Here is a 72,089-nt window from a genome sequence, read left to right as displayed (position 1 = left end):
TGCATTATATATTAGTTCATTCTCACATTACAGGCGTGAGCCACCATGCCTGGCTGATATATCCAATTTTTATAATATATTAAATACTATTTTATAAATATACTTAAAAATAAATTCTCAGCTTACTTTGATTTTTTGCTTTTGCTTTGAAAATTTTTTTCTTTTTTCAATGGAAGGACTCATTTGGAGGAAGAGAGATCTCTGCAAGTGATTTGAGTTGAGTTTTTAATGAGACACTGAGGTTCTTGCTAATGAGCATTAAAGGATATTACAAGAGAAACTGGAGAAGTGTATAGGGCAAAAAAGAACAGACAAAGGAAGCCAGGGGCTAGGAAAGGAAGGCAAAATTTGCAGCCTGGACACCGGGAGTTTCCATATAGAAAATGTCACCCAAAAGAGGGCCCCTCTCCAGAAGGTGGAAGGCCAGTAGGTCTAAGAAAGGACTGCTGTGAGTGCTCAGAGCCACATTGGACCAGAGACCTTGCCAGTCAGGCAACTATCCGTACTTCCTAAGACAGAGTATTTCACATGGCTCACCTCCGGGGACTGTGCCTTCAATCTGTTCTCTGGAGGAACTGTCTTCTATCTGAACCACAAACTCGCCAGCTGATCATCCATCATGACAATGCCCAGCCCAATGCCACAAGCCTTTTCTTTCTGCCACCACGGGGTTTCTTAACTTAGACATCTTCTTACGATGTCCTTAGAACACCTATTAGCCTTAAGGAACTTATTGGTGTGGCAGTGGCATGAAAGAGATGGGACTGACAAACTACAAATGCTTGGGAATCCTAAACTGAACAAATGGGGACTGGACTCCACTGTTCTATCTGAAAACGTAGGAAAAGGTCTGGGAAGAAATGCATCACATTAGTATAGGATATTTTGGCCTTTCTGTGGGACAATTTTTTCACAATATTTTTGTACAAGATTGTTTTGATTTTGTTTCTAAATATCAGCACTTTCATGTTTGTTTATAGCTTTGATGGATATTTGCAGTTAAAATATTACTTTCCATTTTCGTTTTTATTTTACTGAAAGTATTTTCTTTGAGAGACAACTTTTCTGTGTAAATTTTACAATTAAGATTTTTGTTGATGATGGCACCTCATATTTGACCTTTATTTGGGTGCGTTATGTATCAGTTCATTCTCACATTGCTATAAAGAACTGCTTGAGATTGGGTAATTTATAAAGGAAAGAGTTTTAATCAACTCACAGTTGTTCAGGGCTGCGGAGGCCTCTTAGAAAACTTGCAACCACGGTGGAAGGGGAAGGAAAGGAAAAGCGCAGAGTGAAGGGGGGAAAAGCCCCTTATAAAACCATCAGATCTCTTGAGAACTCACTATCATGAGAACAGCATAGGTGGACCACCCCCATAATCTAATCACTTCCCATGGGGTCCCTCCTCCAACCTGTGGGCATTACAATTCAAATTACAATTCATGATGAGATTTGGGTGGGGACACAGAGCCAGACCATATCATTCCACCTTTGGCCCCTCTCAAATCTTATCTTGCTCATATTTCAAAACACAATTATGCCTTCCCAACAGTTCCCCAAAGTCTTATTTCAGCATTAAACCAAAAGTCCAAGTCCAGTTCCCAACAAGTTTCCCATCTCCATCTGAGACAACCTCAGCCTGGACTTCATTGTTCATATCACTATCAGCATTTTGGTCAAAGCCATTCAACAAATCTCTTGAAGTTTCATACTTTCCCACATCTTTCTGTCTTCTTCTGAGCCCTCCAACCTCTGCCTGTTACTCATGTCCAAAGTCGCTTACACATTTCCAGGTATCTTTATAGCAGTGTCCCACTCCCAGTGCCAATCTACTGTATTAGTTTGTTCTCATGCTGCTATAAAGAACTGCCTGAGACTGGGTAATTTATAAAGGAAAGAGGTTTAATAGACTCACAATTCCACAGGGCTGAGGGGGCCTCAGGAAACTTACAATTATGGTGGAAAGGAAAGCAAATATGTCCTTCTTCACATGGCAGCAGGAAGGAGAAGTGCAGAGCAAAGCAGGGAAAAACCCCTTATAAAACCATCAGACATCATGAGAACTCACTCACTCTCATGAGAACAGCATGGGGGCACCAACCCTACGATCTAGTCACCTCCCATGACGTCCCTCCCCCGACACATGGAGATTACAATTCGAATTACAATTCAAGATAAGATTTGGGTGGGGTCACAGAGCCAGATCATATAATATTATTACTACCAAGTTTAATTTTCTCATGTCAAATTTTGCAAATCTAATCTTTTCAGGGAGATTGAATTCATTCATTAATTTTATTCAAATTTTTATTGTATATAGGCTTAGTGATTTTCAGTTTTATTTTGTGTTTATTATTTCTTCTAAGCCTAACTTGTTCTGAGTTAATGTGTGCAGTTATCCTTCAGCCAGTTTCCTGTTATAAAGAAGTGGAGTCCGGAGCACTTGGAGAGACAAGAAAAAAGGCAGATGCAGAAAGCAGGTGGATTTGGTGGGGGGAAGATGAGACAATGTTTAATAGTTTCTATTTTCTCTGTGATGTATGAGACATAGTAAACAACTAAAAGTGAAGGAGGAGAAGGACATGAATAAGTTTTCAGAGAGAGGAGAAACCATCGTAAGGAAATATGGTAGGATTGTTGGTTGGTGTTAAATGCCCATTTGAGATATGTGGTCACAGATTTTAAGTGAGATCAGCTGTGTGTTTCTCTTCCTCTATGTTCAGCCTAGCTGAGTTCAGGAGAGTGGCAGACAGTTGAGTTTCACCTGAGTTGGAAATTGGCAAGATGTTTATGGCTGAGGGAGAAGCAGTGCTCCCAAAATTATCTCTGGTCTCTCCAGCACCATTTAACTTTTATTTACTGATTATTTCCTTTGATATCAAATATGCTGCAATACCTGTCATTCTTAAATAACAACACCAAATACAAACACAATCTTTCTTTTATCCCACTCCTTTTAAGAGTCAAGCTACCAACCCATTTACCTTTTCTTCTTTAGGGTGTCACTTAAATAAGTTTTCTGTCATCTCAGCTCCATTTTCTCACTTTATATTTCTCTCAACCCATTCTATTAGGCTTCTGTCTCATCGCTCCACTGAGTTTATGCTTATCATAGAACCAGTGGCCACCATAGTACAGAACCAATAGTAATTATCAGTCCTCATCTTATTTGACGTCTGAGCATGTGGACACTTGGTGCACTTTCTTCTCTCAGCTATCTTGAGACCGTACATCTCTCTTTCCCAGCCTTGCCCATATTTCACTGGCTGCTCCTTTGAGGTCTCCTCTGGAAGATGTTTAAGTAAAGAGAAAACTAGAAAAATCACTTTAAGTTTCTAGACTAGAAAACTAGAAAAATCACTTTTTCTAGTCTATTTTTTATTTCCTTGGGAATCTCTTTTATTACCAAGAATTTTAAGATTACTTATATGCCCAAGACCTCCGTAAATAGGCAATGCTGGAAAATCCTTGAATTCCTAGATCCACAAATAATATAATGCTATTTTTGTACATTAAATGAGTGCAAATTGCTAATGGTTTATTTTGGAGTTTTTGCATCTGTATTTATCAATGATATTACCTATGATTTTCTTTTCTTATACAATCCTTGTCTAGGTTTTGGTGTCAAAATTATCTCAGCTTTGTGAAATAAGTCAAGTAGCTTTGTATCTGCTCATATTTGCTCTTCTTTTAAAAAATGTGTTTTAGGATAGGGGTTAACTTTTTTCGTAAGTCTGATAAAGCATGGTTATAAAACTGTCAACATATTAGCAACTTTTGAGGAAGAATTTGGATTATTTTGGCTTCTTTAATAGTTATGATTTATTCCAATTTTATACTTCTTTCTGAGCCAATTTTGGTTAATAAGTGTCTTGGTTTTAAATTTTATCTTTTTTAAATCTAAGATTTTCAAAATGTTTGAAAAAATTCGCTCACAATAGCCCAGTATAGTAGATATAGTGAAGCATCACTCAATATCCATTTAATTTCCTTCCACTGTGCATTTCCATAGAACACAGCCTGGAAAGTTAAAGCTTGTACCTCCAAGGCTTTCTTGCAGTTACTGATATAGATGCAAATTAGGTTTTGCCAAATAGTTGTGTAAGATGTGAGATTTGGAAGAGAAAGTGAGGCCTAGGTCACAATCTTTTGCTTCAACTGTTGCTGCATGCCAATGTGGTCATTGACTAGGTATTGGCTTTTTATTACATGAGCCCTTCAGTGTTCAGACACTAGTTTTATGAATGTTGGGCAGCAGATTTGACAGTGGTAGTTTCCTTATCTGTGAGTGCCAAGTAAGTCTTTGTGTTCTTGAGTTAACATTTCCAATGGGGTCTTGGTGATTGCATATTTTTGTGATGGTATTAGTTGTCTATTGCTGTGTAATAAATTACACCAAACGCTTAGCAGCTTCAAACAAACATATCTTAGACATTTTCTGTGAGTCAGGAATCCAGAGTTGCTTAGCCTGGTGGTTTTCTCTTAGGGTTTCTCACAGAGTTGCAGGCAAGCTATCGACTAAGTCTGTAGTCATCTGAAGGCTTGACTGAGCTGGAGGATATGCTTCCAAGATGCCTTATCAGGTGGCCATTAGTGAGAGGACTCAATTCCTCACCATGTTGGACCTTCCACAGACCTGCTTACAACATGGCAATGGGTTTCCCTCAAAGCGAGTCATCTGAGAGAGAAATCAAGGGGAGAGAGTAAGAGAGTGCTCAAGACAGAAGCAGCAGTGCCTTTTATAACCTAATCTCAGAGGTGACCTACTGTCGTTTCCGCTGTATGCTGCTGTTCACACAGACCAAGTCTGGCACAGTGTGGAAGGAGACTATGCAAGGATCTGAATACTAGGAAGAGAGGATCATTGGGGACCATGTTGGAGGCTGGCTCCCACTATAATCAGCACTGCTTCAGCACATTTAAAATATCTGCAAACTCTGGAAACTTTGGAGGGATTTGCATTTTAACTTTTGACTTCTTTGTTTCTCTCTTAGGTGGATAAACTCCAAGGGTGCTGACTCAAAACAAATTACTTTTTTTTTTTTGTTGTTGAGACAAAGTCTCACTGTGTCACCCAGGTTGGAGTGCATTGGCGCCAGTCTCAGCCCACTGCAACCTCTGCCTCCCAGGTTCAGGCAATTCTCCTGCCTCAGCCTCCCAAGTAGCTGGGATTACAGGCACATGCTACAACACCCAGCTAGTTTTTATAATTTTAGTAGAGAAGAGGTTTCACCATGTTGGCCAGGCTAGTCTAGAACTCTTGGTCTCAAGCCATCCACCCACCTCGACCTCCCAAATTGCTAGGATTACAGGCATAAGCAGCTGCACCCTACCAAATTACTTAAAAAAAAAAAGTGAGATGGGAGAATTAGAAAGTATGTGAAAGCCTGACTTTTAAAAAATCGTAGAAAATGTTATGTTTGAGGCTCATGTTCTTCATGCTCAAAAAATACTTTTAATTCAACATGGAGAGCATGCAGTTGAAAGTAGAAGGCTCTCAGAACTCTCACTCTCTGGGGTAGATACACCCAGCTCTGCACTCCTGAAGTCAGCATCAATGTGATAGCTGAAAACCTCTGCCCGGGAAAGCAATTTGTCACTCTACCATTTCCTTACTTTCTCCTTTTTCTCCTGCCAATTAAGTTCCTAAGGCCTTTTTCAACTGCTCTAATGTGAAGATACAATTGCATGGCTAGCCAATAATCATTCCTTTCTTGCTTGCTGTCAGGGTACCAGTTTTGTTTGGAATGAGGTGATAGATTAGATCTGTGTTCCCAATCCATTCCCATTCTACAATTGAATTATACATATACACCTCTCGACATGCGACTTTGTAGCACTTTCCAATGGAGTGTACAGAGTATGTCTCCTCACCCCATTTATGTTGGACTTAGCCAGGTGATTTGTCTGGCAAATGGAGTGTTAGTGGATATCACATGAACAGAGATTGTAAATGTATTTGTGTGCTTTTATCTGACTTCTTGCACTTCTCCCATTTTCCATGAGAAGAACATGCTATGGGTGGCCAGTAGTGTCATAATGAACATATATGTGGAGTTGGCCGGGCATGGTGGCTCATGCCTGTAATCCCAGCACTTTGGGAAGCCAAGATGGGAGGATCTCTTGAGCCTAGGAGTTTGAGACCAGCCTGGGGAATGGAGTGAAACCCTGTCTTTACAAAAATTACAAAAATTAGCCAGACATGATGGCTTGCACCTAAAGTCAAGTCCTAGCTACTTTGGAGGCTGAGATGAGAGGATTGCTTGAGCACAGGAGGTTGGGGCTGCAGTGAGCTGTGATCATGCCACTGCTCTCAAGCCTGGATGACAGAGCAAGACCATGTCGCAAAAAAGAAAAAGTTATATGCAGGGCAGACATAAAAACATACATGTCCCATACATGTCCTGGATCCAAGCCCAGTCAGTCCTGACCAAAGCTAGCAGAGTCATAAATGACCTACATGTCCATAAGCAGGGAACAAATGCTTGTTCTTATAAACCACAAAGGTTTGGGAAATTGCTTGTTATGAAGCACAGTATTACAGGCAGCAATCTGCCCAGCTCCAGAGGATGCACTATAACCAGTCTATAATCCTGTTGTTCTTTTTCTTTTCCAGACACTTGATTTCTAGATTATCTTGGCCAAATGACTCAATCTTAGCCAATGAATATATAAAGATTCTGCTGTAGACTTCTGGAAATGCTTTTGCTTCCCTGATAAAAATCTATCAGCACTATTTTCCAATACAATGTGGCCACTTCATGTCTCTATGTCACATTTTGGTAATTCCCACAATATTTCAAATTTTTCATTATTATATGTATTATGATGATCTGTAATCAATTATCTTTGATGTTACTGTTGTAATTGTTTTTGGGTGCCATGAACCACGCTTATAGAAAAAAGTGAACTTAATCGGTAAATGTGTTCTGACTAATTCACTGATCAGACATTCCCCTGTCTGTACAGGTATGTACATTTTTATTAGGTGTAATATTATTGTACACTTAATAGGTGACGGTAGAGTTTAAACATAACTTTTATATGTACTGAGAAACCAAAAAATATGGGTGACACACTTTATTGCAATAATTGATTTTATTTCAGTTGTCTGGAACTAAAACCTCAGTATATCTGAGGTGTGCCTGTATGAGGTATGCCTGTATAAGGTATAACCTATTGCTCCTAGGATACAAAGCTGTACAGCATGTTGCTGTACTTAATACTATAAACAATTGTAACCCTATGCAAGGGTCTGTGATCTAAACAGAAGAGGTACAGTTAAAATATGGTATAAAAGATTAAAAGTATATTTTTATTTATTTATTTATTTTTTGCGATGGAGTTTTGCTCTTGTTGCCCAGGCAGGAGTGCAATGGCTTGATCTTGGCTCATGGCAACCTCCACCTCCCGGGTTCAAGTGATTCTCCTGCCTCAGCCTCCTGAGTAGCTGGGATTACAGGCATGCACCACCTTGCCCGGGTAATTTTGTGTTTTTAGTAGAGATGGAGTTTCTCCATGTTGGTCAGGCTGGTCTTGAACTCCTGACCTCAGGTGATGCACCTGCCTTGGCCTCCCAAAGTGCTGAGATTACAGGTGTGAGCCACCGCACCTGGCTAAAAGTACATTTTGTGAGACCAAGGTGGGAGGATCACTTGAGCCCAGGAGTTTGAGACCACCTGGACAACTTTAGTGAGACCCTGTCTCTACAATTTTTTACAAAATTAACCAGGCATGGTGGTGCATGCCTGGTGGTGTGTCTGTAGTCCCAGCTACTTGGGAGGCTGAAGTAGGAGGATTGCTTGAGCCTGGGAGATCGAGGCTGCAATGAACTGTGATCACACCACTGCACTCCAGCCTGACAGAGTGAGACCCTGTCTCAAAATAAATAAATGATAGATAGATAGATAGATAGATAGATAGATAGATATATAGATAAAAAATACTACACCTGTGGATGGGGCACTTACCATGAGTGGAGCTCGCCCACTGGAAGTGCTGTGGGTGCATCAGTGAGTGAGTGGTGATTGAATTTGAAGGCCTAGGACATTACTATACACTACTGTAGACTTTACAAACACAGTACACTTAGGCTACACTAAATTTAAAAATTTTATGTTTCTCAATAATAAATTAACCTTAGCTTACTGTAACTTTTTCACTTTATAAAGTTTTTAATTTTTTAACTTTCTGATTTTTTGTAATAGCACAGCTTAAAATATAAACACATGCTACAAAAATATTTCCTTTCTTTATATTCTATTTTATAAGCTGTTTTCTACTTTTAAACTTTTAAAAACTTTTTTTACTTTTTTGGTTAAAAACTAAGATATAAACATACACATTAGCCTAGGCCCACATATTGATGATGGGATCATCAATATTACTATCTTCCACCTCTACATGTTGTCCCCCTGGAAGGTCTTCAGGGGCAATAACATACATGGAGTTGTCATCTCCTGTGATAACAATGCTTTCTTTTTGAATACTTCCCAAAGGACCTTCCTGAGGCTTTTTTATAGGAATTTTTTTTAAGTAAGTAGAAAAAGTATATTCTAAAATAACAAAAAGTACACTATAGTAAATACATAAACCAGTAATGTAGTCATTTATTATTATCAAATATAATGGCTATATGTAATAATTGTATTGCTATACTTTTATATGACTGGTAGCACTGTCATATAAAAGTTGATATGATGATTCCTGGAAAATCTCTCCATGCTGTTGGAGACTGTTCATTTTGTAAGAGCAAAATGTGGAATAAAGGCAGGTGGTTTCTGTTCAAATAGGCAATCCAAGCTCTTAACAAAGCCAATCTCAAAGGAAGACATAAAGCAGACTTCCACAGTTGGAGAAAAACCTACTCTTGGTACAATGCTCCAGCACAATTCCTCAGCGTTGGCACAGCAGCCATGGGTGGAGATGTAGCCTCCAAGCCAGCCAGAGGCACAAAGTCTGCCTGTCCAGCCAGCACATCTGCTTTAAACTGGCTGACTGACCTAACCGGTGGGAATGTCAACAAGACAAACAAAGACAGAAAATGGACTCAAGAATACACCAAAAATCCTTGATGACATCTGTGCTTCTTTAGTGGAAAACAAAATGTCCTCTGATTTAGCTAAGCACCCTCAGGGACTGATGACAAGCCAGCATGCTGACACTCCTCATACCTGGCTATAAGATAATTGCCTGCTATGTTTGCAAGATCCCAACAGGAGCAACTGGAATGTGTTCAGGGAGTGATGGAAATAGGGCAGCTAGTGAGGGTTTGTGGGGTGCATCAAAAATTAAATGGTGAACCTTGGAAGCCTGAATCCTTCACCAAAGGGGATATGGAAGTCAACAACATAGTTAATGGCAGGACCTAATGAAATGATCACAGAAGCCACAGTAGACTTCTAGAGTGGGTTTGAAGTAGTTCCAAATAGCTTTAAAATGAAAAACAATGATGTGGAAACTTAAGGACTAGCCACAAGGAGAAGATTTTAGAGATATGATCCCTTCCAGGTTTGATGATCTGATTGCCAACATTCCATCGCCTGAGCACACTTGAGTACACAAAAAGAGATGGCAAACTAAATTTGTTCTCTAGACTGCCAAACTACTTTGGCCAGATCTGGTTCTGAAGATATATAATGCTTACAGGCTTATTAGAGATTGGAAATATGGAGCCTCAAGTCTTTATTTAGATATATCTGGTGTAGCCAATGTTATGGTCTATGTGGAAATTTCCAAAGGATAGTGTGACCGTGAAGAACTCCTTAAAACTATCCAAGATGGAATGCTGACAAACTCACAACAAACTCAAGAAAACCCAGCAGGCCAGGCATGGTGGCCCACACCTGTAATCCCAGAACTTTGGGAGGCCAAGATGGGTGGATCGCTGAGCCTAGGAATTCAAGACTAGTCTGGGCCACATGGCAAAACTCCATCTCTAACAAAAAATAACGAAATTAGCTGGGTGTGGTGGTGTGCATCTGTGGTCCCAGCTACTGGAGAGGCTGAAGCAGGAGGATGGCTTGAGCCAAGGAGGTTGAGGCTGCAGCCAGCTGTGTTTGTGCCACTGCACTCCAGCCTGAGCAACAGAGTGAGACCCTTTCTCAAAAAAAAAAAAAAAAAAAAAAAAAAGAAAGAAAAGAAAAGAAAGAAGGAAGGAAGAAAAGAAAAGAAAAGAAAATCCAGCAGACCATGATCCTATTTGTGATCAGAGCTGGTATTTAGACAGATCACTAAGAAAGCATCTTCATGAAGAGTATGGAGGTCAAGGCTGAGCTATTATACAATTTCTCAGAGAAGCAGTGTTTATCACAGCAGGAACCCCACATCAGGACCATAACTTATATAGTGGTATCAAAATGACTGAAAATTTTGTTTCTCTAGAGCATGTTAAACAATGCTCCTGGTTTACTCAGGAATTCCGTTATCTGTCACAGATTCATACCAATCACAAAGACGTATTACAGGTGAAGTACGTTATCTACCATGCATTGAAAGATGTTGCTGCTATACTAAAAACCAGTGGATCCAGTTTTGTTAAAGTCTGTCAGAGATGCCTCTACCCACGCACAAATGAAAATGAAATATTGGCAGCTGCTCAAACTCTTCAGGTGAGATTCTGGTGGACTTTGAGAATCATGTTACTTCATCTTTTATTTTATTTTTAAACTGTATTGACTGGCGAGAGTACTCTGTTTAATATATATTTATGGTGTTTACAGATAATAAGTATGTATGAGTAGTAACTACAGAATATGGAGCTTTAAATTGCGGCTTCTCATCTAGTGCAGAACTTTCACTAAGCTCTAAAAACAAAACTTCTTTGCAGCTCTGGAACAATACCTGCAGTTAACCCCCAGCTATTTGGTTGGACAACTGAGTCAAAATATACTTGCAACTATTAGGAGTCACTCTGGGCAATTAATTTGAGTTGCATTTTGTTTCGTGTTTGTCTAGTAGCCCTCTCCCACTCCTTTGGAACAGATTCAGAAGAGCAATGGAGAAAATAAACAGCCATGATGCAGTTCTTATTGTATTGCATAGGCTCGACATTGTACAGCAGAAGTCAACTACTATACAATTCTCGGAGTTAACCATTTTTAGTTAAATGGAGTTTTAATTTAAATGACATTTTGCTAATTTTAAGGGTTAAACATTTTGCGCTCAAGCATTCATGTAATAAAGTGTTTATAAAATACCTTTGTTAAAACAAAGTGATACTGTCTTAGATTATCACACAATTAGCCCACTTACTAACATCAGTTCCTAGTATTAGAGTTGTGACATATGGCAAAAAGTGGGGTTTCAATTTATATACATATTTTTTATGGCCAAAAATTCAATGCCATTCAATTCTTATACAATTTTTTAAGCTGGTCTGTTTCAAAAAGTTTTGACATCTTAATTTCCTAAGAAGTAGAATGAGAATAACAACTATTTCAATAATTAACCTCATATTATTAACATTACTGAGGGTCTACATAGAACAAAGGAAGTGGAAAGAATTTCAGTTTTGTAGTCAAAAGGTCTGGATTAGGATTTGAATTCTATCAGTTATTCATCATTTGACTTTGGGGAAGTAACAGCTTCTGTGCTATGTAACTCTTCTGTCTATAGTTACTGAGATTGATGAGATATTCAATGTGCATTGCATTTTGTAAACTGCAGAGGAGTCTGGATAGACAAGTTTCTTTTAATAGTACACGCTCCCGGAACAGCTGGGTGCAGTGACAGTGAGGCAGCAATTTTCTTGGGGTTATTTGAAGGCAGGACATCTGGTTAGCATCTTCTCTTGCTATTTAACATTAAGCCCACCTATCTGTGATGATGGTGGGCCTACTCTGAAACTGAGGAAGGCATAGTTTCAGGTATCAGGGGCTTATAACAAATTGACCATATAGACTGTTGCAACTTAAGGATAGAAGCTGGATCTTGTGCACTTTTATGCAAAGTATAAACTCAAAAACTTGTTGAAAAAAATTGAACATTTGTATCCTAGAAATTTCTAGGCACTCCTTGGTATGATTAGGACATTGTGGTTATTTGAGGGGGGAAAAAAAAGCTTCCCTGGATTTCTTAATTTCCTGTAACAAACCCTAGCCTCTTGACACTCTTCATGTATCATGAGAATTAGATCTATGTCCACTTGTCTAATTAACTGCTCCAATCTGGGCTGGTCCAGTGGCTCATGCCTGTAATCCCAGTACTTTGGGAGGCTGAGGCGGGTGGATCACGAGGTCAGGGGTTTGAGACCAGCCTGGCCAACATGGTGAAACCCCCTCTCTACTAAAAATACAAAAATTAGCTGGGTGTGGTGGCACACACCTGTAGTCCCAGCTGTTTGGGAGGCTGAGGCAGGAGAATCGCTTGAACTCGGGAGGTGGAGGTTGCAGTGAGCCTAGACTGCACATTGCACTCCAGCCTGGTGACAGAGCAAGACTCCGTCTCAAAAAAAAAAAAAACAAACAAAACAACAACAACAACAAAACTGCTCCTATCTGAACTGATTGTGCAATTTCTCTTTATCCTTGAGAGAGCCAAATGATTATAATACAGACAAGGTCCCTGAATTAGTCTACCTTTAGAGAACCCTGACAAATACAGTTCCTAAATTAAGCCCTGAGGGGCCAGGAAGTTGATAGCGCTGTCTCAGGATGAAACACAGGCCTGGGAGATATCTCTAGGCTGTAAAAGCTGAGCCGTGTGAGGCTATCTGGCCCCTGGAAATATTTTGTTTACATAAGGAGCAAGTAATCTGGGACTTCAAGTCCCAGATAACGATGAGGGCCATCCAACAGGAAGGGATCAGAGTTAGTTCCAGGATGAGGAAGGTAATCCCGGAGATGAGCACCAGGTGAGTCCATGGACTCCTTGCAGGTGAGTCCATGGACTCCTTGACCTCCACACAGGTATTGTGCCAGGCCGTGCAGAGGCAGCCCAGCTGGTCCAGCAGTGCCAAAGGGAGGGTGGTGATACAGGGTCTAGGCAGCCTGCAGCTTCTTGGGCAGCACCGGCAGCAAAGGCCTGCACTGCATTTGAATGGTGCTCCGTACCAGGCACACACCCACAGCACTTCTCACACCAGCTGAGATGGCAGCGGTGCCGTTGCCCAGGCAGGCATTCACCTTCCACAGGGGAAGAGTCCAGGCTTTCATTCACCCACCTGAGCAGCTTCAGGATGATGCCTGGGATCTGCAGAGCAGCTGAAGCTATGGTAAGATTGAGAGGAGGTACAAAGGAGACCAAACGGCCTCCAGTGGGTGGGGACAGTGGCGCGCAGGCAGACATCACTCAACGATGGCCCAAGGCCAGGTGGGGCAGAGACCCCCCTTCCCCCAGCCTCATCAGAATGGGAATGTTCCAGACCTGGGGTGCTGAACTTGTAGGAGGCCTGAGGGTGGTGGTGAGGAAGCCCTCTCACTGATTTTGGGGACCACAGTGGCTAAGGAACGAGTGCTAGAGCCAAATTGAGCTGGAGCATTGGCTTATCCATTTACTAGTGCTGTGACCCTGGGCAATTCACCAAACCTTCCTGGGTCTCAGTGTCTTACTCTGCAAACTAGATATTACAAAACTGCATTTTCACATGCATCTTAAGGTGTGGATTAAATGGCACATGATGAGCTTTAGAAAGACGTTGGATATTCTCATAATTATTATGTTATTATTATACCTCTGGGGCCCTTAAGAAACTTGCAGTAATCTCTGCCATAAGTTGTTCATGTCTAACCCACCCTCTGACCTCACCCCCAACAACATACATAAACCCAGGCTTGAGCACCACTAGAGCCGGTCCTACGTGGGTGTCACTGCAGTTCTATGCCGGGAGAAGATGTCCATGCCTCCCTTTTTAGTTGTATAAAAAATTTTGTGCAACATGGTAAGATTCTCTATTACCATATTCTACAATGAATTATCATTATCAATGCATTAATTACCCTCTTCATTACAAAAAGTATTACATAGTACACTTGCAATCAAGGACTATCAGAGGTGGAAGGCCCCTGAGGTGCCTCAGCCTCCTCTCGCTTCACTGATGAGGAAAGGGATGCCCATGGAAGTTTGAGTGTTTTTCCCAGTAAGTCAGCAGAGCCACTGTGGCTGAGGTGGGGTTGAGCTACATTTTCTTTGCACTCCAAAAGCACCCTGGGGGTAAATTCCATAACATCCTGAAGAGTAAATGTGGACCAAGTGACTGCTGTGCAAATTTCTTCTGCTGTAGATATTCTCCAAAAACAAGCAGACATTTTCAGAGTAGTCCAACTTCCCACTAAAAGAGGAAGTTAGATGAGTCAGGAAGAAGGCAAAGGCAAATATAACCCATGAATTTCTTGTCCTTGTCTCAAGATATTCCCAATTCTAGCACATACCAATGAAGTTGTGTTCTCTGAATTGTTCGGTTTTCAGTAGCCAGTGATGCCTCTCTCTGCCCCTGTATCTAAAAGACCTGGACATATGTGGTATATCTTGTGGTGTTCAGTGTTACCTTTAGCTTGTTTTATACAGTCAAGAGGATAGTTTCTACCAAGGTCATGAATTAGGGGGATGAGAGAAGAGTGTTACACAGGTTGGACATAGCAGAGGGATGGAGTGGAATGAAGTCAGACATATTTAGTTGGCAGTTCCAAAAATCCCTTCACTGCCAAAATTCATGAAATCCTTGCTCATGTTGCAGAATATATCACTCCTCAGTGGCTTAAGGGGGTACTTGGAGCCTGGGAAAATGATTTGCTTATAAAGAGCAAGCGTTGGCCCTTCATTTCACCTTGACTGTTGAGTTTAACAAACCTACCTGCTCTTATGTTGTTCATTCTATGGCCATCTTCATTCAACAAATAGGAGAGCTCCTTGTGTGTCCTACAGCCTGCTCCCTTATTCCATGTTTTATTAAGCCCTGTGGGGGCAGCCTTCCCCTGGGAGCTGTATTAAATACTTAGCTCATAGTTTCTCTGGAGATGTTGCTGATGGGAGTTCTGACTCCAAGCCTATTTTCTGGGGTAAAGTCTAAAGAGATTCAGGCAAAGGATACCTCAAGCCTTCTTTCGTTAGTGCAGGATCTTCTCTCTTATTCAGAAATGTAGTCTTTGAAGCTGCTTTTCTCTTCTGTCCAGCACCAAGGTTGCAATTAAGTAGCAAGGCCACACATATATTTTTGGATAGGGCTAACAGAGTTCTGGGCATTTTGGAGAATCACAATTTGAGAGTCAACAAAGGGGCTCAGAAGACTATCTAATGAAACCCAGGCTTCGTAGAGATTAAAACCATAAGACCTCAAATAACTTAAGAGAGGTTCAAATCTAGGCAGAGGCAGAACTGGAGCTAGTAGTCTTCTGACTCCTAGACCAGTGCTCTTTCTGGCAGAGACACCAAATTGAGCTGGGCTAGCGGACTCAATTTCACAACTGTAGACAGGCATTTCCGAAAGAATACGAATTTAACTTACATTCCTATGTGAGCTAGAGCATAATATCAATATTTGCATTTAAAGTGGTTGTTTTCAGAGCACTTATATTCATCCTTCCGTTAAAGTAGACAACCACTGAGTAACAAGGATTATCAAAACTCAACAAAACAATGAAAGGAACTGGTGCACTTTCATGTCTGATTATTTCATTTTGTGAACCAAGTGCTCTGATCTCCCAGGGAGTTTCTAAGCCAGGGGTATGTCATGCCTGAAGATGGAAAACTAAGATAGCCATCTCTCCACCTATTTATATACATGCACCAAAAATTTAATACTTGCAAGACCAGTTTCTTGGCATTTTGAGGCATGGGGTGGGATGTGGGGCCTATGCTGCAATATTCTGATATCTAAGTTTTGATGTCACAGAATATCAGAGCTGGAAGGGTCACTTTGTCTAATTCTGCAATTTAGATGAAGGAACTGAGACTCAGAGATTAAGTGGTTTGCTCATGGTTTTTGAAAAACAAAGCGATTTGAGCAACATAATTATTGACTGCCTCTCTATGGTTGAGTGGTTCATTTTCATTCTTGTCTACTCACCTCCTGTTGTCATAGTGTACTACTATAAAATCCCAGTTACTTTCATTTCTATTTTGTTTTAATCTCAAAGGTATTCATCAGGAACAAATAAGCTACCTGGGATCCAAAATCCTTCCCAGGTCTTTTCCCATTTCTATGAAGATTGTGTGGTGACAAAATTATGACTTTGGTGTCTTAAGGTGATTTCGTCATTTTTGTTGCTATCGAGAAACACAACTAACAGAGGAAGCACAATTTCTAGAAGTAGTAGGTCAGATGGAGCAGCTTCAAAGAAAAATTGGTGCCATTTACAAGATTTAGTTTTAACCAGATAGTTATGTTAATAGGCTTCTGTTAAAGGCTCCATTATAGTCATAGCACAAAGAGCTGAAATTATTTAAAACACATTATCCACAACATTTCAACATATTCTATCATTTCTATATTGGGTGCTAGTCTATGATAGGAGGAAAAAACCAAAGAGGAATGTTTTTTCAGCACATTAACAATGAAGCTATTTTAATCAACATGCAATTAGTAGACTTTTCATTAAAATTTCGTATATACTCGTGTATAATCTTGTACAATATTCAAATTTTACACACATTTCCTATGTGTGCAATATAATCATATTAGTCAGGTAAATAAAACCATTTGCACGGGACAAGACCACATTTTACTGATGAGGGGATTTAAGCTCAGACAGTTTAAAGGATTATAGCCAGGTCACAGAGCTAGCTAGCTCATTTACAGCTGAGATTAGCTCTAGATCTGGGCTATTTTGTTTGGTTCTTATCATAATTCCTCCCCAATTATAGATCCCTCTGTAATGCTAATTAGCTGCTTTAAGTGTCTGGTAGACAATATGTTATTCTAGAAGTGCATAAGATTTGGGATTTGATAGGCAGAGGTCCTCCTGTTTTAGCCCCACCTCTGATAGCTCAGTGACCTAAATAGGATTTATTTAATCTCTCTGAAACCAGTTTCCTCATATGTAAAATTGGGGTAACACCTGACACATGATATTATAGACAAAGTATGATGTGTGTGAAATGCATAGCACATAGTTGGTGATTAACATGCGGTCCATTCCCCAGTGAAGTTGAGATTATATATTTCCTGAATTATAGGCTATGCCTTTCATTATGGACATACCAGTGAGAGCACCAAGTGTAGGAGTTCATGTCTTGATAGATAAATGAAATGAACAATGAGGAAGGATAGAAGGTGAGTAGTCTTTACGGATTCATCTTCTATGACCGGACCAGTTTCCAGCAGGAAAGGAACTGAGGGACAGCATTATAGCATGGCTAGATGAAAGTCCAGGTTTTAAGAAATCAAGCAGCCATTTCCCTATTATTTGTATAGTATTCTTTGAAAAAAGAATTGTTAATATTGAAGGAGGAATTAAAATAATCTTCCCTGGCAACGTTTTAGTGTAAGAGTGATCAAATTTTTAGAAAAAGTAATTAAGTCCACACTTACACAGTAATTTTTCAGGTTATATAGTAACCACTGTTTTAAAAAGACATGTCTTGAATTTAAGTAATTTGATTTGAAAGCATAAAATCTTTCATGTACAACTGCAAAAAATAAATATTTCTTGTGCTTGGAAGTACCACGTCAGTGTCTGCATAGGGCAAAATAATAATAAAATTTATTTGTAATTATGTTAATATGCCCCACTCTCCTAAAGGAAGAGGGAGGGAGAAGCTGAAAAGATCAAAATGAATGTTGACACAATCTTTCTTGTTTTACTTAACATTTCCAAGTAAATCTGATCAAGCTTCCAGATTTGTGCTGTCCAACCACAGCCACTAGGTGCAGATAGCTAATTGAGTACTGGAAATGTGGCTAGTTCAAATGGAAATGTGCTCTAAGTATAAAATATACACTGAGTTTTGAAGGTAGTATGGAAAAAAACAGAAAATATCCCAATAAATCATTTAAAACTTGGTTATAGGTTGAAATATTTTAGATACATGGAATTTAATAAAACATATCATTTATTGTAGGGTTTTAGAAAATATATCATTAGCTTTAATTTCATTTGGTTATTTTTACTTTTTTATTGTAACTATTAGAGAATTTAAAGTTATACATAGGATTTGCATTATAGTTCTATTGCTAGAGTAGTGCTACTCTAGATACAACTACCAATGTACAGAGGGTCATGTTAAAAGCCATGAAAGCAATCTGCAAAATCAGTGAGGAACTCACAGGGCAAACTTGATTTTTTCAACAAATTGTGCACAGAAAGAAATAAGAAAAAAAGGAAAAAAAAAAGAAGAGGCAAAGAAGAAAACGTAAACTGAGACTTGAGAGGTCTACTTCAATGGCAGTCTGAGGTCCATGGACCTGCTCCTCAGAACAACTGTAATCAGTAAAAGTTACTTTAAAAAACCTAGCCATTTAACATCTCCAGAAACTGGCTGGGCACAGTGGCTGAGGCCTGTAATACCAGCACTTTGGGAGGCCCAGGTGGGCGGATCACTTGAGGTCAGGAGTTTGACACCAGCCTTGCCAACATGGTGAAACCCCATCTCTACTAAAAATACATAATTAGCCAGGTGTGGTGGCTGGTGCCTGTAGTCCCAGATACTCGGGAGGCTGAGGCAGAAGAATCGCTTGAACCTGGGAGGCGGAGGTGGCAGTGAGCCGAGATTGCGCCACTGTACTCCAGCCTGGGCAACAGAGGGAGACTGTCTTAAAAATAAATAAATAGAGTCTTCAGAAATTGTTTTAAGGGTATACAGCAAATGAAGAAACATTTATTCAAGAAATTCTAATAAATCTTGGTGGCAAGAACAGTGACACTCAAGTTACAAAGCTCTCCTTCCTCCTCAACTCAGCAAGCATGATAGAAACTCCATTCTGGGCAGCTGTGGCCAAAAAGACAGAGCTTCCTCTCCCCTCAGCTGTGAGCATTTCTCATTGCCTCCCAACTCTCTGCTGCAGAGGCTAAATTCCAGGCCAGAGGCTGGAATCTCTCTTCCTTCACCAAGCCCCTACTCACAGAGTGGAGCCTCTACTCCAAGGATGGTAGGCTAAGAATACTGGAGCTCTGGTCGCCACTGCCCTAGCTTGCTTGTAGGCTACTGCCTCTGCCCAGTTTGTAAAGCAGGGGTGTCACTCTTGAGAGAACTGGGCCTTTGTGCTTACCCATGGTTCTGGAGCAGTGGCTCAGAGATCTTGTCCAGGGGCAAGAGGCAGTCCATAAGAATACAGTTCTGACATAAGCCTCAAAAACAATGGGTATTTGGGTGGTAAGCAATTAAGAGGAGGCTGGTAGCTCCATTAGAACAACAAGCTACACCATAAACCAGCTAGTTTACCAGAAACAAAGAAAACAAGGAAAGAGACAGCTAAAATGGGTCCTCCTGGGATCAGAACAAACCTCAAAGGCTGGCCTCAAAAACTAATGCTGCATTTTGATGGCAGTGAAAATACTCATGTAATACTATACTGATGGATACATATTATTATATGTTGCATAAACCCACAGAATTACAGCAAGACTGAACCCTAATTCAAATTAGACTTTGGGTGATTATGATGGGTTCAGGTAGGTTCTTCGATTGTAACAAATGTACCACTCTGTACCAGAGATGTTGATAATGGGGTAGGCTATTGCATGCATTGGGGGAGAGAGTATATGGGAAATATCCGTACTTTCAATTTTCTTGACCTAAAACTATCCTAAAAAAAGACTTAAAACTTAACAAAAGCACCCCTGAAAGGGATCTCAATTTTTTTTTTTTTTTTAAATTTACACCTTCCAACCCACCACCAGTAGAAGGGGACTCAATTTAACGGATGACTGTGGAGCAATTTATGTGCCATAATGTAAAATGCTGCAGCTGATATGTAAAGTCTGGTGGTTCTTCAAAAGGTTAAACATGGTTACCAAATAACCCAGTAATCCCACTCATCGGTATACTCACAAAAGTGAAAAAAAAAAAAGGAATGAAGTACTGATATATCTACAACATGGATGCTAAAGGAAAGCAGCCAGTTACAAAATATCACATATTGTATGAGTCCATTTACATGAAATGTCCAGAATAGGCAAATTTACAGAGATAGGATGAGTTGTTGTTACATTGTTGGTGAAGTGAGGGAGGTTGAGGGAAATGGCTAGTTTTGGGGTGATGAAAATGTTCTAAAATTGATTGTGGTGATGGTGTGCAACCCTGAATGTATTAAAGCCCACTAAATTATCCTCTTTAAATGCATGAATTTTATGGTTTGTGAGTTACATCTCAAATCTCAATGTAGCTTATTTTCAAGAAATGTAGCCAAGGTCAGAAGATCACTTGAGGCCAAAGAGTTCGAGACCAGCCTGGGTAACATAGCAAGACATCTCTACAAAAAATTTAAAAAATAGCCAGGTGTGGTGGTGAGTGCCTGTAGTCCCAGCTATTTAGGAGTCTGAGGTGGGGGTTGGGGACTTGAAAAAAAAAGGTTAAGATTTTACATAAATAGTGATTCAAAAACACTTTAAGTCTGTTTAGGATGCTACAGACCGGGTGGCTTATGAACAGAAACTTATGTCTCAATTCCAGAAACCGGAAAGTCTAACAAAAAGGCACCAGATTTGCTGTTTGGTGAGGCCCCACTTCATAGTTCACAGATGGTTTTCTTCTTGCTGTATCCCCATGTGTTAGATGGGGCAAAGAAGCTCTCCAGGATCTCTTGTATAACAGCATTTATCCTATTCACAAAGGCTCCGGTCTCATGACCTAATCATCTTCCAAAGGCCCCATCTCCAAATACCACATTGAGGATTAGATTCCAACATTTGAATTTTAGGGGGGCACAACAAACATTTGGTCTACAGCACAAACTAAAAAGCCATTTGCAGCAATTTTTGTGAACATTCATTGAGATGTGCTCTTACAAACGCTTTTTGTGCTAACTTCTAAATATAAATTTTACAAAAGTACATTAGGGAAGTGAAGTGGAAAACTCAAAATGCTAGGTGGTTAAGATGTAGCAGCTTCACTGCTTTAACGTAAAACAGGGGACCTGGATCGTTTTCTACTAGCAACAGGAAGTTGGGTCAGATGATCTGAATTCAGAATTTTAGGCAGCCCATATTATTATATAATATCCTCAGTGAGGTTTGTGGAACACCACATAATCAACTCGTCTCTAAATTTCTCTGAGAGAAATAAATACACTAAGAGGAATAAATCAGGACTAAAGAAACCTCACTCCAGCTCAGGTCACATTTGGCCACCAAATGAATTTCAGTTAAACTTAAAACAATTATGTCAACAAAGCCTTTTAATTTTCAAAACTTTTCGTATCTCCAAACTGCAGCTAAGGGGACATATGCTGTACAGTTCAAGTCTCAGTTCTGCTGTATCACCTGTGAAGAAAATACCTACTTGTTTTATAAGGCTGATGTGTGACTCAAAATAAAAAAATGAAATGATGTGGTATATCAATGATCCAGTAACTATAAAGCATGATGCAAATACATGTTCATATTATCAGTTTTTTAAAAAAGCAAAGCTTGTTAATATTATCTTATTTTTAGAACAGAAATAACATTAAAATAGATGTTTTTGGAATATCAACATACAATCAAAAACACAAAGTCCAAGGACCCTCCCCATCTCCAAGGCCTAAAGGGCAGCTATCCAGCCGTAGTCTATTTTCCTAAATTTTCTCAGTTCTTTTTCTTCAGATTTTGACAACTGATGTATAATGTCTTCTCCTAAACCTGTGTTACTTGTATCCTGGACCTTTTCGGTAAAATCATTTTCTTCATCTGAATCTTCACTTTCTTTTTCTTCTTCCATATCTACATCTTCAGGAATTTCCTTAGCACTTCAACAATAACAGAATAAAATATAAACACTATTAAATGTTTCTAAACAGTAACTTTCTAATTTGACACCTATGTAGAAATATAATCATACAAAGTAAATGAAGAATTTTGTTACTAAGTACACTTTAAAAATTATGGGTTATTTATAAAAGAGCAGGTGAATTTACAAAAATGTAATTTTAAATTATGTACCAAGCCCTTAAAACACACAAATAAAAGATCTTTTTTGAAACTTATCTTCAATGTATTTTACTTGACTTAATAATCCTATAGCCTTTAAATCTATTTTAAAGCTTATGAAATAAAAAGAAATACAGTGGCAGAATACTCTAAAAAAGGATAAACACAAACGATCCTGTTTCCCAAAAGAGAGTATCTAAACCTGTCTTAAGAACTCTTTACCTCTTAGTCTCTTTAGACAGCAGCAATGAATTTACAAACATGGAGCACAGGAAAGAAGCAGATGGCAGGACATGGGCTGGAGTGTGAAGAAGCTGGAGTCAAACAGAAAACAGGGTTGCAATTAAAAAGCTTATCCTCCACCGCAGTCTGTTCCTACAGTGTCCTCACGGAGTCCCTTTTATTGTAAATGCCAAGAGTGAAACATGAAAAGGCTTTCCCTATACAAAAGCCAAACCAAAGAAAAATACATTTCTACCTTTCTACATTTATGCCAACAACCACCCCTATCCCTACCCCCGGTCCAGGACAAAACAATCCCAGATCACAAGGTTAAGTTATTCAGTTTGTCGTTAGTTATTTAGTTTGGGTATTAAAGTTGTACAGCATACAAATTACAGATTGACTGTGTCAAAACTCCAACTTCAGGTGCTTTAAGTGCATTTAATCTGTTTCACATGGTTTGTTTTCATAATTACTTACCTCACTAATTGCTGGTATGTTTTCTGTTAAGGGTAGTTGTACCAGCTCATTCTCTAAAGTTTCATTTAGTTTTTCATCCTGCTGTTGCCTGTGTTTTCCCAATATGAAATAAAATGGGGTTGTGGGAAGACTTTCTTCTGCTAGCAGCTATAAGGATTTAAGACAAAGAGAAATTATTTCAGAAAAAAGGAAGAACTGTGTTTGACTTAACAGTAAGTACTACAGAATCATAAAAAGTCTGGGATGAAAGGAATTTTACAAATTATCCAGCTAGTATGATTCTCTCATTTCACAGAGAAAGCAACTAAGGCCTAGCATCCCACTTATGAGAAGAGCTAACAGCGGACACTTAGATGACAGAATAATACATGCATTTACCACTGCTTCTTCACCAAATCCCACAAAAATGACAGCAAAAGGGTTTTCAAAGGGCACATACTCACAATGATAGAAAATGAGGGAAAAGGCCTTAACAATAACATGTTGGAAGCTGGAGAGCAGGCTGAAGGATGGTATTGAACTTAGTAGACCTGAGAAAGCACAATTCTAAGCTGGCTGTAGGGAAAGCCAGGAAGCATCCCAATTCATACTACAGAATCCTGCAAATGTTCAGGAGTTGTTAATAATAGTAACTCTGGATGTGGGGTGAAAATGGGACTAGACAAACCAGATGGGCTGGTGGAAAGTCTATTTAGAAAGCACCCCACAGCTCCTCCTCAGCCCCAGCAGAGGGCTCTACATCTTTAGGCTAGGTATGGATAGTGGTGGTGGTGGTGGTGGTGGTATCTTCATATCTAGGCAGTTGTACTTCATGTAGGGGGTTCTCAGAACACTGACAGGTAGGTCTAAATCCTTCAGGCAAGAATGCATAAGAATTTTATATGGTTAATTTGACCAGCCTAAGTAAGACCTAAAGATACAGCTGACCTTGGAATAACAAAGGTTCGAATAACATGTCTATGTGGAGTTTCTTCTATTTCTGCCAGACCTGAGATGGCAAGATCAACCCCTTCTCTTCCTTAGCCTACTCTATGTGAAGATGAGGATGAAGACCTTTGTGATGATCTATTTCCACTTAATGAATAAATATATATTTCTCCTTATAATTTTTTTGTTTTTTTGAGACGGAGTCTTGTTCTGTCATCCAGGCTGGAGTGTAGTGGTGTGACCTAGGCTCACTGCAACCTCCACCTCCCAGGTTCAAGTGATTCTCCTGCCTCAGCCCCCGAGTAGGTGTGATTACAGGCGTGCACCACCATGCTTGGCTAATTTTTGTATTTTTAGTAGAGACGGGGTTTTGCCATGTTGGCCAGGCTGGTCTCGAACCCCTGACCTCAAGTGATCTACCTGCCTTGGCCTCCCAAAGTGTGGGATTACAGGCAAGAACCACTGTGCCCGGCCTCCTTATGATTTTCTTAACTTTTTTTTTTTTCTCTAGCTTACTTTATTGTAAGAGTACAGTATATAATACATATAATACAAATAACTGTTATCAGTAAGGCTTCAGGTTAAGTTTTGGGAAGTCAAAAGTTATACATAGGTTTTCAATCTCTACATTGTTCAAGGGTCAATTGTAATGACATTTGAGATTGTCTCAATAAATTAGCTCAGATAGTGGAAGCCAGGGGATAAGTTCTGCACAGGCAGAGAACTTCCAAGTGGCTTTTTAACCCACTTTTAAATCCAAAGACAGCCAAGAATCATCAGACTCTGATGAAAACCTCTAGATGAAAGGCAGCAACCAAGACAAACCAAAAACAAAAAAAAAAAATGTGATGGAAACAGACCATGAAAAAGAAAAAAAAGATTTGATGATAAAGATGAGGAAATCTTCCAGAAAACAAACAAAAAATAATAAGAATAACAGAGAACCATTCTAAAAGTCCAGCACTAAATAATAGGAGTTCTAGAAAAAGAATAGAGAAAGAAGTAATTAGCTCCTCCTTAGTTCTCTACTCAAAACTCTCCAAGGGGCCCTATATGTAACTCAGAATCTTTTCAATAAGGCCTACCTAGACTTCCCTGTTTAAAATTACAAGCTGCATCCCATGCATGCCATATTTTCATCTATCCTCTACCCCACCACAATTCTTACCACCTTCTCTACTCCATATTTTACTTAATGCATGTTGTTTACTGTCTCTATCTTGTGGTGGACTGTGAATACTGCAAGTTTAGAGACTTGACTACTTTTCTCACTACTGTATCCCAAGTGTCTACAATGGTCCCTGGCATACAGTAAATAATTAACAAAAAATTATTGAATTAATCCAATGAGTTTTAAAGGAAAATAAACAAGCCAAGTTACAAATAAAGGAACAAGAATAAGAATGGTATTGGACTTCTAGTAATACTGGAAATTATAAAATAACAGGACAATAATGTCAAAGTTCTGAGAGAATGATTTTCAACCTACAACTCTATAATAATCAAGTGAAAGAGAATAAAAACATTTCCAAACATGCAAGGTCTTAAATTGACCTCCAATGCACTAAAAGAATGCTTCACCAAAACAGGGGAGTGACCAAAGAGAAAAACTACGCCACTAATAGAGTAGAGGTCAAACAAATCCCCAGAATGATGGTAAATATAGATCCTAGGATGACTACTGTGTAGCAGGTTTCCAGAGCAATCAGTCCAGACTGAAGACAGTCAGAAGGCTCTTGGAAATAATCCTTTATGACTTGAAAGAATACCTAATGTATCTGAAAACACTGAGAGAAGACTTACACAACTTGAGCAGAATTTGGGGTTGAATTACATTAGAACAGAAAACTAAGCAAATGAAAAAACAAGGCAATCATTAACTCCGGAGAAAATAAAAACTTGGTCACAAAAGGAAAAACAATCTGCCTATTACTACATGGCTTGGCTATGAATTGTGTTAACACAGCTATGACAATGACTACTGAACTAACCAATTTAACATTTACCCATATGGGGAAAATTGGGGGACAAATAGGGAAAGTGTGTGTTGTGTATACGTAGGGAGTACTGATGTGAAAAACGGCTAAAACTTCAGCTTCAATAGATCAGAGTTAACAGATAATACCTAAATCTGAAAAACCTATAATTAGAAATATAAACATTTCTTAGAGATTTCTTAAGAGATTCAGAGTTAAATAAAAACTTCAGCTAAAAGATCTGAGAGTGATTGTCTTTTGTGGGTAATGGTAGTGGTGTTGGAAAAGTTTTTTCTGAAGAGCCTTGTAAAAACATTTGACTCTTTAAATCAGAAGCATATATTACTGATATTATAAATTAAAATAATTTTAAAAGAGCACTAAAACTTTCAAGAGACACATATCAGTTTATAAGTATATGGCTTTTAATTCTATTTTAGGGCCAAGTGAAATATTTTTTTCATAGTTGACTTCTAAAAGGTAATCGTATCCTTTTAGGGAGGCAATGCATCCTGCTATGAATGGCTAAAACATACCTGTTTGCTTGTTGGTGTGAGTTTTTCTTCTGGAGACTTTGTACTGAATGTCAATAAACTCTGAAAAGAGAGAATTAATGATGCAAAAGACAAACTGTAGAGTGCAAATCTAAACGAGGTGTTACAGGGTGTTAAAAAATGAGAAAGTCAAATTTTTCATTTTGATATATATATTTGACAATGGAAAAGGAATAAAAGATTTAAACCTATTTAATAACCAGGATGAGAGTTACAAGATTATGTCTGAGAGATACTTAAGAAATGGTAATGAATAAAAAATATAACTGACAGACCAAACTCAAGCTACCATTTTAAAAATTGCAAATCAAACACTGACAAAAAAAAAAAAAAAAAGAAAAAAGAAAAAAGAATCATGCAATTTAAAGTATTTTAGTTGTCTTCTGCTTTTTTGCTGTCACAGAATTAATGCAAGCAATACCTAAGGAACTTTAAAGGCGTGGGGTAAAACAGTAATACATTTACATGAATAATACTGCTGTACTGAGCATATTAGACAATTTTTTGGGAAATAATCCTTTAATTAAGCTATTTCACCTAGAAACAAACTCACACCAATAGTCATGGGCTATTAGTCTAAAATTCCATGTACAAAGTGATTGCCTTTTTTGAGGGAGGCAGTTACCTGTGATTTTGTTAGGAAGTAAAACTGGGATCTATTTAGCCACTGGTAAGCTTCGGAGGTGAAGGATTCAGGGACATCTCGTGGAACAAATACTCCCCACTGGACTTCCTCTCTGGAGATACCCTTTTGAATATACAATGGCCTTGGCTCACTAGGTTTAAATACAAACACTAGAGGGAAAAAACAAAGAGACAACATTTTGCCTGAAAAGGTTAGTTCTAGCCTCAGACTGGCAGATCACACTAATCCTGGGACTCACCCCATTGAGTAACTGGCCCAAGTCATGACTGTTTTAGGCTTTGATTCAACAGGTATCTACTGTGTGCCTACTATGGGCCAGGCAGGTTAGGAATGAGGGCTATGAGGATGAAAAAGAGAAAGAAGAATTCCTGCTCCAGAGGCCAGGGCCCACTGCAGAAGACAGAAACCAAAATATTATTATTTTGTCTGTAAGTACTAGAAATGAGATATGTAGAAATTGCTTCAAGAACATAGAGGATGACCAATTAAAGCTTCTCAGGGGCAGTTGGAAATATGTCAAAGTGGTGAAATCTCTTGAGTTTTAAAGACTGTGTACAAACTGGCTTGTGGAAAAATAAGAAACATATTGGAGCTCTCCTAGAACTAAGTATGGACGCACACAATGACAAAGTGTTGGGGCAAAAAAGGGCCGTGCCTCAAGCAAAATGGCTTCCAATTAACATCTGATTTAAAGGCAAGTTTGATTCAAATTATATTAAGAAGAAAACTTAGGTCATAGATGTTCTCTTACTACAAAGTGTGGTTTGTACTTACAGTCTGAACCCACTGAAGACTGAGAGATTGCAGCAATATTCTCTGAATTAGGATCAGGTTCCATAACTCTAACATTTAATTTTGCATTCCACTCCACTGAGGGGAAAAAAAAAATGATTCACTTCTAAGGAAAGATTTACCAAAAGCTTTAAAAAACTTCTCTTATTCTCGGGAAGAGGAACCTTATGCTTCCAACTAACACACATGGAGACACACTGAAATGATCTGTAGAAGGCTGCACTAAAGTGAGAGGCCGAAAGAAAAACATACTGGAACTGTAGCGCTCCTTGTACAAACTATGAAAAGATTATTATTTCATTGAAATTTGTGTCTAGTGCTTTTCTGATGCTACTAAATGTGGACAGTATGTTAACCAGAGTTAACTGTAAAGAATACTGAAAAAAGTTACCATACACATTCATTAATAAGCAACTACCATGCCTTCCAAACATACACTCAAATGCGTAAAATGCCACTAAGTTCACATTTGTTAGGACTGTGATAGACTACATTTGAATTTAAGCTGTCAGGGATAATGCAGATTAGTAAGCATTAAAGATGAGCAAAAAACATTATTCAAATTGTTTTGAGGATGGGGAATATGGAGGGCATCAGAAAGTCACGCACACTGAAAACAGTAGAAGAAGGTAAGGATAATGGAAGCTGACTTACCAACAATTAAGCAGTTAATAAATAATGTCTATTACAGGCCCAGTATTCCAAATTTTGGTGGCATCATATGTCACATAAAAAACTGACTATTCCAAGTACAGACCTGATGATATGATCCCTAAGTCCTAAAATGCCAAAGTTTAATGTCAACTCCCTATGCGCTTTGCCAGATCACTTTAGAGTAAAAAATATCTTACATGCACAGCTCAGCAGATTCCAACAGCAAAGAATGCCATTTTCAGTAGCACCAAGTAGATACTTTGAACATGTCAATCTCCCAAAGCAAAGGTGCCTAGATTAAAACCACAAGGAAGTTAGCAACAGTCAGTTCTAGCAAATTCAGTTACAAAGAACTGCAGGCTTCCAGCGGCTGTATTAGTTCTATGTAATGCAGATTTTTATATAGACACATATGTTTTTGTTTATAATTATTCCAAAGAAAAAAGTGTCTAAGGAGTACAAAAGGAAGGGTTTATTTAGCTATTTCTTTAGGAAACCAGATCAGATGACCAATTCTTTAACACACTGTGCAGTATACCAAGTAACGTAACAGAGAAAATGTACATGAAATGTACCGTCACCTGATAAAAATCCTATTTACTGAGAAGAAGAAAACTTGCAATTTCAGTTGTGAAGAAAGTTTTACAAAGTAAATTCAGAATCAGACATGCTGGGAATTAGAGACGATCTCATTAGGCATCTGATTCTGTCCTCAGGCCCAACTACCTGAAGCAGGACCTGAAAATGCTGCTGCTACTTTCCCCTGCGCCTCTCAGAAACAATGAAGTTGGCACATAACACGGTTTTTATGGGAATACACAGAAAATAAGAAGGTTTGGATCCCCTGAGGCTTATGTATAGCTTCTGTTACCATTCAGCACATCCATGAAAGTATTCCAAAGAAAAAATATGTAGGCCAAGAGTTAAATGTTAACCTGAATTTCAGAAATGTTGGCACAGTTTGTGGACTCAGAATTTTTGGCTTTCCAGCATTTTGATTTGCTGCCTGCCCCACTGACCTTCAGGCTACTTTTGGAGAAGGCATAAATGACTACTAAAGTTTTAAGACTTGTTTAAATAAGTTAAAAAATAGTACTACATACTTCTCAAAGATTTACCTACCTTATTTTCCCAGCTCGTTGGCAAAATGTACATTTAAGTTCCCATGTTACAGAATCCCATATTGTGACTATTTCCTCAAAACTAACCGCTAGTAAAGAACCATCTTCGGAGAAACAACAGTTAGTTGCTTGATACTTGTGATAACTACCAACAAAGTCACAGGTCCAGCCAACAGCTTTTTCTGTGGAAATATAAGCCATAATGTTCAGAAATTGTGTAAATGCTAGAGAATGCTACAGTAGTTCCCCCTAGTTTCCCATTATCTGAGGGTTCACTTTCCGTGGTTTCAGTTCCCAGGGGTCAACTGAGGTCTGAAAATAGCTGCATACAGCACAAAAAGATATTTTGAAAGAGAGAGAAAGGCAGAGACAGAGCATGCACATATTCACTTAACTTTTATTAGAGTATATTATTGTAATCATTTTATTATTAGTTATTAACCTCTTACTGTGCCTAATCTATAAATTAAACTTTATCTCAGGTATGTATGTACAGGAAAAAGACAGTATATATAGGGTTCGGTACTATCTGCAGTTTCAGGCATCAACTGGGGCGGGGAGGGGAGGGTCTTGGAATGTATCCCCCACTGTTAAAGGGAGACTGCTAAACGAGGGATATTATAAGCAGTAGGGATTAAGAAACAAAGATACATATACAAATAACAAATAAAATAAAAAAGAAACAAAGACACAAAACAAGAAAACCTGTTCCCCCACAACTTTTTTATGTCAGAATTGCTACAAAATACTGACTGTTCTGAAATTTATGCCCTCTCCTGGAGACCTTGACCTCCCTCTAGTGGAGAAGTGAAAGGACTCTTGGTAAAAGCCCCTTTTACTTTACCCTAAAAATACAGAATAATCAGCACATGATTAATCAAGAATGCCATTTAAAAAGAACACATTTGAGGAAAAAGGCATGTAAAATGTAATCTCTTAAATCTATTAAAATTAAGCAATATCCTGTAGAATTCAATAAAGTAGAAAATGTCTCCCAGGATGGATACAAGTCATGAGAAAAAGAAATTAATTCCTAAAATTGTGCACTTTAAACATAACATATTTAATAACTTACTGTATATATCAGAGTCATCTGTTAATATCCACACTTTGAAGTAACCATCTTTGCTAGCTGTAACCAAGGTGGGCTGTTCAGATTTTTCTGCATTACAGAAACAGAGAGCTGTAATGCAGTCTTCGTGTGGCATGTTAATTTTAGTGTTAAGAATAAACCTAGTGGGAAGGAAACCACAAATTTATTCTTGCATGAGGACAAAATGATGTATATTAAGTATTTCTGACATGCTGTACATTTTACAATAGCATCTTGAACAGGCAACTGACAATCACGTAGAATGACAAACAATTGAGTGCTCTACCTCTAATGGCCAGAGGATGCAAAGAGTTCCAATATATCACCTTTGCCCTTGTGTGACTTTAGAGAACATTATGTGTAGTAGTCAACCCACTACTACATTGGTACAAAATGAGGATAAAACAGGTCACCAATCAATGATACTCAAAAGGCTACTGTATCAAACTCTGCAGGAAACTTGTATAGAACCCAGATCCCTGCTTACTTTTGAAAATAAAAAATGGAATGGCCGTGAAACGCCCCACTTAGGGCAAGGAAAAATAGACAGGAAACTACTTAGTCAAACTGGCTGGTCATTATTTACTATTTTTGGTCACCTAAATGACTTCTTAAAGCTTGTTTCGAGCTTAGAGGGCAATGCTGTGAATGAAAGACAACTAGGACTGTGTTCTTAAAAGAACATCAAGGCAGCATAGGGTTGTGATTTTAAAAAAGCACAAGTTATAACAACAGTGACTAGGGACAACCACTTAATGGGCCTGTTTCTTCACCTATAAAATATAGACAACAGGCTTATCTTACAGTGTTCTTTTGAAGAGTAAGATAATGGGTACAAATCTCTAAGCCAAGTTCTTGGCACACAGCAAAGATTTGATAAGTGGTTATTATAGCCACAGTACGAGAGTGGATTCCTTATCTAATCACAACATCCATGCTACACTATACTATGCTACACTTCTACCTACACTCCCTCTTTTCAAAAGGCAGTATGCTGTTAACGGAAGAGCAAGGGAACATTTGGATTCTAATCCTGGATTTGCCTAGAATTCGGTATTATGCCCTTGAGGAGGTGTCACTTTTCCATGTTTCTTTATTCATTATGAGATGACATTATGACTTAGAGGACATCAATGCCTTCTCAGAGCAGAAAGCTTAAAGGGTTTGTTAGCATAAAACCTCTCCCATATCTCTAAATCTAAACCTTGTCAAGATGAAACATCTTAAATACAATTGACACTGTAAAATGGGAAGTGAAATATTTTATACTTTGAAATTAAGTGGCTACACAGATAGTATTACCCTTGTGTTTTCTTATTATACATCCACAGTTTCATTTGCAATTCAAGCTCAGTTTCCTTTTCTTGCCGCTGTTCCACTGTTGCAAGCCAGTTACCAAAGCAGCCAAACGCAGCCTTTGTTAGTTCAATTTGGATCAGACCATAATCATTAATATATTCTTGCTGTATAATATCTAACTGATGAGTAAAAAAAACCAAAAAACCAAAATGTTTATTAACATAAATACACAAATGTTACAGCATTCAAGAAATGGTAATTAACTACATCCAAGACAACTTCTGTACTCTGTAGTAATAGATTTTTAAATAAAGGTAAAAATGAACTAATTGTAACTATGGATACCAAAATTGCCATTAAAAAAGGGAACACATTATATAGTATCAATTTGGTGGTAATTATTCTTCAATGACCTTGAATATTAGCGATTACTAACACCCACTATATGATACAAGAGAACCGTTAATTTATAGCAGTGTTTTTCTTTTGTTTCTAAGAACAAACAGCTTTACATCATCTCAAGGCTAGATTCTCCATCACTAGAAACAAGCAGAACAGAAATAAACCCACAATCTTTAGAAATGAAAAAAGATAGCCAATGTAAGTAGGCCAGCATTTATTTACGGTTGTTTTAAAAAAAATCCCATTTCCTTGCCTATACTAAGTAAATAAAATGCCTACTATTAAGTGTACTAAATGCCTACAGTTTACAGGCATTATACTTGAGATAAGCATAAAAAGATTAATATGCTTCCTTTTTTTGAGGGGTCTAAAGGCCATGGTGAGAAAGAGCTAGTGTCACAGTTGCTATGACAGAGATCTGTAAAGAGTACTGTGGGGCACAAGAAAAGTGGGACATCTAGATTGGACTTATCAGGATTGGAAGAAGTGTTCCTCTTTAATCTACACTGAAAATTTTATCTTCAATATGTGATTATGATAGTGTTTCACCACGAAGCAGATACAAATTTGTATTGTCAATCTATCTATTTTTGTTTCTTTATCCTTGTGACTCAAAAGCACACATGTATGGGATAGCCAATAGGAGGGCATCCTGAAACAAAAGACAGAGACAGCCCGTACAGGAGTGCCAACTGGCTTACGTGTAATCTGCAACTGTGGCCTCAACGGAATTACGCTCTGAACAACTGAACTAAGTAACCACGGATAATACTGTGTCCAAGTAAACATATGCACAGGATCTTGTTTTAAAAGCTACTGAACAAACTGCTTGACTCCAGTGGTATCGTAAAGAGCTTTCATTAATTTCAAGGCTAATGAATCAAAATCTTACATTGTATAACTGTTTATCACTCTGGAGAGAATAAAACTGCAGGTGGCCAGGTTTTCCATTCAAAACCAAAGCTTTAGTTCTTGGATCAATCATCAAACCAGTGAAGATACTCCTATCTGCAGAAGTAGTGACAAATAACAGGTGAAATAAGAGAAATATGCACTCTTTAAAATGTTCATGATTCCATATCCACTGAGTTCTGCAATACCTTTCACTAGACCTTGAATTACTGCGGATGCTTCAAGATTTCGGTGAATAATTATTATCTCTGTGGGTAGAAAAAAAATAGGTATTTAAATATCAATTGGTTAGAGAAAGCTTGTCCAACCTGTGGCTCAGGGTGGCTTTTTATGCAGCCCAACACAAATTCATAAACTTTCTGAAAACGTTATTATTATTATTATTTTTTTTTTTTAGCTCATCAGTTATCATTAGTGTTAGTATATTTTATGTCTGGCCCAAGACAATTCTTTCTCCAATGTGGCTCAGGGAAGCCAAAAGATTGGACACCCCTGGGTTAGAGCTTCAAGGTGAAGGAGTCACCTGAGTTTATACCGTTCTGAAATATACCAGAATACAAAACAACCCAGTAAGTTCAATGAACTCAGAGTACTACTAGAAAATCAGGAACATATTTTGCAATTTAGTGGAAAATCTAGGGGTGGGGATAGGGGCTTTTCTGTTGGAGTCTTTAAGTTTTTATCAGTTGTGCCTATGAACACATTTTAAGTGTTAATGCAAAATCTATAAAGAGTATATCTAATAAAGATAGTTTAACTTTTTCATGCCACTAAATGGACTGCTCACAGTTATGTTCTTTTTTGAAAGAAAGGAAGTGGATTTACAAAGATATCCTAGTCTAGGCTGAGTAGTCACTGGATGAACAAAGTTTTGGAGAAATATAAGACTGCCTCTATTTCTATCAAATCTACAGGACTCTCGCCCCGAGGTAACAGCTGTATCAAAAGAGAATCTTGCAGTATTCTTTTGAAAACACCAGGTTTATGAAAGCACCAACGTCCACTTCCAAACCTTCCCTTTACTTCCCCATGTCATCCCACACTAAAAGACTGTGAAAATGTAAGTGGCACATCAATAACCAAATACACTTAGCCTTCCATTTCATAAAAATAATTCTCAAAAATGTTGAATTCTGGTGGTGCCTGGGGGTAGAGAGGGGTGGATAAAGAGGAGTAATGCAAGGAAAAGAAGGCTCATTAAATCTCATATGCTACTCTTAGTTTTAGGTCTCTTTATTCTCTGTTCCCTACAGATGCTAGCTAATTTATGGTGTTTTTGTATTTCCTCACAATAAAAAATTTAGACTTACTATTATCAGAGTGAGAAGTGCAGAATAAATCTCCTGCAGGCGAGACTGAGATATGTTCAATAGTAGCTCCTAAACGCGGGAGAAACTCCTTATTCTTCTCTGTTGCATCGCGCCACTCTACAAGTACAGATTCACGACCCCCACTCAGCAGACTGGTGCCTTCATATCCATTCAAAGAAATTAAAAGGACGGTGTTTTGAGGAAAAAAGAGAAAGAAAAATATAATTAACACTTTTATTTTTCCTACCGTACTAGAGAAATAAACTCATTTAAAGCTATAAAAAGTGTCTTCATATCTTTTAATATACTCTGAAGACAAATGATCACTGGTTCAGGAATTTTTTTTCCAGTGATATCTGATTAGTTTGTTGCTGACCAACTCCTCTGTTGACAATTAGAAAAGCTGGACAAACAAACATCTTTTAGGCCAAGATAGCTTCACTGATAAATTTTTCTAAACATTTAAATACTATACTAAAAATATTATATATATAAAAAAATACAAGCCAATTTCACGACAGATGAAAATTCTTGAGCAAAATACTATACCAATGATATATTAAAGGGATATCATGTCATTGCAGAGTTTATTGCAAGAATGAGATTACTTTAACAGCTGAAAAATAAATTAATGTAACCCCACTTACAGAACAAAAGGAAAAAACCATGATTATTTGAATAGATGCAGAAAAAGCAAATGACAATTCTATACGCATTCATGATAATACCTCTCAGAAACTCAAGAATGGATAGGACCCTTTGAATCTCATCAAGAGTACTTGGATAACATCTATAGCAAACACCACACTAAAAGTTAAACTATTGAAAACTTTCCCTTTGTGATTAAGAATATTATTACCATTTTGATTCAACGTTAACTGGATGTCTAGTGCACTGAAATGAAACCAGAAAGGCTTAAGGATTGGAAAGAGAGAAATAATCACTTCCATGTTCACAGACAGCATGACTACATCAAGGCATAGCCAAAATAGTTTACAGATAAACTTATGGAATAAGTAAATTTAGCTGATTATAAGAGAAATATACAACAATCAATTTTATTTTTAAATACTAGCAAGTCAATTAGAATATAGTGTAAAAAATACTATCAAAAGACCATCAAATGTCTAGTGAAAAATATATATGAGAACCATACAGGAAAAAAAATCCTAACTCATGGATATAAAGACCTAAAAAGTGGAAAAGTATTTATTATGATTACAAATTAAAATACTCAATACTGTAAAAACATCAATTCTCCTCAACTTGATCAACAGCTGTATTGTCAACACGGTAGCCACCAGTCAAATGTGGCCAATTAAATCTAATGGTTTGAAAACTAACAAAAGCCTGCAAGAGACTATCTTAATGACTAAATGGATAAATAGGACACTGTTTCAGACTGTTTTCTCAAAAGTATTCCATCAAGTAACCATTTTTCATTCTTTCATGAATCTAAAACGACTGGTTTTAAAGATCACTGGTTTATAATGGGGTTTTTATCAAATTTTCTAAAGCTGCAAGCTGATAAAATCTAGCTAAACGGAAGACTAAAGGTATGTAGTTATGATGTACACCAACAAAATTAAGAAGTTTAATCTGATATATACACATGATACATTGTGCATATAATTCATATATGCCTCAAGTTATAAAGTTCTCAAAAACAACTAAAATCTGTATTTCTTTTACATTTACACAGCTATTTTTTTCTTTTTCTAATAACTCATACTCACACAGTCAGTAAGGACATTTCACTGACAACTACATACTGTAACCATTATTTCTCATTTAAAAATATTCATGCTACTTGAAATATAACATCAAGGATTCAAATTGCGGCCGGGCACGGTAGCTCACGCCTGTAATCCCAGCACTTTGGGAGGTGGAGGCTGGGGGGATCGCCTGAGGTCAAGAGTTTGAGACCAGCCTGGCAACTTGGTGAAACCCCGTCTCTACAAAAAATACAAATAATTAGCTGGGCCTGGTGGTGCGTGCCTGTAGTCCCAGCTACTTAGGGGGCTGACGTGGGAGGACCGCTTGAGCCCAGGAAGTCGAGGTTGCAGTGAGCCAAGATGGTGCCACTGCACTCCAGCTTGGGTGACAAAGTGAGACCTTGTCTAAAAAAAAAAACCCTGCTTGGAACATATACAGACACATACATATGGATACCAAGCACTCACTAGTATTGAGGGTGTGGAGTGGGAAGGAGGGTAGAGAATACAAATGAGCAGCCTACATTGTCTCCATACGCTAGTCATTACTCCCCAAACCATAATCGAGTTGAAGGTGCCTCCTATTTCCTGGGACTTCCGGGCATTAAACCAAAGTAAGCCTCTAAGGATACCACAGCATATGGTACCACCTAAGACTTGTCCTGTCAGTCTGCAGGAAGACCTGCAGAAAGAAAAATCACTTTTCCTGGCTTCTCATTTTTTGGCACACAATCTTCTCTATTATGTAGTAACTTTCTTACAGGACCAGTCAAATAAACTGACATAACTTTCACCACATGGGTGTGAGGATGCTAATAGTAAACAAAGACAAGATGTACTTCCCTGTATTTCTGTTGAAGACCACCTTACTTTAAAGGTATTTTTACTCGCTATAGCTACACTACACAAAACTGTGACAGAAGTCATGCAGCTTAAACGAAACAATGATGGAGATTAATTTAAAATAGCTAATGTCAAATAAGGCCATGTAACAGTTAAAAACAAGAGCTCTAAAATCAGAACCAGGTCCAAACCCACCTACTCGCCATGTGATGTCAGGCAAGTTAATTATCAACTCCAAATCCTACTTCCTTTATCTGTAAAATGAGTATAATGCCACTCATTTCCTAGGGTCAATGATTAAATCAGATAACGGATGTAGTGTTAGAATAGTTACTTGCACCTGATAAGCTACAGTTATGGACCACACGCACTTAGCTATGTAGACAGACATACCTTCAAAAAGTCATATAATTTAAATAGGTTATTTACGTCAACAAGAGATTTTTAGCACAAATGTACACTTTAGAACTTTGAAGGGCTTCAAAACCTAAAGCATATTGTGCGATGAGCAAAGCCCAAAATACAGGGGTAATACACAACTGTTTGGAATTCATTTGGCCCATGCAGTTTTAAATCTTCCAAACTAAAAATACAGTGAATTAAAACACTTGACTCATATACTTCAAAAGTTCATTTTAATAATTAAACCTTCACTTACCTGTCACTGAAAAAGCCAAATCCATAACCATATCATGGTGCCAGTGTAAACATGTGTATGTATATTTCTTATCATCATAAAAATTCCTCCTGTTGGAGAAAAACAAAACTCTTATTTTGACCATAGGTTTAAGTTAGGAAAATAATGGCATGCCAAATACAATAAACATAATATTATACCAAACATAATAAATCATAATATGAAGGCTTCTGGTCTTAATGTGCATACTTTCTATTTCTAACCAGAGTGACTGACTTCTATAAATAATATGCCATCTGTGGTACCCTCCTAGATATTCACTATTGTCAGTTTTTCCTTTTTGGATAAAGGCAAACAAAAAAGTTTTCTTCAATAAAATGATCATAGGCAACAAAAAATTTTTCACTCACTTTATAAGCTCAAGGCTAGAAATTCTAAAACAATAAGTACGAAATGAAAAGCACACAAAAAAGGAAAGGGAGGCTGCTTCCTTGGACCCAGAGATAGCCCTGTTCTACATGACTAACGTAAAATAGTACGTAAATGATCGCCATGCTCTTCATGAGTAAACTGACCAAAGACGAATTTTGCCATCCATGTGACCAGATGCGATGCAGTCTTCCGTTGGGTGACATGCTACACATGTAAAATTGTTCTTAGCATGCTTCTTATTTCTTGATGATGATAAAGTAAACCTAGGAGAAAAAAAAAAAACAAATTCCCTAATTATTAAAAGTGGTGATGTAGTTAAGTAGAAGAGAGTTCCCAGCAATAGCAACCAAAATTGTAGAGCTCAGAATTCAATAACTGCAGAATTTTTTTTAAAAAGAAAATTTTGATCAAGCATCAAGCATTCTGTTTTGTAAACATACATCAATATACAATATGAACTTCATGTAACTAATATTCTACCATAATAATTTATCTATGGAAGCCACTGACATTTAAGTAAAGATTTTAGTGATTTTTTTTGGCCTGGGCAAAGCTTGTTCAAATTTCTCACTGAACCTACATTTTAGCATGAGGCATAATCAAACCTGAGACGTTAGATCCGAGACAAATGGCTAATGCATCTGAAAGGACAAATCCAAAGGGATCAATCTACTTGTTATAATATCTAGCCTATTTCCTATTCTTTGGCTGAATACTTGTTAATCTTCAGGCTCTGAAGAAGTCAGGATCAATATTATACTAAAAAGAAAGCAATTGGCTGGGCACAGTGGCTCACGCCTGTAATCCCAGCACTTTCAGAGGCTGAGGCAGGGGATCACCTGAGGTCAGGAATTCAAGACTAGCCTGACCAGTATGGTGAAACCCCGTCTCTACTAAAAATACAAAAATTTGCTGGCCTGGTGGCAGACACCTGTAGTCCCAGCTACTCAGGAGGCTGAGACAGGACAATCACTTGAACCCGGGAGGTGGAGGTTACAGTGCGCCGAGAACACACCATTGCACCAGCCTGGGCGACAGAGCAAGACTCTGTCTCAAAAAAAAAAAAAAAAAAAAAAAAAAAAAAGCAATCTTGCCAGGGTAAAAGGGAAGAGGTAGTTATTACTTTCGAATAGTAACTACTCAATACTTAGCACTAGCTGCTCTAAATATGTCACCTTATTCATCATTACAACTCTGTTAGGTAGATATTATCTACATTTTAAATGTGTTTTAAATCGAGGTGCAGTGGGGATCAAATAGACTAAATCTGATCCAATTAAAACTTACATATCCCAAAGCCTACATTCATTCCTACATCCATAAAATGACAATGAGAATCATGTGGTGAAACCCTGTCAAATTACATCCAATTTTGACTCCAAGAATGCAGACTAGAATTTAGGTGTATAGGGCTTTTGGATGGAAAAAGCTTCCTAGGTTTTGGTGACTAACAGCATGCTTAAAAACTATATGGTATGGTTAAAAACTGTACCTCCATACTTCACAGTCTTACACTCTCTTGCAACATAAAACTAGGAATAGCTTTGGATTATAGGTATTAGGAAGAAATAAAATTATAAAGAACACTTGAGCAAATAAAATAAAGCCAATAAAAAATAATTCTTACCTTGATGTTGTTTTCTTTTTGAAAAAATAAACAGACAAGTAAAATTCCCGTACTGCAGCAACATATACTCCCTGGTATTTCAAAAAGAAGATAAACATTCACAAAAATAGTCAATACTCTTTTTTTTTTCTTTTTTTTGGAGACAAAGTCTCGCTCTTGTCCCCCAGGCTGGAGTGCGATGGTGCGATCTCGGCTCACTGCAAACTCTGCCTCCCGAGTTCAAGTGATTCTCCTGCCTCAGCCTCCCAAATAGCTAGGATTGCAGGCGCCTACCACCACGCCTGGCTAATTTTTGTATTTCTAGTAGAGATGGGGTTTCACAATGTTGGCCAGGCTGGTCTCGTACTCCTGACCTCAGGTGATCTGCCCGCCTCGGCCTCCCAAAGTGCTGGGATTGCAGAAGTGAGCCACTGCGCCCGGCCCAACACTGTTTAAAAAGAAATATTCCCTCAAAAAAGTTAACAGTAACTTTGTTCAGCTGATAAGAGTATATTAATATGATATATTCCACTTTGGCTGTAGAAAGAATAATCATACTATTACAACAATGATAGAAAATTAAAAGATGAACTTAGGTCCTAAATCCTAAAACTAGACTCTCAAGCTTAAAGTACAATGACTAGAATTTTTTTCCATTAGGAATAACTTATGTACACTAAAATGCAATGTTTGATATACATGTACACCTATATAGCCACTGCCACAATCAGGATCTAGAACATTTCCTTCCTCAGAAATGCCCCCTCCTCCCTCTTTACAGTCATTCCTCAATGTTCCCATCCCACCTATCTGTTTCGATCACCATAGCTTATTTCTCTGCTGGTTGTAGAATTTCACATTCATGGAATGGTAAAATATACACTCTTTTCTGCTTGTCCTCTGTGGCTCAACATCATCCATCATCTTTTTTGAATTTAATCTACGTTCTCATGTGTGTCATTAGCTCCTTTTTATTGCTGAGCGGCATTCCACTGTATGCATATCACATTTGTTTATTCTCTTGCTGATGAGTATTTGGGTTAATTTACATTTTGGAGCTACTATGAATAATCACTCTTGTACGCATCATTTTGTGGTTATGTTTTCATTTCTCTCTATGTAGGAATGGAATCGCTAGGTAAATGTATTTAACTTTGCTCTATATCTTGTCAACATTAGCTATTCTAGTGGACCTAAAGTGGTATGTTGCTATGGTTTTAATTCATATTTATTTGATGACTAACAATGCTGAAGAATGCTGACATTAATGATGTTAAAAAAGTTTACTCTGAGAAATTAACTCTTTTCAGAATAATGCCAAAATAATGCTACAAAACTTAAGACTAAAGAAGCATGCCGCTACATTGATGTCCGGAGGCTTTTCATAGCATTTGATTTTAAAATAGTAAAGTAACTGTTAACAGGGAATGGCTGAAGAAATCACAGTATAAACATCAGTAATAATTTATGAAAAACATGTTAATATACACACATGCTGCAATGTTAAGTGAAAAAAAGATGAAAAGACTTCTGATCTTAATTCTTTTTGGGAAAAGTTATTTTATGAATGTTAAGAAAAAAGCCTAGAAAGAGACTCTTCAATTATCACTGGTGAGATTATAGGTTTTATTTCGTCATTATATTTTTCTGTAGTTTCCAAATTTTCTATAATGGGCATATTAATTATGAACAGGGAGGCCATAATTTCTAAAGACACATAGTCCAAGAGAGTTTACAAAGGCAATAGGACAGAATACACAAAAATAAGGATAGTCCTAAAAAATCTATACCATAAATACATGCTAAAGCAATGAAGAGGCTTCTTAGTTACTAATACAAATATAGTAATTCAAGGGAATATAAAATCACTGTAACATAAAATGCTCACAAGAGAGATTGCAGGAAAGAAATTTTAGGTACAAAACATAAAATGAACAAAAAAAAAATTTACCTCGTTTCCAAAGGCAATGCACTTGGGTGACTGGTTTATGTAATCCAAAACAAACGACAGCTCCTTGGCTTCTACTTCCTGGCTTGATGATTTTGGCAGTTTCACTGAAACCAGCTGAAATATATCTAGCCAAAGGAAGCTATATTAATATAAAGCTTCTCTAGAGAGAGCAAACATGTGCAAGGAATTTATTCATATGATTTTTTTTTCTTTTTGAGACGAAGTCTCACTCTGTCGCCCAGGCTGGAGTGCAGTGGCGTGATCTCGGCTCACTGCAACCTCTGCCTCCCAGGTTCAAGCAATTCTCTTGCCTCAGCCTCCCGAGTAGCTGGGACTACAGGCATGTGCCATCAAGCCTGGCTAATTTTTGTATTTTTAGTAGAGATGGGGTTCCACTATGTTGGCCAGACTGGTCTCAAACTCCTGACCTCAAGTGATCCACCCATCTTGCCTCCCAAATTGCTGCGATTATAGGTGTGAGCCACTGTACCTGGCCCTATGAAACTGCTAATCAGTACTCTAGAATTTATTTGATGCAAGATAATAATTCTAGGCTAATCTTGAACAAAACATACCTTAAAGTTGGACTCTTTGTTTGAATGATCAAGTTTTAAATGGAAGTCTAATTCCATAGCTCATGTACATAAATGCTGCAAATATATAGAAATACAAATCTGGGAGGCCAAGGCAGGTGGATCACAAGGTCAGGAGATCGAGACCATCCTGGCTAACATGGTGAAACCCTGTCTCTACTAAAAAAAATACAAAAAATTAGCTGGGCGTGGTGGCGGGCACCTGTAGTCCCAGCTACTCAGGAGGCTGAGGCAGGAGAATGGCGTGAACCTGGGAGGTGGAGGTTGCAGTAAGCCGAGACTGTGCCACTGCACTCCAGCCTGGGCGACAGAGCAAGACTCTGTCTCAAAAAAAAAAAAAAAAAGAAATACAAATCAACTTGTATCTTACTAGTGCATTTTACATTCCAAAGTATTAAGCTGGGTGTTAAAACGGAAAAAGAATATGAATGTTGGTGAACTGAGTAGCCAAAAGCAACAAACCATCTGAGAGTTTTCAGAAATGCTATGATAGGCCTGCCATAATATTAGGGTAAAATCTCCTTTTCTGTAATACCGACATAGTCTTCTCTTTATATACCTTTAAAAAATATCTCCTCAAGGGTATTCTTTTTACTCAGAGTAAAAGCAAAAGTCCTTCCAACAGCCTACGATGCTAAATATAATCTATTCTCCACTGGCTCACTTCCACCCACCTCCCTTCTCCAATATAGCTGCACAGCCCTTCTTCCTCTCATTTAGTATTTACTCCTCCTATGTTGCCCATTTCCCTCCCCTCCTTTATTTTTCTCTAGACCACCTTTCATCTTACTGTATCATATTAACTAATCCAGTCAGTTTACTACTGGGACTTAGAAGTGTTTTGTTTTGTGCAATCATAACAGTATTTAGCACATGGTGGGGGCTCAATTAGGTGTTGAATGACTATATGACACATAGTCAAGAAATAATACCATCAAAAATAACATGTTAATAAAAGGCTAATTTGTTTTTAAACCAGAGAAGTAACTGCAACACGATTTATTCAATTTTCTATCAGAGTCTGGTTTTGGGCTGTGGAACACAGATAACACAAAAAGGGTATACATATATGTATAATATATGTTTTTGTATTTGAGTATGAGAGGCCAGTGGTGCAATAAGCAAGCCAGCTAGCACAGGGGATCTTTTCAAGCCTGACTGACATTTTTATGTAGCAGCTATCCAGATTTTCTTATGCTGGGTGCCCATTATATGCCAAGTACTGAAGACTAATAACAGATCTCATTATGAGAAGAATTTAGATTACAACACAAGATCTTTACTTTAGATCAGTCGTTTTCCACCCTGTCTTGCATATTAGACACAACTGGGAAATTTTTCAGTAATCTAGGCCCCAGCACACAGAATCTTATTAAGTTCTTCATGTGATTCTTATGCGCAGTCAGTGTTTAGAATCATGGGTAAAAAGTTTTGCTACAGCTATTGTCAACTACTTTTCCAAGTGAGGAATCATGGAGTGAGTACAGGAAGTTGTTACCAAATACGAGTGATGAGCAGAATCACCTGGGACGATATTAAAAATGCAGATTCCTAAAGTACATCCCAAACCTAGTCATCAACTAACTGCCTGTCAGGAAGATTAGGAACTTGAATTTTTCATAAACATGTGAACTGTTATCAGAAATTCATGTATTCAATATACAAAACCGAACTTAAAAAAGAGTGCTATGTTTCAAGTAGTCATCTGGCATGAGGACTTAATTATTTTTAAGAACATTGCCATCTCTACAACATTTTTTGAAATGTCCTTTGGAGGTGGTTTAGTGATCCTTCCACCTCAGCCTCCTGAGTAGCTAGGACTATAGGCACCACATCTAACTTACTTTTCTTTTTTTCTTTTTAGAGACAGGGTCATGGTATATGTTGCCTAGGCTGGTCTCAAACTCCTGACCTGAAGCAATCCTACGGCCCTGGCCTCCCAAAGTGCTGGGATTACAGTTGTCAGCCATCATGCCTGGCCCCACTATCATCTTAAAGCTGCTTCATATTCTTCATTCTGAACACAACTGTATTTTATGGAGGACACCACAGGATACAGTGGCATTCTTGAATTTGGGGATCAGAAAATTTCTTTAGATGTGTCCTCATGTCAGTGTTCTGTTTTATCAAATTCTATCATAAGGGACAATTATTTGTAATCACTGACAATATTCTAGGAATTCCTAAAATGCTGATGCACGGCAGTTTCAATGGACCAATCTTCCAAAGACAGTAAAAATGTAATTAATAATAACTTAGTCACATTATTGGTTCTTAATATCAACCAATTTTTTTTTTTTTTTTTGGAGACAGAGTCTCAGTCTGTCACCCAGGCTGGAGTGCACTGGCACCATCTTGGCTCACTGCAAGCTCCACCTCCTGGATTCATGCCATTCTCCTCCTGCCTCAGCCTCCCGAGTAGCTGGGACTACAGGTGTCCGCCACCATACCCGGCTGATTTTTTGTATTTTGTTGAGTAGAGATGGGGTTTCACCGTGTTAGCCAGGATGGTCTAGATCTCCTGACCTTGTGATCTGCCCACCTCGGCCTCCCAAAGTGCTGGGATTACAGGTGTGAGCCACCGCGCCTGGCCAGTATCAACCGATTTTCTATGCCATTTCATCCCTGACTCAAGAAAGTAAGAAGTGTTCAATGATAGATAAAACGATAGTGATGCTTAATAACAGATTTAAGTTCAGTAGAAAGGCAAATTCTATCCACCTTTGTAAAGCAGATTTAAAATTTGAGGTCTGCAGTCTACTATTACAACTACATAAAAAATAATCCCTCCCTCACTGCATATTTCAGAATTCATACAAAGCATCTCCAAATGAACACAATAATGACAAAAGCAATTTAAATGCCGATTCTAAAAACTGTTGGCTTCAGATTAAAACCAAAATGTTAAATTTTGAGGAACTGTAAAATGTAAAGAGCCACTCAATGCCATATATAATAAGTTAATTATACCGTACCTGGTTTTTCTTTATTTACTATAACAAAGACAGAATCCTCAGCTTGGGCAAGAGTAAAGAGGGCATGAAGTTTACATCCAACTATGAAAGTCTGAAAGATAAAGAGCACCATAGTGTTTACTGTCTGTTCCCTCCAGTGGAACATAAGATCCATTAAGGCAGGGATTTTTATGTATTTTGCTCATTGCTATATTCCTAACGTAAGGAGAGTACCTGGCCTACAGAAGACAACTAATACACATTTGTTAAATACCCTTTCAAGTTTCCTACATATAGATCTGAAATGGTATTGTATTGAATGTATCATAATTTTAACCGACATCAAGGTCATATTTAACTTTTTTCCTACCATAAACAACGCTATAAGGACTTTGTGTACAGGCCATTATATTCCGAGGTGAGACTGCTGTAGCAAAACGTGTTTACTGATTTTCAGTTTTAACTCTCATTGGGTAAAAAAGTGCCTGTTTCTCTATACTTTACCTATCACTAGATTTTTTTTCAATCTACAATTTGGCTAAATTTATGAGGGGAAATATTGTGTCATTTGTTTTAATTTAGATTTCTTTATTAATGCGTTTAAGCATCTCTTCATATTTATTGCCTATTTGTATTTCTTTTCCGTGAATTTACATATTCCTACTTTATGCCAATTTCTTCTACCAGGCTTTAGTTTTTCCTTATTGGTTTTTGGGAAGATTTTTGTATATTTGGAATAATATCTTTTGTAAATATCTTCTTCCAGCTTTAACTTGTCTTTTATAAGTGGAAAATTTTTATATAGTCAAATTAATTTTTTTATGTTATTTTGTAACTTGTTTAGGAAGTCTATTTAAATATTTGGCCTTATAGAAAGAAACAGTACATCTACCATTAAATTACATTGCCTTTTTTTTTTCACATAACGAAAAGTAAAGATCAATCCACATACCTTTATTAAGATGCCATCTATATAGTCCCACAGTTTAATTGTGCCATCAAGGGAACAAGAATACAGCTAAAAGGGTAAAACAATACAAAATTGATTAAAAAAAAGAAATTCATCAAGATATCAAATGAATAATTAAATGTTGATCAGGGGCATTTTCTATTCGTCAATTCACTGTTAACCTTAAAGAGGTAGAGTCATTTATTTATATTGCTTCTGCAAAACAATCTTTTCACAGCTTTCTGCAAGAAGCAGATCCATCCATTTCAAGTTTTAACTAAAAGAGAGAGGAAAAACGTCAACTTTCTATCTTGAAGAGGGAGATGGTAAGGTTTTGAATGAGATATGAAAAGCACCTAGGTGCAGTGGCTGCCACCTGTAATCTCAGCACTTTGGGAGGCCCAGGCAGGTGCATCACTTGAGGCCAGGAGTTCGAGACCAACCTGGCCAACATGACGAAACCCCTACAAAAATTAGCCAGGCGTGGTGGCACATCCCTGTAATCCTAGCTACTCGGGAGGCTGAGGTTGCAGTGAGCTGAGATCACGTTGCTGTACTCCAGCCTGGGAGACAGAGTGAGACTCTCCAAAAAACAAAACAAAACAAAACAAAAAAACACCCACACAAGAGCTTGTTGCTCTTCCTGCCAGAACTCAGTTTACTCAGTTCTATTAGCCAAACTCCTTTCACCTTATATGAGTATTAAGGGAGTGCTTCTCAAGTGACTGAAGAATATTCTGCTTAAAAAAAATTTCTTCCAATCCATCAAGGACCAATACTTTCATAAAATACAATAGAAATTATAATGTGCTTAGATGCTGTGGCAATGTCAGAGTGTTTTGTGATACTCACATTCTGTACTCTTACACAGAATGGTAACTAACGGTTTAGGACACAGGTCTGTGGACCATACTTTGGTAGCACCAGAAGACCTTACTAACACATAGGTTTATTTTTGTCCGAGTGTACTTAGTTTTATTAATACTAAGTTTCTGCTAGATTTTTTGTTGTCACTGTTATAGGAAAATACTTTCCTTATAATGTTTACAAAGAATTTTAATATTTTTAAAGAAAGTGGCAATTTTAGGATTTCTGCAAATAGAGACATGGACTCAGAGAAGAGGAATGTAAAAATGTTGGAGTAAAACCATATTATCTATCCAAGTCAAAAAATTATACAAACTAGGAAATTTATATCACAATTACTGCATATGAGAATCATAAATATGGACTAGTAAAATGTAACAAGTCAAACATGTGATTACTGTCAAAACAATGGTTAATACACAAATACTGTGACTCCTAAGTCCAGAACTGCTGCCCCTGCACCTCAACCAAATCTACTGATAAAACTGCCCTCCTCTAATTTTATTCACTCTCAGTCATCTGAAACAAAGCTTTTATGAATTGTATATATGTTTTTTTTGGCTATAAAACTTAGTATATGGACTTCACAAATTTCAATTTTAACAAAATAATAGTTTTGCTATTAAAAACATTCAAATACTACACACAGCGATAAACTTTTGTCAAACCGTCAGAAGACGGCAAGCATAAAATATGTACTTGGATCCCGCAGAAAAGTTACTTAACTTTGATTTTTAGGAGTAGCTCATTTAATTTTGGAAAGAAAAGATCGGTGCTACTTTATTTCCTTTGGAATAAAAGTGAATGGCAATGCAAATCCATCCTTAATCAATAACTTCCAAGTTGGCTGTGACTAATCCAGGAAAATGGAATTGGATTAAAAATGAGAGCAAGAACAAAATATTGTTGAGATAAAATTTTAGTAGATTTGCCGAAACTTAAGAACAGAATTAACATGACCATTTCATTATTCTTTTTTAAGTATACTTTTTTAAAATTTATTATTATTATACTTTAGGTTTTAGGGTACATGTGCGCAATGTGCAGGTTAGTTACGTATGTATACATGTGCCATGCTGGTGCACTGCACCCACTAACTCGTCATCTAGCATTAGGTGTATCTCCCAATGCTATCCCTCCCCGCTCCTCCCACCCCACAACAGTCCCCAGAGTGTGATGTTCCCCTTCCTGTGTCCATGTGTTCTCATTGTTCAATTCCCACCTATGAGTGAGAGTATGCAAGAACAAAAGACCATTTTGTTATTCTTAAATACTGAAAAAGAAGGGCTGCTTTGTGGGGGATGTGGGAAAATGTGGACTAAATTACATTCCCAAATTTGTCTTGAAACTAACTAGATGACCCACTCACCAAACAAATTTTCTTATCTAGACACTGGTCTTAAGACTAGGCAATATCTAGAATAAGCCAGAGCCTTACTTCTAAAGGAACATATCTACCAAATCAATACCTCCTGGCGAACATTTTTCAAAATGTGTTCCAGAAACCAAACGGTTCACAAGCCAAGTAAGTTTGAGAAACACCAAATACTACATACCCCTTTTGGATATTCGCAATGCATGTAAGGGAACCTAAAAAGATTACAATCAACAAATACATTTAACTGTGCCTAGCCCTGAATTTCAGAAACTCATACAGCCAAGAATATGCTTCTCAAGTAACACCTATTAGCATTCTGTGGAACAAATGGTTGACAGAATATGCTATAGGCAATGTAATTTAGCAAGTGAAAAATACCCTACAACTGAAAATAAGCAAATATTTTACTTATAACCTGGAAAGTTTCTCAGTCAAATTCAACTCAAATTTTTCTGTCAAGAACAAAGCCAATCTTAAAGTATTCAGCTATAAACTGTTTGACACCTGTAGATGGTTGTTGGGGTTAAGTTGGATTCCAGTCACCAGATTTCTGTGTCCATGCAGTATGTGTACACACTCTTCTGTAACTGTGCTGTAAACTTTAACAAAGTCTCCAGAGACACAGAAGATATACCTGGAAAAAAAAAGAAAGAAAAGTAAGTTTTACATACTGTATTAGCCTGTTTTCACACTGCTGAAAAAGACATTTTTCATCGTTTCAGTGGTCTTGAACTCCTGGCCTCAAGTGATACACCTGCCTGGGCCTCCCAAAATGCTGAGATTACAGGTGGGAGCCATTGCACCTAGGTGCTTTTCATATCTCATTCAAAACCTTACCATCTCCCTCTTCAAATTTATAAAGGAAAGAGATTTAATGGATTCACAGTTCCACGTGGCTGGGGAGGCTTCACAATCATGGTGGAAGGTGAAAGGCATGTCTTACATGGTGGCAGGCAAAAACAGAACTTGTGCAGGGGAGCTCCCCTTTATAAATCCATCAGCTCTCGTGAGACTTATTCACTACCACAAGAACAGTATAGGGGAAACTGCCCCCATGATTCAGTTATCTCCAATTGGGTCCCTCCCACAACATGTGGAAATTATGGGAGCTGCAATTCAAAATGAGATTTGGGTGGGGACACAGCCAAACCATATCACATACTCAATAGGTAGTAGGATCTTTTCACTGTCCATGATAAAAATGCAACAGATGTTTCTTTTGGTATAGTTTAAGTATTGTATACTCAAATTTGTGTGCCTTTTGTCTATGGGGACATCTATGACCAATCAGTTCATTAACTCAGAAGAGATTATTAACTCAGAAAAGATTAATGACGCCAATATCATATCTCTTGCCTGTTTGTAGACAGAGGCTATAAATGGAATTATCCTGCAAAAACAGCCAACTGAACCAAGTTGCCTGCTCATTAAATGGATGCAAACACTGTGCTAGTCACTATGAACTATTACTCTTCAATAGTACTGCCAACAGCAGTGTTTTTCCATGTCCCCAACATCTCCATGATTCACTGGCAACACCAGCTTACAAACGGTAAGTCAAAGGTTCTGCTCCAGTTGGTGAGGTCTGGGCCTTTTGTACAGAAAAATACAAAGACTTTATTCCATTTTTGTTTCTTGTTGCTGAAATGCTGGCTTTGCTTTGTCTTTCTGGATTTGTGGATTTCTTCCATGTAGCAGCAGCTACTAAATTACTAAAAGTGGTTAAGCTACTTGGGGCACTGTTTGACTAGTTTCATGATATTATCACAGAACAAGGCACAGAAATATAAATCTTCTTGTATCTTCCAACTGAAAAATATTTGCTCCATGTCTATTATATTCATAGCAGTACTCTCTTATTTATGGTTTCATTTTCCCTGGTTTTAATTACCTACAGTCAAGATCAATCTGAAAATATTAAATGGAAAATTCCAGAAACAATTCATAAGTTTAAAATTGTATGCCATTCTCAGTAGTGAATTCCCTTGTCTCACCTGGGACATGAATCATTCCTTTTTCCAGCATTCTCGCTGTAGACAGACCTGCCCGTTAGTCACGTAGAAACTGTCTAGGTTATCCTATCCACTATTGCTGTACTGAAGTACTTATGTTCAAGTAGCCCTTATTTTACTTAATAATGGCCCCAAATATAAGAGTAGTGATGCTGACATATTGTTATAATTGTTCTACTTTATTAGTTATTGATGTTAATCTCTGTGCCTAATTTATAACTTAAACTTTATCATAGGTATGTATGTATAGGAAAACATTTACTATATAGAGCGTCTAGTATTACTTGTGGTTCTAGGCATCCACTGAGGGTCCTGGAACATATCCTCTGTGGACAAGGGAGAGCTACTGTATTACAACACACTAAATTTGTTGCAAACTGGGACCACTACTATCCTATTTTATTAGTTCAAGACACTTGATTTTCACATGTTCATCTCTTTGAAATTAGGATGCATCTTATAATCAATGGAATCTTGTAAGTGCTGTCAGCCAGGAGGCATGGTTGTATGAAATGGTATAAGATCAAGAATGTATGAGCAACAAAGCATTTGCAATATATAACCTGCCCTTTGGCTAGAGCCTCTTCTCCATTCCCATGAGTACTTCAGTTCAGAAGCTTAACATCTCCAGCCTGCACCACTCTTCAGGGCTTCCTACAGTCTCCAGGTACAGTCCTTCAATGCAGCTTTCACAGTCACACCAGACTAATTTTGCAAATTTGACCATATTACTTCCTCAGATAAAGTTAAAATCCTTCAATGTTTTCCCTCTGCCTTTAGGAAATGATCCAAATTCTTAAGGCTTTGGTAGTCTCATCCCAGTCTAACCTGAACTACTTTTTCACTTAACACTGTACTCTATTAAAATAGTTCATAACTCCAACAACTTCCCCCATCCGCCAGACACACCCTATCAATATGCAGAAGTCCCTTAGATATGGCTTCCTTGAGACAGTGGTGGGTAGGAGGCTACTGTTGGCCAAGAAAACTTTCCCTAATTGATTCTGATAAGCTTCCTCAGAAAAAAGGAATGTCCTCTCTTCTTGTTTCTCAGCATAGAACAATGGCTTCAATTACTTAAATGCAACTCTTCAAAGTCAACTTTCTCTCCATGATTTTGCACTCTCTGCTATCTACATAGAACACGTTTTCTAATTACTTCTTTTTTATTTCCTAAGAGTAAGCTTATTTTTTAACTTTTAATTTTGAAATAATTTTAGATTTACAGAAGAATCACAGAGTTTCTGTATACACTTCACCTAGCTTCCACAAATGTTAGCACTTTACATAAGCACAGCACGTTAGTCAAAACTAAGATATTAACACTGGTACATGACTATTGACTACATAATTTATTTGGAGTTCTTCACTTTTTCCATTAATGTCTTTTTTATGTTCCTAGACCCCAATCCAGCACACCACATTAGTTGTCATATCTTCTCAGAACCTTCCAATCAGTGACAGTTTTTCAGTCTTTCCCATTTCTCTTGACTACTGCTTTAAGATTCAGCTCAGAATTTTCTCCTGGAAGCCCTTCCTCATCTTCTCATTCTAGATCAGCACCCGTCCTAATGTGCTTCTACATGACGGTGGGCTTAGCTCCATCACAGAACTTACCACAAGGCATTAAGACTGTCTGTGTACTATGTTTCTCCTCTACCAGACTGTGAGTCTTTGAGGTGAGACACTGTGTTTTCACTTATTAGAAACAATAAGTCAAATACAAATGGATTCGAATGCCAGCTTTATTATGTATTAGCTGAATGATGTTGGAGAATTTACTTAACCTCTTTAAACTTCACATCTCCACTTACAGTTAGCCACTGTAAAATGCAAATAACACATTCTCATAGAGTTTAAATGAAAACATTGCATGCAAATACAAGCTTAGCATACACAGTAAGCACTCACTAAATAGGGATAATACCTTAACCTTGTAGACTGGAAGGTGTGTAATGCACCCACCACAACACCTGTCACATAGGATTCATCTTTGTTGAGAAAGTGAAGAAGTAAGAAATCAGGAATGTTTGAAGTCGGAACCAAGATTTAAACTAGACTCTGAAGGATGTATGATTTAAGGGGTGGGAAGAAAAAACAGCAACATAAGCAAAAGCAAGGAAATAGTATGATTATGTACAAGACACAGATAATGTACTTATCTGACAAGCAAAGTGTCTATAATGGATAGTATCAGGAAACAGTTGGGTAGGAAGAGTTGAGCTGTATCAGAGAAGGGATTGAAAGCCACATAGAGGAGCTATAGTTAAGGAGGCAACAAAAAACTGTTACAAAGTTCTGAGCAAGACTAGGAATAAGAGTCAGAGTAATAATGTTATAACAGTAACAACTTAGGAAAATTGTTACAGCAGCAATACTCAGAATGATCTGTAAGGGAAAAATACTGAGTTTGGGACATTAGCTTGTGGGCAATTTAGGAAAGTGAAAGGCAAGGATGACTCATTGTTTCAGTTTTCTCTACCCTAACAACCCCAGTGCAATAATTCATAGCACCATATAACTGTGGGATGCCACAGAATGGGATGCAAACAGAACTGGACTGAGAGTCAGTAATATCTAATACGGGAACACCAGGAACTTACATGTATACCCACATGCCCCTTAGAACTACCTACTCAAGTACCCAGAACAGAGTTTTTGTTCTAGTTTCAAGAGCAAGCCGCCAAAATTCCACAACTCTGTCGTTTTATGATTTTGGCTTTCTTGATAAGCACCTTGAGGTAAAATACAAAATTATTCCCCTTTGTATAAAGCAGCCAACCCCTTGTGGTACCTTGTAGATAATATTCAAATCTTTGCTGAGTTCATTAAAATCCTGTCATTTGTTAGATAAATGGTTTTAATGATTAGCTTATATATAGATGACAAAAAAAAATCTCTAAATCTTGACCAAGTTCTCCAAACTTCAGTGCTGAATTTCTACCTACTACTAGCTATATCCACCTGGTTGTTTTACAGGTAGCTTAGAGTTAATAACCCCGAACTGAACTCTATCTTCCCATTGACACTGACTGTGAAATCACTCTAAAACTCTGTCTCTTTTCTCCATGTTCAATATTACCTTGGTTTGGGCAAAAGTGATTTCTTGCTTGGATGCCTGCACTGGTCTTCTAACCCCAGTCTCTATTCTTCCAGAGTCTTTTCCTGCCATCTCTTATACCCTATGCTGTAATTACACTGACTTTACATGGAAGTCTCCATCCCCCCAGTTTTCAAGGCCCCCAGATTTCAAGCTTGTTTGCTTGGCATTCCATCCCCCAGTATCACTGGTGAGGCAAACTCTTGCCATTGCTGCAAGAACCACTACTGAAGGGAAAACTGACTATGTAACTCCCTCTTCTATGCCATCACTGTACTTTGAGTACACCAGCCTACCCAGCTCTCATTTCTCCACTCACCAACATGTATCATAGAGTTTTACAGTTTTCAGGTTAACATTATGGAAGAAACACAATCAAATTACAACTGATTACTGCTGTCCCCTTAAAGAATTAAAAAACCATTCTCTTTGGTCCAAACAACAACCAACAACTGGCAGCATATGTCCTTTCCAACCTCATTTCCCACTACCTCCCTTAATATATACCATTCTTAGTAGCTAACTGTACCAGCCTGTTCAACAGAAATCACTTCTGTCTTTCTTGCTTGTACTGTCCTCCCCACCTGAAATGTCTTCTGTCCATATTCCCCACTTAAAATATCATCTAGCACAAATGTCATTTGCTCAGCAATCTTCTCCATCCTTCTTAGTTTGGGAAGTAATCTCTTCTTATGAGCTCCTTCCTACAGGACCACAGTAAGAAAAATCTGTTACTGAGTATTCCTTTTCCTCACTAGACTGTAAGCTCCTTGAAGGCAGGATCAATATTAAAATTATCTTAGTTTTTGTCATTGCAGCATGTTATACATAATAGATAGTTGACAAGTACTTAAAAAATGAATTGCTGGGCTTAGCAAATCAAACACACAATGGACCTCATTATAATGAATAAGGTATAGGAACAGTACACTGAAGAAGAAACTGGTTACACGGATATGAGTCCGAAGTGTCACAGTGTGACAGCCTCTTAAAACCTGTTTCTTCCTTTGATTCATAAGATCAATGTCAACAAAGCCAAAGGACTCATTTTTTCTTTTTTTGGCTTCTAAGGCAATTTATGAAAGCTCTTTCAGTCATGCTTGCATTACCTTCAACAACTACCTGTCATACACTCATATGCAGAATATTGTGGGGGTGGGCCAGGAACGGTTGCTCACTGTAATCGCCGCACTTTGGGAGGTTCAGGTGGGCAGATCACTTGAGGCCAGGAGTTCCAGGGCAGCCTGGCCAACATGGCGAAACCCTCTCTCTACTAAAAATACAAAAATTAGCGGGCGTGGTGGCCCGCGCTTATAATACTTGCTACTCAGGAGGCCGAGGCATCAGAATTGCTTGAACCAGGGAGGCGGAGGTTGCAATGAGCTTAGATCGAGCCACTGCACTCCAGCCTGGGTGACAGAGTGAGACTCTGTATCAAAAAAAAAAAAAAAAAAAGAATATTGTGGAGGCTACAAATTTTTATAAAATACTATCTCTACTCTTCTAAGACAGAAAGGGTTTTTTGATTTTATTAAGTGCCACTCTACCTAAAGTTATTTGAAAACCTGACAATACAGTAATAATGATTACAGCTACATACATTGAGCCATTATGTGCCGGGCATTGTTGTCCGCAGTTTTAACATACTGAGGCATTTAATCCTCCCAATAACCACGTGAGATAAACTAAATATTATCCCCCTTTACAGATGATGGCAACTGAGGCAAAGTTTAAGAAACTTACAAAGGTTTCATAATGTAAGAAGTGGATTTTGAAGCCAGAGAGTGGTTTGGTTTCCAGCTACACTGAGAAGAGAGACCAAGTCTTAGCGTATTTTTATCTCATAAAGAATCTAACATCTGTTTTCATGTAAAGTTCCAAAAAGACTGCACTATGCTCTATGCACTATGCTTCAGGGGTGAGGAGTGGGTAGAAAAAGCGGAATAGTTTTAGGTTTTAGTCACTCCAAAACATGATTCTGTACGAAAGAGTAGGTACTGCAAAGGTAGTGGCATACAAATCCACGCCTGGACCATTTTCCAGCCGCCCGAGCACCTTCCAGATCCTCGACACAGAGACCGGCTCCAGGGCCTTTCAATCTACCTGCAGGCAAACTGTCCAGCAATCGGGGGGCGCACCCCAACCTGCAGTGCTAACCGGACTTCCCGGGTACCCTGGGGATCCCCCACGGGCGCGTGCTCTACCCAAAGCCGATATCCGCCAGGCGGGCCAGTCCGAACGCGACTGACAGTTCCTTCTCCCCGACCCTCGAGAAACTCACGCCCCGCCCCTCAGCCGACAAAGCGCGGTGCCCCTCATACTTAGAATCTGCAGAGAACACAGCTCTCCTAAAGTTCAACTCGCTGCCGCCACAACGAACCACGCGGATACTGTCCTCTTCCACCATCTTTGCGCAGTCGCAGAATGGCCAATCTCTGGTCCCGCCCTGAACTTCCTACCTAGAGCCGGGTAGGCTGTTCCCCGCCCACAGAACCCACCCACGGGCCCTTCTAGGCCTGAGACTCCGTGGTAGGACTCGGCTTCCGTGCAGCCATCTTTTGTATGGGCAATGTCAAACTAAGACACTTGTAAGAAAAGGTAAAAGCAAAACAGAGACTTAGAGACAACCAGTTTTTATTATATACCTATACACAATTATTTAATACAGACATATTTCTCTCAGGCCTTGTCAACCTGACTCTATGGCTTTTTCCGCCAGAAGGGAAAGGTGGCGTACAGTGTACCACGTGACCTCCAGTCGTCCCACCGGAGGCGTCGCTGTCTAGTGTCTGTGGTCTCGGCGCTGCAGGATGACGCGAACCTCTCGCGTCTCTGGTTTTCTTGGTCGCAGCGTTGAGTTATTGGGTGGAAAGGTAGCTTTCTCTTCCTTGTACAGCTTTTTGTTCCTCTCATTAGCCGTTCTTCTGTTCTTGTGAGCATCGCTTAGGTTCCTACAGAATCTCCACAGTCCTAGGGCCTAGCTTTCTTCGTTTGGAAATCTGGTTCCTACTTCGGGATTCTGGTGCATCTTCCCCAGCGTTCAGTGTAGCTGCTCGGGCTAATCTGACATTCGGTCAGTCCCGCCAAGTTTCAAGTCCCGCCAAGTTTCAAGGCGCTGCTCTCTGGTTTCCTGAGTTTTACCTTTTCCCATTAGTGGATAGAGTCTGTGGGTTAGGAACCCCTAAAATCCGAACATGTTTATTTTTGCCAGTTTATCTCCAGTTTTCCTTTGTAAATGTATACGTATCATATTCTTGGACCCTGTATATTATGTTGCCTATTTTGATTTCGCTTCTTGATTTGTTGATTTACCACAAAATTAGCAAGGTCTGAAGTATAGTCACATGTCACATAAGGATCTTTCAGTCAATGCATGTTACATGGTGATTCCGTAAGATTATAATACTGTGTTTTTACTGTACCTTTTATGTGTTTAAATACACAAATACTGTTCTGTTACAATTGCCTGCAATATTGAGTACAGTAACATGTTGTTTAGATTTGTAGCCTAGGAGCAATGAGCTATAACGTACAGCCTAGGTGTGTAGTAGGCTGTACCATCTAGGTTTGTGTAGGTATACTCTATGATATTCACACAATGATGAAATCACCTAAAATGCATTTCTTAAAACATATCCCCATCATTAAGCCACACATGATTATACCCATAAGTTTATTTATTGTGGAGAAATACAATATTCACAAAGGTCAAGACATATCCTGGGACAGCACCAGTGTAAAAATCAGGGATAAGTTTACTTTTTACTGAGGAGTCTAGCTTATTAGAGTGCTCAAAACTTTATTATTTGGGGAGCCAGAACTAGAAAGGGAGATATTTAATAATTTTGGTTTATCTCAAGCTGTAACCAGCTTTCTCTTTCATGACTGTGATACCCTTTGTCACAGTGGATGGAGTGTAAAATGTCACTTTTGATTCTGCAGCCTTAACCTCTTTTTGTTCAGTCTCTTGATGTCTGCACAATAAATCTTTTAAAGACTTTGTTGGGTACTTTGTAACCTGATACAGGCTTTTCCTTAGGGCCTGAGCCAAGAAACAAAATAAATATTTTCACTCAAATTAGTGTGACTTTAGTTGTATGTTACTGTATGGTAACTTTAGATTTTTCAGAAAAGAATCAGAAATCCTGATATGGACAAAAACTAGCTGGATTGATAAACCTATAGGAGGATTATTTTACACAGGGTTTTAATTTACTGAAGTGCCCAGAAAGATAAGTCATTTGTATTTTGATTTCTTTTTACATAATTTTTAAGGAACCAATGCCACCTACAGCTGTTTAATTAATAGTGCCTTGTCTTTATCATATAACAAGAAGGCTGAGGTAGGCAGAATAGGGCTAGTGCAGTGGATCATTCATGCCACCAGGGACCTGTGCTTTCCCTAGTTATTTGCGTTTATTGTCCTTAACCATATTGGTTTTGTCCTTATGCTCACAGTTCATGTTCCTTTCAGTTAGAAGAAATAAGGGAATAGCAAGAAGGAGCATAGCCTATATACAGAAGGAAAAGGATTTTCCACAAACACTTTTTTGCATCTTCCATCCAGGAAATATTTACTAAGAATGTATATGCCAGACATTCTTTCAGGCTCTGGGAATACTGGAGTGAGAAAAATAGTAAACAAAATCTGTGTGTTACTGGACCTTACCTTATCATGGGAAGAAACAAAAACTTATTATACGTTTGATGTATTTATGTGCCAAGGGGAAACTCAAAGTAGAAAAGAAAGTGATTATAAGGGTTTGATCGCATTTAGAATGGGTTTTCAGGGAAAGCCTTACTGAGAAGGTAACATTTGAAATAACCTGAAAAGGTTGAGAGCGTGAATAAGCATGGAGCTGTTTGGTGAAAGAGTCAGCCAGAGGAAAGAGTATTCCTTTCCATGTTCGAGATAAGTCAAGAGGCCAGTGTGGCTGGAGAATAATCATCAAGGGGGTATAGTAGAAGATGAGGTCAGAGAGGTAATCAGAGGCCAGTTCATAGGGTCTCCTAGATCATTGTAACAGCTTTGGATTTTACTCGGAAATTGAAGACAGTGTAGCCTTTGTGTTAAAAAGTGAAACGATTAGGCTAATTTTAAAAATTTACATACAATAAAATCTGCTTTCTTTGATATCTATGATGCACAAATTATTGTATCCACCATCACAAATAGGATACAGAAGAATTCCAACACCTCAAAGAATTCCCCAGTACTTCTTCCCCTCCCCAAGACATATCCCCTGGCAACCACTAATGTTCTCCATCCCTAGTTTTGCCTTTTCCAGAAAGCAATATATAAATGGTATCATATAGTGTGTAACCTTTTCAGTCTAGCTTCTTTCACTTAGCATATTGCGTTTATGTTATGTGCATCAGTGCTTTATATTGCTGAGTGATATTCCATTGTATGGCTATTTCACAGTTTATTTGTTGAGTGTATTTTACCCCCAGATTTTAGAAATTATGAATAATACTTCTCTAAACATTCATATGTAGGTTTATGTGTGAACATAAGCTTTTTCTAGGATAAATACCAGCAAATGAGATTGCTCAAATCATAAGTGTATGTTTATTTAAGAAATTGCCAAACTCTTTTTTTCCCAGAGTTACTGTACTATTTTTGCATTTCCCAGAGTTACTGTACTATTTTTGCATTTCCATAAGTAATGTATGAAAGTTTTAGTTACTTTACACCCTTGTCAGGACTTGGTATTGTCAAGTTTTTTTTTTTATTTTAGCCATCATAATAAGTTTGTAGTGGTATTTCATTGTGGTTTTAATTTTCACTTCCCTAATGACTAGTGCTGAGCATCATTTTATATCCTCTTTGGTGAAGTATCATCAAGTCCTTCATGCATTGCTTTATTGGTTATCTTCTTGTTGAGTTTTGAGCATTCTCTTTTAAAATTTTTATTTTTATTTATTTTTTATTTAATAAAATTTTAAAAAGCTTTCCCATTAGTGAGAAGGATTTAGTCACATTTTTACTGCTTAGTATCTTCATGTATGTTTCTGTTCCCTTCAACAGATATAAACACCACGTACAGCATTTCACACCACTACCCTGCATAATGTACATAGGAGACATCTTCAAGCAAATTACATTAATTTTGTATTAATGTCATGAATTACTTAGTGTTAGGCCCTTGGGCTCTGCTATGTTTCCTCATTCCCTAATGATGGTGCAATTTTTATCTCTTCTTAGGTTTCCTATGATGCTGAAATCCTTATCTATCCTATATATTTTTCATTCTGCACTTTCTCTCTTGTATACCTCTGCCCTAGGAACCTCAGGCAGTTAAGTGTATTAGTGATGATTAACACAAGCGGGTTATGTTCCATTTAAGGCTAACAGTTCTCGTGGTTATAATTACACCTTTTCTGTTTTGGCTATGATTAAACCCATAGATTAAAATTGTATGATCTCTTGTACCCAGTGGCTAAAGCGAAATTTTAGAATGGTTTGAAATGTTGTTGCACCAAGTGTGGTCCATGGACCAGCAACAGCAGTGTCACCTGGGAGCTTGTTAGAAATGCAGAAACTCATGCCCTACCCAGATACGTGGGATCAGAATCTGCATTCTAACAAGATCTGCAGGTGTTTCCTGTGCATATTTAAGTTTGAGAAGTACTACTTTAAAAAATAATCTAATGGCAGCTCTATATACAAATGGCTCTCAGTTGGTGCCTCCCATGGGTCAGCCACATGCTTGATGCTTCATGTATTTCTAATAATCTCAACAGCCCTGGAGGTGGTATTTCTGTTTTATAGGTGAAAAACCTGAGACTTACTATGCTAACTTACCCCAGATCATCCTGCTTATAATCAGTAGCGCTGATCTTGGAACACAGCAGTGTCTGCTTCAAAGACTATCTCTTTCAGACTTTCTCTCTCTTTTTTTTTTTTTAAATCAACTTTTATTTTAAGTTCCAGGGTACATGTGCAGGATGTGCAGGTTTGTTATATAGGTAAATGTGTGCCATGGTGGTTTGCTGAACAGATCAACCCATGACCTAGGTACTAAGCCTAGCATCAAATTAGCTATTCTTCCTGATGCTCTTCCTCCACCCGGCCACACCTGCGACAGGCCCCAGTGTGTGTTGTTCCCCTCTATGTGTTTATGTATTCTCATCACCAGCTCCCACTTACAAGTGAGAACATGTGGTGTTTATTTTTTTTGTTTCCGTGTTAGTTTTCTGAGGATAATGGCTTCCAGCTCCATACATGTCCCTGCAAAGGACATGATCTTGTTCCTTTTTGTGGCTGCATAGTATTCCATAGTGTATATGTACCATATTTTTTTCATCCAGTCTATCATTGATGGGCATTTAGATTGATTCCACGTCTTCAGTATTTTAAATAGTGCTACAGTGAACATACACATGCATGTATCTTTTTTTTTTATTATTGTACTTTAAGTTCTAGGGTACGTGTGCACAATGTGCAGGTTTGTTACATATGTATACATGTGCCATGTTGGTGTGCTGCACCCATTAGCTCGTCATTTACATTAGGTATATCTCCTAATGCTATCCCTTCCCCTCCCCCCACCCCACAACAGGCCCCCCGTGTGTGATGTTCCCCTTCCTGTGCCCAAGTGTTCTCATTGTTCAATTCCCACCTATGAGTGAGAACATGCGGTGTTTGGTTTTTTGTCCTTGTGATAGTTTGCTGGGAATGATGGTTTCCAGCTTTATCCATGTGCCTACAAAGGACATGAATTCATCTTTTTTATGGATGCATAGTATTCCATGGTGTATATGTGCCACATTTTCTTATCCAGTCTATCATTGATGGACATTTGGGGTGGTTCCAAGTCTTTGCTATTGTGAATAGTGCCGCAATAAACATAACATGTGCATGTGTCTTTATAGCAGCATGATTTATAATCCTTTAGGTATATACCCAGTAATGGGATAGCTGGGTCAAATGGTATTTCTAGTTCTAGATCCCTGAGGAATCGCCACACTGACTTCCACAATGGTTGAACTAGTTTACAGTCCCACCAACAGTGTAAAAGTGTTCCTACTTCTCCACATCCTCTCCAGCACCTGTTGTTTCCTGACTTTTTAATGATTGCCATTCTAACTGGTGTGAGATGAAATCTCATTGTGGTTTTGATTTGCATTTCTCTCATGGCCAGTGATGGTGAGCATTTTTTCATGTGTGTGTTGGCTGCATAAATGTCCTCTTTTGAGAAGTGTCTGTTCATATCCTTTGCCCACTTTTTGATGGGGTTGTTTGTTTATTTCTTGTAAATTTGTTTGAGTTCTTTGTAGATTCTGGATATTAGCCCTTTGTCAGATGGGTTGCAAAAGTTTTCTCCAATTCTGTAGGTTGCCTATTCACTCTGATGGTAGTTTCTTTTGCTGTGCAGAAGCTCTTTAGTTTAATTAGATCTCATTTGTCAATTTTGGCTTTTGTTGCCATTGCTTTTGGTGTTTTAGTCATGAAGTCCTTCCCCATGCCTATGTCTTGAATGGTATTGCCTAGGTTTTCTTCTAGGGTTTTTATGGTTTTAGGTCTAACATTTAAGTCTTTAATCCATCTTGAATTAATTTTTGTATAAGGTGTAAGGAAGGGATCCAGTTTCAGCTTTCTACATATGGCTAGCCAGTTTTCCCAGCACCATTTTTAAAACAGGGAATCCTTTCCCCATTTCTTGTTTCTGTCAGGTTTGTCAAAGATCAGATGGTTGTAGACGTGTGGTGTAATTTCTGAGCCTCTGTTCTGTTCCATTGGTCTATATCTCTGTTTTGGTAGCAGTACCATGCTGTTTACTGTAGCCTTGTAGTATAGTTTGAAGTCAGGTAGCGTGATGCCTCCAGCTTTGTTCTTTTGGCTTAGGATTGTCTTGGCAATGAGGGCTCTTTTTTGGTTCCATATGAACGATAAAGTAGTTTTTTCCAATTCTGTGAAGAAAGTCATTGGTAGCTTGATGGGGATGGCATTGAATCTATAAATTACCTTGGGCAGTATGGCCATTTTCACAATATTGATTCTTCCTCTCCATGAGCATGGAAAGGTTTTCCATTTGTTTGTGTCCTCTTTTATTTCGTTTAGCAGTGATTTGTAGTTCTCCTTGAAGAGGTCCTTCACATCCCTTGTAAGTTGGATTCCTAGGTATTTTATTCTCTTTGAAGCAATTGTGAATGGGAGTGCACTCATGATTTGGCTCTCTGTCTGTTATTAGTGTATAGGAATGCTCATGATTTTGGCACATTGATTTTGTATCCTGAGACTTTGCTGAAGTTGCTTATCAGCTTAAGGAGATTTTGGGCTGAGACAATGGGGTTTTCTAAATATACAATCATGTCATCTGCAAACAGGGACAATTTGACTTCCTCTTTTCCTCTTTACCCTTTATTTCTTTCTCTTGCCTGATTACCCTGGCCAGAACTTCCAGCACTATGTTGAATAGGAGTGGTGAGAGAGGGCATCCGTGTCTTGTGCCAGTTTTCAAAGGGAATGCTTCCAGTTTTTGCCCATTCAGTATGATATTGGCTGTGGGTTTGTCATAAATAGCTCTTATTATTTTGAGATACGTCCTATCAATACCTAATTTATTGAGAGTTTTTACCATGAAGGGCTGTTGAATTTTTTCGAAGGCCTTTTCTGCATCTATTGAGATAATCATGTGGTTTTTGTCATTGGTTCTCTTTACGTGATGGATTAAGTTTATAGATTTGTGTATGTTGAGCCAGCCTTGCATCCCAGGAATGAAGCCACCTTGATCGTGGCAGATAAGCTTTTTGATGTGCTGCTGGATTCGGTTTGCCAGTATTTTATTGAGGTTTTTTGCATCAATGTTCATCAGGGATATTAGTCTAAAATTCTCTTTTTTTATTGTGTCTCTGCCAGGATTTGGTATCAGGATGATGCTGGCCTCATAAAATGAGTTAGGGAGGATTCCCTCTTTTTCTATTGATTGGAATAGTTTCAGAAGGAATGGTACCAGCTCCTCTTTGTACCTCTGGTAGAATTCGACTGTGAATCCATCTGGTCCTGGACTTTTTTTGGTTGGTAAGCTATTAATTATTGCCTCAATTTCAGAATGTGTTATTGGTCTGTTAAGAGATTCAACTTCTTCCTGGTTTAGTCTTGAGAGGGTGTATGTGTCCAGGAATTTGTCCATTTCTTCTGGATTTTCTAGTTTATTTGCATACAGTTGTTTATAGTATTCTCTGACGGTACTTTGTATTTCTGTGGGATCAGTGGTGATATCCCCTTTATCATTTTTTATTGCATCTATTTGATTCTTCTCTCTTTTCTTCTTTATTAGTCTTGCTAGTGATCTATCAATTTTGTTGATCTTTTCAAAACACCAGCTCCTGGATTCATTGATTTTTTGAAGGGTTTTTTGTGTCTGTATCTCTTTCAGTTCTGCTCTGATCTTAGTTATTTCTTGCCTTCTGCTAGCTTTTGAATTTGTTTGTTCTTGCTTCTCTAGTTCTTTTAATTGTGATGTTAGGGTGTCGATTTTAGATCTTTCCTGCTTTCTCTTGTGGGCATTTAGTGCTATAAATTTCCCCCTACACACTGCTTTAAATGTGTCCCAGAGATTCTGGTACGTTGTATCTTTGTTTTCGTTGGTTTCAAAGAACATCTTTATTTCTGCCTTCATTTCGTTGTTTACCTAGTAGTCATTCAGGAGCAGGTTGTTCAATTTCCATGTAGTTGCACGGTTTCGAGTGAGTTTCTTAATCCTGAGTTCTAATTTGATTGCACTGTGGTCTGAGAGACCGTTTGTTGTGATTTCTGTTCTTTTACATTTGGTGAGGAGTGCTTTACTTCCAATTATGTGGTCAATTTTAGAATAAGTGCAATGTGGTGCTGAGAATAATGTATATTCTGTTGATTTGGGGTGGAGAGTTCTGTAGATGTCTATTAGGTCCACTTGGTGCAGAGCTGAGTTCAATTCCTGGATATCCTAGTTAACTTTCTGTCTCATTGAGCTGTCTAATATTGAGAGTGGGGTGTTAAAGTCTCCCATTATTATTGTGTGGGATTCTAAGTCTCTTTGTAGGTCTCTAAGGACTTGCTTTATGAATCTGAGTGCTCCTGTATTGTGTGCAGATATATTTAGGATAGTTAGCTCTTCTTGTTGAATTGATCCCTTTACCTTTATGTAATGGCCATTTTTGTCTCTTTTAATATTTGTTGGCTTAAAGTCTGTTTTATCGGAGACTAGGATTGCAACCCCTGCTTTTTTTGCTTTCCATTTGCTTGGTAGGTCTTCCTCCATCCCTTTATTTTGAACCTATGTGTGTCTCTGCATGTGAGATGGGTCTCCTGAATATAGCACACTAATGGGTCTTGACTCTTTATCCAATTTGCCAGTCCGTGTCTTTTAATTGGGGTATTTAGCCCATTTACATTTAAAGTTAATATTATTATGTGTGAATTTGATCCTGTCATTATGATGTTAGCTGGTTATTTTGCCCGTTAATTGATGCAGTTTCTTCCTAGCATTGATGGTCTTTACAGTTTGGCATGTTTTTGCAGTGGCTGTTACTGGTTTAGTTCTTCCTTCAGGAGCTTTGTAGGGCAGGCCTGGTGGTGACAGAATCTCTCAGCATTTGCTTGTCGGTAAAGGATTTCATTTCTCCTTCACTTATGAAGCTTAGTTTGGCTGGATATGAAATTCTAGGTTGAAAATTCTTTTCTTTAAGAATGTTGAATACTGTCGCCCACTCTCTTCTGGCTTGTAGGGTTTCTGCTGAGAGATCCGCTATTAGTCTGATGGGCTTCCTCTTGTGGGTAACCTGAACTTTCTCTCTGGCTGCCCTTAACATTTTTTCCTTCATTTCCACCTTGGTGAATCTGACAATTATGTGTCTTGGGGTTGCTCTTCTCGAGGAGTATCTTTGTGGTGTTCTCTGTATTTCCTGAATTTGAATGTTGGCCTGCCTTGCTAGGTTGGAGAAGTTCTCCTGGATAATATCCTGAAGAGTGCTTTCCAACTTGGTTCCATTCTCCCCCTCACTTTCAGGTACACCAATCAGACGTAGATTTGGTCTTTTCACATAGTCCCATATTTCTTGGAGGCTTTGTTCATTTCTTTTTATTCTTTTTTTCTCTAACCTTTTCTTTTCGCTTTATTTCATTAATTTGATCTTCAATCACTGATACCCTTTCTTCCACTTGATTGAATCAGCTATTGAAGCTTGTGCATGTGTCATGAAGTTCTCGTGCCATGGTTTTCAGCTCTATCAGGTCATTTAAGGTCTTCTCTACATTGTTTATTCTAGTTAGCCATTCATCTAACCTTTTTTCAAGGTTTTTAGCTTTTTTTGTGATGGGTTAAAACATGCTCCTTTAGATCGGAGAAGTGTGTTATTACTGGCCTCCTGAAGCCTACTTTTGTCGACTCATCAAAGTCTTTCTCTGTCCAGCTTTGTTCCGTTGCTGGTGAGGAGCTGCTTTCCTTTGGAAGAGAAGAGACACTCTGGTTTTTAGAATTTTCAGTTTTTCAGCTCTTGTTTCTCCCCATCTTTGTGGTTTTATTTACCTTTGGTCTTTGATGTTGGTGACCTACAGGTGGGGTTTTGGTGTAGATATCCTTTTTGTTGATGTTGATGCTATTCCTTTCTGTTTGTTAGTTTTCCTTCTAATAGGTCCCTCAGCTGCAGGTCTTTTGGAGTTTGCTGGAGGTCCACTCCGGACTCTGTTTGCTTGGGTATCACCAGCAGAGGCTGCAGAACAGCAAATATTGCAGAATAGCAAATATTGCTGCCTGATCCTTCCTCTGGAAGCTTTGTCCCATAGGGGCACCCACCTATATGAGGTGTCTGTAGGCCCCTACTTGGAGGTGTCTCCCAGTTAGTCTACACAGGGTTCAGGGACCCACTTGAGGAGGCAGTCTGTCCGTTCTCAGAGCTCAAACACCATGCTGGGAGAACCACTGCTGTCTTCAGAGCTGCCAGATTGCAGAAGTTGTCTGCTGCCTTTTGTTCAGCTATGCCCTGCCCACAGAAGTGGAGTCTATAGAGGGAGTAGGCCTTGCTGAGCTGCGGTGGGTTCCACCCAGTTCAAGCTTTCTGGCTGCTTTGTTTACCTACTCAAGCCTCAGCAATGGAGGATGCCCCTCCTCCAGCCAGGCTGCCGCCTTGCAGTTTGATCTCAGACTGCTGCACTAGCAGTGAGCAACGCTCCGTGGGTGTGGACCCACGGAGCCAGGCACAGGAGAGAATCTCCTTGTCTGACAGTTGCTAAGACCTTGGGAAAAGCACAATATTTGGGCAGGAGTGTCCTGTTTTTCCAGGTACAGTCTGTCATGGCTTCCCTTGGCTAGGAAAGGGAAATACCCCAACCCCTTGTGCTTCCTGGGTGAGGCGACCTCAGTCCCTAACATCTTTGTTAGTCCTGGGTATCTTTTCCTCTCACTCATGCAGCTGTATCGCCTTTTAGTTTAGCTTCTTTTGTTTCACACGTCTTCTTTAGAACCCCTCCATTAGATGAGTATCTATATCTCAACTCAACTGTGACTAGGGATAATTTTTCTTCTGTAGGACTTAAGAGTCCTATGCAAGTTGTGATATTTCTGGATAATCAAGATATTCCCTAAACATTCTTGGGCAGGAGAATTGGGAGGTAGGTGCAATGCAAGGGAGAGGAGTTGGCCTAACTCCACTAATATGCTGTGGCCCATGTTTTACTTCTTTGAGAGCAACTTCAGAGCAAATCTGTCAATGCCAGTAAATACATTAAAGAACTAACTGTGGGGGAGAGTTAGTAAAAATTAATAAAGCCTTTTCCTTTTATACCATAAGAATGTGACCTTTACTTAATTTTCTCTCTGTTCCACTGGAAATCGGATGAAGATAGAATGTCAACTATGTTACAGTCAGTATTGCCTACAGTAATATTATCCCTGAATGATAAACTGTGACTAAACAAGGAGGAATTATAAATGTCCCATAAATAGCTGAAGCTAGAATGTCAACTATGTTACAGTCAGTATTGCCTACAGTAATATTATCCCTGGATGATAAATTGCAACCAAACAAGAAGGAATTATAAATGTCCCATAAATACCTGAAGATAGAGTGTCAACTATGTTACAGTCAATATTGCCTATGGTAATATTATCCCTGATTGATAAATTGCAACTAAACAAGGAGGAATTATAAATGTCCCATAAATATCTGATGAGAGTGCTGTAATTTGGGCTTCCCTGAGTGTGTTAACTCTTGTAATTGGATATGTCTCTCATGTGAATCCTGGAAGCCTGTGGAGTTGTTACAAGAGATATAGTGTCCTGTGGGACATGAGACTCTTAAGTAGGGCAACCCCTGAACCTGCCAGATGAGAAGTAAATGAAATAAGCAATGAAGGTGAAACTGAAGTTATACTTTTAAAATCTCATACCCCCAGGCATCATCTTAGAGTCAACCTTCTTTGAAACCACTGTCTCAGAGAAATCCCTCCAAGACACAGGTAATTAGAGAGGGTATGTGAACCAAGGAGCCAATCAAATTCTCTCACATAAGAATTTGGGACACAGAAGATGAAGCTGAGGACCACAAGGATTTAGATACTGATGCTGTAAGTTATGTTTCTTTTTTTTTTTAATTTAACACTTTTTAAAAATTGACAGATAAAATTATATGTAGTTATTATGTACAACATGATGACTTGAAGCACATATACCTTGTGGAATGGTTAAATCTACCTAATTAATATATATGTATCAACTCACATGGTAATCATTTTTGTGTTGAGAACACTTAACATTGACTCTCTTAGCATTCCTCAAGAGTGCAACATATTGCCATTTATTATGGTCCCTATGCTGTACAATAGCCCTCTTGAATTTATTCTTCCCGCCTGTTTGTAATTTTGTGTTCTTTGACCAAAATCTCCCTAACCACCACTCCCACAATCACTGCAGCCTCTGCTATCATTCTACTTTCTATTTTTTGGCATTGACTTTTTAAGTTGCCTCATTATGAGTGAGATCATGTGGTGTATTAGTCCATTCTTGTGCTGCTATAAAGAAATAGCTGGTGCTGGATAATTTATAAAGAAAATAGTTTTAATTGGCTCGTGGTTCTGCATGCTGTACAGGAAGCATAATTCTGGCACCTGCTCAGCTTCTGGGGAGGCCTCAGAAACTTGCAATCATGGCAGAAGGCAAAGGGAGAGTGAGACATCTTACATGGCAAAAGCAGGACTGAGAGATGGGGGATGTGCTTCATACTTTTTTTTTTTTTTCAGACGGAGTCTCACTCTGTCACTGAGGCTGGAGTGCAGTGGCACAGTCTTGACTCACTGCAACCTCCGCCTCCTGGGTTCAAGCTATTCTCCTGCCTCAGCCTTCCAAGTAGCTGTGACTACAGGCGCGTGCCACCACACCCAGATAATTTATGTATTTTTAGTAGAGATGGGGTTTCACTATGTTAGCCAGGCCGGTCTCAAACTCCTGACCTCGTGATCCACCTGCCTTGGCCACCCAAAGTGCTGGGATTACAGGCGTGAGCCACCATGGCTGGCCCACACTTTTAAACAACCAGATATCATGAGAACTCTATCATGTGAATAGCACTAGGGGTATAGGGCTAAATAATTCATGAGAAACCACCCCCATGATTCAGTCACCTTCTGCCTCCAGCATTGGGGATTACATTTCAACATGAGATTTGGGCAGGTACACACACCAAACCATATCATTTCATCCTGCCCTTTCCCAAATCTCATGCCCCTCTCACATTTCAAAATACAATCATGCCTTCCCAACAATGGCCCAAAGTCCCAAAGTCTTAACTGAGTCTAGCATTGACTCAAAAGTCCACAGTCCAAAGTCTCCTTTGAGGCAAGACACTTAGTCCCTTCTGCCTATGAGCCTGTAGAATAAAGAACAAGCTAGTTTCTTTCAAGATACGATGGGGGTAAAGGCATTTGGTAAATGCTTTCATTCCAAATGTAAGAAGTTGGCCAAAACCAAGGGGCTACAGGCCCCATGCAAGTCTGAAACTCAGCAGGGCAGGCATTGGGTAATTACTTCTATTCCAAGGGATAAATCAGCCAAAGAAAGAGTCTACAGGCCTGTGCGAGTCTGAAACCCAGCAGGGGTTTGAGAGCTTAAAGTAATTAAATCTTAAAACTCCAAAATCATGTCTTTTGACTCCTTGTCCCACACTCAGGGCATGCTGGTGCAAAAGGTGGGCTCCCAAAGCCTTGGGAAGTTCTGCCCCTGTGGCTTTGCAGGGTTCACCCCCTGCGGCTGCTCTCATGGGCTGGCATTGAATGTCTGTGGCTTTTCCAGATGCATGGTACAAGCTGTTGGTGGAGCTACAATTCTGGGGTCTGAAAGATAGTGGTCCTCTTCTCATAGCTCCACTAGGCAGTGCCCCATTGGGGATTCTGTGTAGGGGCTCCAACCCCACATTTTTCCTCTGCATTGTCCTAGTAAAGGGTCTCCGTGAGGGCTCTGCCCCTGCAGCTGGCTTCTGCCTGGACATTCAGGCTATTCCATACATTTTCTAAAATCTATGCGGAGGCTCCCAAGCCTCAACTCTTGGACTCTGTGCACCTACAGGTTTAACACCATGTGGAGGCTACCAAGGTTTACAGCTTGCACCCTCTGAAGCAGCAGCCTGAGGTGTACCTGAGCCCCTTTGAGCTACAGCTGGAGCTGAGTGGCTAGGATGTAGGGAACAGTTTCCTGAGGCTGCATGGGGCAGAGGGGCCCTGGGCCTGGCCCAATAAACCATTCTTCCCTCCTAGATATCTGGGCCTGTGATGGGAGGGGCTGTCATGAGGGTCTCTGAAATGCCTTTGAGGTCTTCTCCCATTGTCTTGCCTGTCAGTACTTGCCTTCCTTTTAGTTATGCAAATTTCTGCAGGCTGCTTCAATTCCTCCCCTGAAAATGGGCTTTTCTTTTGTACTACATGGCAAGGCTGCAAATTTTCCAAACTTTTACACTTTGCTTCCCTTTTAGATATAAGTTTCAGTTTTAGGTCATTTCTTTGCTCATGCATGGAAGCATAGGTTGTTAGAGGTAGCCAGGTCACATCTTGAATGTTTTGCTGCTTAGAAATTTCTTCTGCCAGATACTCTAAATCATCCCTTTTAAGTTCAAAGTTCCACACATCCCTAGAGCAGGGCACAATACAGCCAGATTCTTTGCTAAAGCATAGCAAAAGTGACCTTTACTGAAGTTTGTGAACCCTGAAAATCTGAGACAGTTAATTTAGAAAGTTTATTTTGCCAAGGTTGAGGACACATGCTCATGACGCAGCCTCAGGAGGTCCTGATGACATGTGCCCAAGGTGGGTAGAGCACAGTTTGGCTTTATACATTTATGGAGACATGAGACATCAATCAACATATGTAAGATGAACAGTGGTTCTGTCTGAAAAGATGGGAAAACTCGAAGCAAAGATGTTAAGACTTTAGGCAGGGAGGGGGCTTCCAGGTCACAGGCAGGTAAGAGACAAATGGTTGCATTCTTTTGAGTTTCTGATTAGCCTCTCCAAAGGATGCAATTAGAAATGTATTCATCTCAGTGAGCAGAGGGGTGGCTTTGAATAGAATGGGAGGCAGTCCTAAGCAGTTCCCAGCTTGACTTTTCCCTTTAGCTTAGTAAGGTCCAGACCTCCTCAGTCTGAAATTCCTTGTCCATATCACTATCAGCATTTGGGTCATAACAACTTATCAAGTCTCTAGGAAGTTCCAAACTTTCCCTTGTCTTCCTGTCTTCTTCTGGGCCCTCCAAACTCTTCCAACCTGCTCATTACCCAGTTTCAAAGTCATTTCCACATTATCAGGTACCTTTATAACAATGCCTCACTCTTGAATACCAATTTTCTGTATTTACTGCTATAAGGGAATATCTGAGACTTGACATAAATCAAAAGGTGATTTATAAAGAAAAGAACTTTAATTGGCTCAGGATTCCACAGGCTATACAGGAAGCATAATTCTGGCATCTGCTCAGATTCTGGGGAGGCCTCAGGAAATGTGCAATTATAACAGAAGGCAAAGGGGGAGTGAGGCATCTTACATGGCAGGAGCAGGACCAAGAATGGGAGGGAGGTGCTACACACTTTTAAACAACTGGATCTCGTGAGAACTCTGTTACATGAACAGCATCAGGGGGATGGAGTAAACCATTCATGAGAAACTGCCCCCATGATTCAAGCACCTTCCACAAGGCCCCACCATCAGCACTGGGGATTACATTTCAACATAAGATTGGGGTGGGGACACAGATTCAAATTGTATCGTGTGGTATTTGTCTTTCTACACCTGTTTTATTTCACTTTGCATAATGTCCTTCAGGTTTATCTGTGTTGTATTAAATGACAGAATTTCATTCTTATTTTATGGCTGAATAGTATTTCATTGTGTATATATACCACTTTAAAAAATTCTATTCATCTGTTTATGGATACTTAAATTGATTCCATATCTCAGCTATGTTGCTTGCAATAAACACGAGAGTGCAGACATCTCTTTGACATACTGATTTCATTTTCTTTGGCTATATACCCAGTAGTGGGATTGCTCGATCATATAGTAGTTTCATTTTTTTATTTTTTGAGGAAACTCCATATTGTTTTCTATAATGGTTGTATTAATTTGCATTCCCACCAACAGTGTGCAAGAGTTCCCTTTTCTTCACATCTTTGCCAACTTTTGTTATCTTTTG

General features: G+C 38.6%; 1 protein-coding gene across 1 annotated transcript; it reads right to left on the bottom strand.

Annotated features, from left to right (window-relative positions):
* Positions 1–21,256: 21,256 nt before the first annotated feature.
* WDR75 (WD repeat domain 75) lies at positions 21,257–55,912 on the bottom strand. The gene is made up of 21 exons (XM_002812669.6): positions 55,751–55,912; positions 48,822–48,951; positions 46,076–46,141; positions 45,145–45,235; positions 41,577–41,701; positions 39,647–39,717; positions 38,163–38,282; positions 37,609–37,697; positions 34,393–34,551; positions 33,271–33,330; positions 33,063–33,178; positions 31,772–31,947; positions 30,452–30,609; positions 29,378–29,558; positions 28,453–28,547; positions 27,584–27,679; positions 26,789–26,958; positions 26,146–26,205; positions 22,707–22,853; positions 22,227–22,318; positions 21,257–21,823 (listed from the first exon to the last, which is right to left on the bottom strand). The coding sequence occupies exons 1-21, from the start codon at positions 55,834–55,836 to the stop codon at positions 21,619–21,621; spliced, it is 2,493 nt and encodes an 830-aa protein (XP_002812715.1). The 5' UTR covers positions 55,837–55,912; the 3' UTR covers positions 21,257–21,618.
* Between the last annotated feature and the right edge of the window lie 16,177 nt (positions 55,913–72,089).

This window comes from Pongo abelii, chromosome 11 (genome assembly GCF_028885655.2).
Source record: "Pongo abelii isolate AG06213 chromosome 11, NHGRI_mPonAbe1-v2.0_pri, whole genome shotgun sequence".
Lineage (NCBI taxonomy): Eukaryota > Metazoa > Chordata > Mammalia > Primates > Hominidae > Pongo > Pongo abelii.
The sequence above is the reverse complement of the archived record's forward strand: the minus strand, read 5'-3'. Positions and strand labels throughout refer to the sequence as shown.

What these genes read in the sequence shown, in the direction of transcription:
- WDR75 (XM_002812669.6), bottom strand. Translation starts at nt 55,836, where the DNA reads ATGGTGGAAGAGGACAGTATCCGCGTGGTTCGTTGTGGCGGCAGCGAG. An exon ending in TAGATGGCATCTTAATAAAG is followed by an intron (nt 45,236 to 46,075) that starts GTATGTGGATTG and finishes TTTATCTTTCAG; the next exon opens with ACTTTCATAGTTGGATGTAA. An exon ending in CTGTCTAAAGAGACTAAGAG is followed by an intron (nt 21,824 to 22,226) that starts GTAAAGAGTTCT and finishes TTATTGTTGAAG; the next exon opens with TGCTAAGGAAATTCCTGAAG.